Genomic DNA, 70,491 nt, shown 5'->3' on the forward strand with positions numbered 1-70,491 from the left:
TTCTTGATCGAAAGGATGTAGAAATGTGTAAAGTACCAACAAATGATAACATCGTAGATTCACTAAACATATTTTTTGACAAAGCAAAAACATGATAGTCAAACTTGATTACTTGGTTTTGATACATGAGTGATCGGTCTTAGTGCAAATGAGAGATTATTGAAGTATGCCTAAAGACCAATCATAAGATGATTGTAGTAGTATACTTATTTACCTAGTTTATTAGTAAAGACATTGTCATTGTTATTTCCAATCTTTATTTTTGTGTATTAAATATATCGATTAATAATAATTTCGTATGAATAACATGATTATTTTGAAATATCGTTTGGGGAACAATAATGCATTGAGAGTAATACGTAATTGATTGAGTGACAAAATGTTGTTATGGATGTAGGATATCAAGTCAACACATCAGGATATGTTACAGGAACAGTGCTAGACTGACCCACCATGAGAATGTTTATTGGATTATTATGTAATTGTCATAGCAATTCTCATAGTGATAATGATATACATGATCATTAGACTTGGGCTCATCATAGTTTCAACTGCAAAAGTTATATACATTGACATAATCAAATGTCTTCACTAATTGATAATACTATAAAGATTGTTATTGAGTATCCTACGATCTATATAGTGAGATATGAAAGATCAAATTAGGATTTGCCCCTCTTACACACTGAGAATGATTTGTTGAGCCATTGATTGAGTAAGAATAAAAATACATGGCGTGCTCAAATGAAATGATATGATATACTAGACTTATTTGTTTGTCTTAGCATACTCAAGGTTCAAAACAATAAAAGTTTATACTAAACAAGTGTGATTGTTCCATGATTTGTGTTCAATTTAGATATCATGGACAAAGAGATTACTGTACAATAATGTTATCATAGAAAGCTTATGGCAGACTATGATTTCCTGTAACTTAAGTAGCAATTATGCATTATTAAATATTACTCACAATTTGAAATATTAGAAATATTTTAACAACAGTGCCAATGTTATAGGATCCTACAATATCATCCTTATGGTTGGAAAGATTGAAAATAAGCCCCAAACTTACTCGAACCGAAGTGTTTAGACGATTTATAAAATACAAGTTAAAAAATTATATTTACCCGATATTACATTTTAAAAAGTGGAAATGACTCAAAAGTTCTATATAAAGATATTTTTAAAAATATCATATAAAAGTTATTGATTTTTTACCAAATAATATTCAAAAGTAATAAAACAAACTTTATTTTATTAAAATAAGTCTAAAAGTTAAAAAAATTAATATGAAAAATCAAAAACTAAACTAAAATAAACAATCAAAAAAATCTAAAAAAAATCGATCGACCTGAACTAAACCGAACCGGTATTACTGGCTGTAACTCGAAAGAAACCATGGATCGGATTCTAGTGGAAGTGACCCGGAGAATACCGGGAGAGGTAAACTGCACTCGTCACCAAAAGGATATAATTGGCAAAACTGGTAATAAAACGAAAAAAAAAGAAGAAAATTTTACTTTTTAGTAAATTTTCCCCAAAAGGAAAAACAATTTTTTTCCACTCTACCCTTCAAAAAAAAAGAGAAGCATTTTTCTTCTCTTTTCCACCTATTCCTCTCTTAAACCCTAGCACCTAAAATTTCGACACTGAGATCCAAGCTTTCTCGCAAATTGAAACTCTTTTAATCTTCACTTAATATCTGTAAGTATTAATATTCCGATTTTAGCTTCCTTTTTTCAGTTTATTTTTCTACGATTGATTTAGAGTAAATTTGTTTCTTGGTATTTTCGGGTGTGGATAACTTGGATGCTGTCTCAGCTCTTTTTGGTGATTGTTAATAAATTAATTGATCCTTTTTGCAGGTATTTGAGGCAAACTTTGCATATGTTCTGGAATGGCTAACAATTCTCAACCCTCTAGTGCGCAGGTAGCCTGCTGATTAGGTTTAATTTTCTTGGCTTCATTTCTTTAATCTAGGATCTTAACTAAGATTATGTTGTCTTTTGTGGGTTAAAGCTTGGTTACTGATGCTAGGTTTTGTTCAAATTTATTAAAATTTAAGAACATAGCCTAAGGCTTTTCTATCGTTCTCCTTTTCTTCTTGGAAGTAGTTTGAAAGAACTTGAATGTATACATTACAAGCTATGATTTTGACAAGACTCTCTTGGTGGTACTGGCATTATTGTTTTCAATATTAGTGAGAAATGGGTGTTGTTTTTGCCCGAAGTACATAAGTAATCTCCTTTATTCTAGTTTTTTGATGAAGGTCTAAGATGTTTAAATTTGTTGGCTATCTTCTTTCTTTCCCAGCCACATTGGCCTCCTGCAGTTGGATCCATGGGTCCCCAAAGTTATGGCTCTCCGTTATCTTCACAGGTAGCTACTCTTTTTTCTTTTTACTCATTTTTATTAGATGGTTTTTAATCTTCTGAGAGCAATTTATTAGATGCTATGTGTGTGAAATTTTCCATTACAGTTTCGACCAGTGGTCCCAACGCAGCAAGGGCAACACTTTGTTCCAGCTGCTTCCCAACAGTTTCGGCCTGTTGGGCAGGTTCCTTCTCCAAATATTGGGATGCCAGCTGTTCAAAATCAGCAGATGCAGTTTTCTCAGCCAATGCAGCAGTTTCCACCCCGGCCAAATCAGCCTGGTCTTTCTACACCTTCACAACAGCCAATACAGGTACAATATGGTCAAACAAACAGGCCTCTTACATCTGAACCACCACAGTCACATCAATCTGCACCTCCTTTGAATAGTCATATGCCTGGTGTAGGAGCCCCTGGAGTGCCCCCTTCATCATATGGTGTATGACCTCATTCAAATGTTTCTATTTTCCCTTTAGTTAATATGTTACACAGCCTCTGATGTTTTTATATTCTCCCAGTTTGCGCCATCTTCATTTGGCTTGCCACAGAACAATGTCAGTGCACCGTCGCAGTTTCACCCTATGTCTCAAGTGCATGCACCTGTTGCTCCAGTTGCCGGGCAACCTTGGTTGTCAACTGGAAATCAGAATGTTTCACTTGCTACACCAACACAGCATACTAGCCAACAACCTCCACCTTCTTCTGCTGATACAGTAAGTCCTCATCCCTGGGATATAAAATAGTATGCTAAACAGAAATATAACGAGGTTATGCCTTGTCTAATTTTCGTTGTTTAATTCAAATGTTATATACTCTCTTCATTGTTTATTTGTTGATACAGTAAGTCCTCATCCCTGGGATATAAAATAGTATGCTAAACAGAAATATAACGAGGTTATGCCATGTCTAATTTTCTTTGTTTAATTCAAATGTTATATACTCTCTTCAGTGTTTATTTGTTGTGCTGATCAGAAACACGTTCAATTGATAAATTGAATTGTGGTGAGAACTTGCCTAAGAAGTACAAATTGTTAACTAAGGTGATCAGTCTTGAGGAGAAGACTGAGAGAGGAATATTAGAAGAAAAAGAGGACATATATAACCAAAATATAAATTTAAAAAGGAAAGGCCACGGAGCTTTAATCCTTTTGGACTTGTCCTATCTTCATCTTTTCTCCACGGTTTTACAATTGGATAATAAATACTTCAGTTTGTGCTTTTTTTCTCTTATCATAGCAGTTTATATGACATAGTAGCTTTTAGTGAATTTTTTCTTCAATGAGTACATATGAATTTTATGTACTTTTATGAGCTTTAGTTCCTTTTATCATTAGCTAGAATTTGGCATAAATTTATGTTATGAAAGTTTATCTTTTATCTTTTTCCTTTTTTGAAGAAATTCTGCAAACTCTTAAGTGATTTTTGGCTTTCTAGGCTAAGTTTTTTGTTTAGTCTTCTCTGTTTCTGTACGTTACATTTAAAAAGAAATCATATGTGCATTACATAATCTCAAATTGTGTCTTGTATAATGTTTTAATTTAGTTTGCATCTTGGAAGTTAGTTTGCATTGTATTTTGCATTTGTCCTTGCTGTTCCCATGTTACCATTCTATTAAATCTCATTGTTTTTTATTCTTCACTTTTTGCATACCAGAATGCAAATGTTCCTAGCCTTACTCCGCAATCTTCTGATTGGCAAGAGCATACATCAGCTGATGGAAGAAGGTAACATTATATAGTACCTCATAATTGTGATTTTTGCTCACGTTTTGCTATATATTTGGATTTTAACTTCTAGTACTTTCATGAGTTTGTGTCTAACTGTTTTACATATCTGCAGATACTATTACAACAAAAGGACAAGGCAATCTAGTTGGGAAAAGCCTCTGGAACTGATGACACCAATAGAGGTGAGGCATTTGAGCATCTGGTTGCTGTTTCTGCTGTTAAATTTTTATGCTCTATGATCTGTTAACCTTGAATTTGTTGTGATATGCTATTTATACAAATTGCCCCCTTTAATGGATGCTGAGACTGTAGCCATTCTTAACTTGTTAAAAAATGTTTTATGCGAATTCTTCTTTCTTTTGCGTCTTTTGGAATTGGTTTGTAGATGTCATGGCAAGTTGGAGAAATTTAACGACTGCTCTAAATGGTCACTTTGAGGGCGGGCCTTCACTTTTCTCAAGGCAGGCAACATTTTGCTATTTACATTTTGTTTATTATACGGGGAAATTTTTTTATGAGGAATGATTAGATATATAGACATTTAGGTGCCTTGTATTAACTGTTTTCAATTTTTTTCTTCATTTCCTGTGCTGTTAGTGAAGTTTTAGGATGGTAGTAATACATCCCTTCCCCCTCTTTACATGGCTATCTAATCTGCTTTTCAACTTCTGTCACCTCTATATATTTCTCCTTTTCTTTTCTTGTCTCTTTGGTAGTTCATGTATTTATCTAATCCTGTATCTTATGTTTTGTACAGTAATGAGTTTTATAGATTGGTGTAAGGAATGTGTCATGCTGTTTATCATGTATTTCTATCCAATCGAACTTCTTTGTTGTTTACTCTGGTTCTAGTTTAATAATGTTATTACTTGTTCCCTTTCTCCTCCTTTATGGTTTCATTGTTGCAAGCATATGTTTGTAGAGAGTTCCACAGGTACATATTGGCTACTGATTTCAGAGGTATGAGATGCTGGGTCAAAGGTTTTTGCTGTATTTATCAGTTCTTTTTGTTTTCATAATTGTTGCTGTGATTATGTAAAGGTTCCTTTGGAATAGAATTTGATGTTCAGTATATGTTTTTTTTGTTGGTCATATTGGCTCTACAATTTGTTTACTCATCCTTTTAGAGGTGCGAAGGAGGTAGTAATGTGAATTGACTTGGATGTTAAGGAATCCCTGAAAAATATATTTAAGTTTCTCATTTGGCATGGAAACATCCTCAAGATTTGGCCCTGTTAAAGGTTTTGCTATTTGCAACCGAAAAGTACAATTTAGATTTAGGTTCAATTTGGGACCTGGAGGAAGATGGATTTTGTTACTTTTTAACTAAATGAGATGTTAGCTTGCACTTTTAGATGATATTATCGGTATTTAAGTTAAGACTTCTAGATGAATCCGAGCACATTCATGAGGTGAAAAAGAATTTGGAGGTAAATTGAGCCAAATTCTCACTCAGAGATAACTGTTCCTTCTCTCTGTTAGTTTTGACTAGAGTTAAATAATTTTGATATTAGGATCATAGTACAGACTGTTGCTGGAGGTTCTTTGACCTACATTGATCCTAGCCGAGTAGAGCAGTCTGGTACTGGTTCTAGCATAGCTGTCGTGTGAGCAAAAACTTTGGCTTGCCCATGGGCTAACTTATTGCAATGGCTGAGTTGTTTAGTTGACATTTCCTTTACCTTTTCAGGTTTGGACTTTTACAATTGAGACCATTGTGTGTACTAGTGTTATCTTTTACCATGATAGAATAGTTGCATATACACTCATCCTCTTCCCTTCGAGGAGTCATATGGATGAAACTAACAATCTTTCTTAACAAGGTCATGTATATTTATATTTGTTCCATCTTCATATGCTTGGGTGCATTGTTGGCAACTTCCTTGGTGAGCTTACATTGACTGATATAATACCACTCCTTGGTATAATCATGATGTTTTCCTGAAATTCTTTTCATTACTACTTTCACTTCTTTACTTAATTATTGATTTTTCTGTAACAGAGAGCTGATGCATCCACTGTTTGGAAGGAATTTACAACTCCAGAGGGGAGAAAGTATGTTTGAGCTCTGTTTTACGCTTTTATTTATCATTCACATTTTCCCCCCACAGAATATTGTTAGATGCCCTATTGTATCCACCTTTTTCTTGTCTGTTAAAATTTTATTTGCATGAGCAATATGTGATCAAGAGATTGCTTTTGAAGGTATTACCACAACAAGGTTACAAAGGAGTCTAAGTGGACAATACCTGAGGAGTTGAAGGTTCATCCTTGTGATTTATTGTTACCGTATCTTTACCTGGTAGGCTGGCACTTTGCCTATCTGACATTATTTTTAAATGTTTAATTCCAGTTAGCTCGTGAGCAAGCTCAAGCAGCAGCTAGCCAAGGAACCCCATCAGGTTCAGGAGTGGCTCCTCAAGCTCCAGTTGCTACTGCTGTCTCTGCAGCTGAGACACCTACTACAGCTATTCCTGTGAGCTCCAACACTTTGCAGGATTCAAGCCCAGTTTCAGTTACGCCTGTTGCTAATCCTTCACCTACTTCAGTATCTGGACCAACAACAGGTCCTGTTGCACAATCAGCTGCTATGAGTGCAACTGGGGTTCAACTCCCTGTTGTGTCTGTGACACCTGTACCTGCAGTCCCCTCCAGAGGTTCCACTGTCCCTGCTCCTTCTGTCGGTGCTAACACAGCAGTCACGTATGGACATCTATTGATCTTTTATTTAATTTTTCAGTGATTCAATAATGTTGTTGAAATTAACTGCATCATTCTGTATCCTCACTCCAGAAGAAGCTCAGAAACTACATCAACTCAAGACACTATGCATTTTGCAGATGGAGCTTCTGCTCAGGACATTGAGGTATTCACATTTGTTGTTTCAATTCACAGCTCCCTTCTTTCGTTTGACCATTTCTTGGAGAGGCAAAATGATCTTTTTAAGAGTTCTTTTCTATTTTTGGAAAAAAATAGTTACTACCTACCATTGTTGGCTGGTCTATTTGGCAAATTGTAGATGCACACTTCCAAATACGTTGGCAGTGGGATGTTTTTCGTATTTGTATTTGTTTTTTTGTTTAAAATATTTTTAATTTGTTTTTTCTTTTAGGAAGCTAAAAAGGGGATGGCAACGGCTGGAAAAGTTAATATGACTCCAGTGGAAGAGAAGGTTCCAGATGATGAGCCTTTAGTATATGCAAATAAGCTGGTAACGTTCCAAAGACATATCACTTTTTTTTTTTTTTTTTTTTGTCTTATCAGTTAAGTTTTGTTCTTTCTTTTCCCCTAAAGACAGGGAGCTTTGATGCCAATTAGGCAATCGACCGGATGAATGGCAGTTCATTTATATGTTTTCTTACCTAAATTTTTTTTTCAGGAGGCAAAAAATGCTTTCAAATCACTCCTTGAATCTGCAAATGTGCAATCTGATTGGACTTGGGAGCAGGTACTCTTGCTTCATCTTTTGCCTTCCTGCCAGCTTTGTTCTTTCAGTATGTTTGTTTCTTCTGACATTGATAATTTCTTCCAGACAATGAGAGAAATAATTAATGACAAAAGATATGGTGCTCTGAAGACACTTGGTGAACGGAAGCAAGCCTTTAATGAGGTAAATGGTAACCAGTAGTCTTATAGTTGCGGTTGTGTGGTATCACTTTGTTATACATGTCATAGAATTGCTATAAGTTTGTCTTACTTCACTTAATTTATTTTCTTCTGTAAATCAATGTTTGGGGTTAAATAAAAAATTATCTGATTATGTTCTGACAAATTGATATCATTAATAGTATTTGGGTCAAAGAAAGAAATTAGAGGCTGAGGAAAGGCGCATGAGACAGAAGAAAGCTCGAGAAGAGTTTACAAAGATGTTGGAAGTATGTTGCATGAAGTTCATATTATCTTCTCTTCTTGTCTCTATTTACGTTTTTATTTGGCCTAATGCTTTCTTGTTGCTCTGATTTCTTTCCAGGAGTCCAAGGAACTAACATCATCAATGAGATGGAGGTTGAGATTTTTCTCTATGTTTTGGGGAAATTAGATTTGTTATAGCCTCATTATTAAATGTTGAAACTGTTCAATATTCTAACTAAGCTTTAACCTGTTCAGCAAAGCTCAAAGTTTGTTTGAAAATGATGAACGGTTTAAGGCTGTTGAACGAGCCAGAGATCGGGAAGATCTCTTTGAAAACTATATAGTGGATCTTGAGAGGAAGGTAATAGTTTCATACTTCTTGCAGTTTTTGCAGATGTACAATTTCTCATGTATAATTGGGTTTTGGTCTGTGGATGTCGTGACAAGATATAGTATGCCTAGGTGCTGTCTGTAGAATAAAAACCTGTGAATTCCACCTTGTTCCTCATCTGTCAGTCATATGCCTTCAGCAAGATTAATATTTATGGATGGTTACTTTTTCAATCAAATTTTGCCTTGGGAGTAGTAGCTTCCAAATACAAGTTAATTGATAGTCTGCTAATTCAGTCTGTAAAACAGTTTGGCCATTTTTGTATAACTTACGAAAATCATTGGTTCAGATTTTGATTTCTTTGACTTTGAAACATTTTACTGCTTCTGTTTCTAACACATATTATCACTGGTATCCTGCTAATTTCTGCCACAAATTTGACTGTTATTTCTGTGAAGTATGATGGGTCAGACATCAAATAAAGGTTCATGAGTGAAAAAAAAAAAAAAAGATTCATGCATGCAGATTTGTGATTTCTAGTTTCAATATATTTTGCATCTGCTTTATCAGTTGGTATTCATTATGGCTAAATGGAAGTTTTGGAGGATTATGCATTGTATTACTATATTCATTGGTGAATATCCAAGCAAAAAATTAAACCTATTCAAAATCGTAATCTTGTTATTTAATGCAGGAAAGGGAATATGCTGCAGAGGAAAAAAGGCGGAATATAGCAGAATACAGGAAATTTCTGGAATCCTGTGACTTTATTAAGGTACAACATTTACAAAAGAAGATTGTTATTTGTTCTGCTTGTAAAGGTCATTAGCTTGATTTCTTTTTTTCCTGAACTTCTTTCAATTTGCAGGCAAACAGCCAGTGGCGGAAAGTTCAAGATCGCTTAGAGGATGACGAAAGATGCTCACGTCTTGAAAAAATTGACCGCTTGCTCATATTCCAGGACTACATTCATGACTTGGAGAAGGAAGAAGAGGAAAAAAAGAAGATGCAAAAGGTAGAAGTACTTTTTATGATTATTAATTTGCTACTGATCTGTGTTCTTACCTTTTTTCTTCTGTCAAAATTTAGGAACAACTGAGACGTGCTGAGCGCAAAAACCGTGATGCATTTCGTAAGCTAATGGAAGAAAACGTTGCCGATGGCACTCTTACGGCTAAAACTTATTGGCGAGATTATTGTTTAAAGGTTTTTATCTATTTTAACTTGTTTTATAGTAAGAGTGGCTTTAACCAATGCGTGTTTTGCTATTTTTCAGCAATAGCTTTTGCTTAGTCTCTTTGTTTTATGCTTTGTAGGTGAAAGAATTGCCTCAGTATCTTGCTGTTGCATCTAACACCTCAGGTTCAACTCCAAAAGATTTGTTTGAGGATGTTGCTGAAGAATTAGACAAACAGGTGTGTGCCACCTCAGATATGTTCTGTGAGAAGTGTCCATTTTCCTCTTGTTTCCATTATATTTTTGCTCAAGCAGGAAAAATTTCATGTTTCTGATGGTTTCTTTTGTACATTGATAGTATCATGAAGACAAAACCCGCATAAAAGAAGCAATGAAGACAGGGAAGGTAGGATACTATATTTAAGTCGCTGGTTCTTGCTTGGTGCTTTCTTGTTATTGAATCCCTTGGCTTTCCCTCAGGTTACTATGGTTTACTCATGGACATTTGAAGACTTCAAGACTGCTATTTCAGAAGATGTTGGTTCCTCATCGATATCGGATATTAACTTAAAGGTACTTCTGTTGCAAGGGAACACATGTTTTCAACAACAAAAAAGGAAGGGATTGGGGGAAAGGAAAAGAAGGAAGCCCTAACCTCTTGTAGATTTTTTATGGAATTAAATGAAACCCTCCTAGAACACTTTATCTGATTAGAGTCCTTGTACTTTATAATTTAATCAGATGTTTAGAGCTTCAAAACAGTGTTTGATAAGATGTTGATAAGTTGGTTGGTTGTTTTAGCATTTTGTTCACTTCATTTATTAGATTAATGAAGTATACAGCTTGTGGCTGAACGTTGATAAGTTTATTCTTTACTTGTTCACAGCTTGTGTATGATGAGCTGCTCGAGAGAGCCAAGGAGAAGGAGGAGAAAGAGGCTAAAAAGCGTCAACGTCTAGCCGATGACTTCACTAGACTATTACATACATATAAGGTCTGTTATACTTTTTTTGAAGACAAATGGGCAGTATAGCTTTTGTAAACTTGTTTAATTTCTAGTCCTGCTTCTTTGCAGGAGATAACCGCTTCTTCTAACTGGGAGGAATCGAAACCACTTTTTGAAGAAAGCCAAGAATACAGGTATTTCACCCTTATCTTTGCATTAAAGATAAACAACCGTTTGTTTATCATTTTTCTCACTTTTATGATTCTTTCCTCCTTTGTTGGTTTCTTGCCATGTTTTTTATTAGATCAATTGCGGAAGAAAGCTTTAGGAGAGAGATCTTTGAGGAATACATTACACACTTACAGGATAAAGCTAAAGAAAAGGAGCGTAAACGAGAGGAGGAAAAGGTTTGTGAATCTTTAACTATATTTCCAAGTAGTTGGTTAAAATTTTCATATATTCATAAAATACCTTTGATATCGCTTCACTCTTTGGTCACCATGAAGTAAGTTTAGTTGGTTTTAAACTTTATGTATATGAAGTGCATGAAATAATACAAGCACAGTTGCATAGTTTTTTTGAGTTTTCCCTCTAATTTTCTTGAATCATTATCTCCACTTCATATTTGCATAAAATCATAGGTTTCTTCTAAACTGAAAGAAGTTTTATCTGGTTGTTTTCAGGCTAAAAAGGAGAAAGATAGAGAAGAGAAAGATAAACGGAAAGAGAAGGAGAAGGAGAGAAAGGAGAAGGAAAGAGAACGGGAGAGGGAAAAAGGTAAAGACCGAACTAAAAAAGATGAAACAGATAGTGAGAATTTAGATATATCTGACAGCTACGGCCATAAAGAGGAGAAGAAAAAGGAGAAGGAAAAAGACAGGAAACACCGTAAACGACATGCTGCTGATGATGGGAGTTCTGACAAGGATGATAGAGAGGAGTCAAAGAAGTCTCGTAGACACGGTAGCGACCGTAAGAAATCTAGAAAGGTATATCTACCTATCTATCCGTTGATGATAGTACTTACATGTTTGTCCAACTAAGCCTTAACTGTTCTTCCAATGTTTCCTTGGCAGCATGCTCACTCACCCGATTCTGACAGTGAAAGCCGACATAGAAAACACAAGAGAGATCACCGTGACGGCTCACGCCGAAACAGTGGTTACGAGGAGCTGGAAGATGGCGAGCTCGGTGAGGATGGTGAAATCCAGTAGTGTTTCCTATTCTCATCTAAAAAGCTAAGTAAACAAGGTTGGGAAATAAACTAGTACTTAAATGATTTTACTGCTACATTGTTGTATTTTGTAAACCAAGTCATCTACAACTCTAATCACATTTTAACTTTTTAGCCTTTTCTACACAGGCAAAAATATAAAAAAAAAAATTTCACCAAGTTAGTAAAAATTAGATTTTGTAGTCATTCACACATCAGAAGCAAACTGTTGGCTTTATACAAAGATTTGGTCTTTTGGTTGAATGCATGTGATTATTTTTAATATTATTATTTGTCTTTACTTAAAAATCACTCTGTTTTGTATTGGAATTTTCCATCTTTATTAAGAGAGCATCTAAGAGGTACAATTTCCTTTCCTTGACGCTATTTTGACTTTGATATACAGTTTTGTTGGCTTTAGAAAAATGTCTTGAGTGCTGCCCTGTGTTTTGTCATAATGTAATGTGCATTTATTGTGTTACCTATGGTCCCTCCTTTTCTCTATTTATTATACATATAAAGGATTTTACGTGGTGATTTTTAATCTGGTCGTTTCTATTGAATGAATTATTAGAAATATCATACCTTTATTCTGGATTGATATTTTGGCTGATTTTTAATTCAACTAATTTGACTGGTTTTACTATATTATTCTGCATTTTGAGCAATGTTTTGGGACAATCGTAATCCTTTTTTTAGTGGAGTAATTAAGAAAAATTACCAAAAGAATGTATAATTAAGAGGTTGGTAGACCTTCAAAAGCTTGACTAATTGTAATTTTGTATAGAGGTTTAATTACTAGTTTGATCAGATTGGCGGTATCCGATGATTAATCGAATATCTGAAGTTAATCACAAAAAAAGAAAGGTACTTTTTACTTTATGGTGGGTTGTATGTCAACCTCAATGGATCAAATCCATCATTTAATAAAAGCTCCAACACTATGGTTCAATCATTTATTATATTATTTCTCAAAAAGAATATCATTAATTATATTCAATTAAATTTCGGTTCAATCATTAATATATTATTTTTCCCTTTGTCAATTATGGATGGCATTCAAGTGCTGCACTATACAAGCAAACAACAAATTCTTTTTTTTTTTTTTTGTGTGCTGGAATTCTGGGTAATTTGATTTTTTATTTGATTAATTTTGTTTAAATTTTTTTGGGTTAGGTCATTATAAGTTAATATCATTTTAGGGTTTGGTCATTTCAAGTTGAAATAATTTTAAATTATTTATTCGAGCCATTTTTAGTTGAATTATTTGGGGTTCAAAACCTTTTTTTAATACGAGACAATGTCAAGTTCAAACCAACTCAAGTTTAGGTTGGTCTAGTTTATCGTCTTTCTATGATTATATTAAGTTGGGTCTAATTTGTATTTTGACCAACTGAATTGGGTTTAAATTTGGATCAAAATTAATCGAGGTAAAAAACCATCATGTTATATCAGAAGGTGCTTTTATTATTGAAACCATTAAATAACACATCAAATCTTATGTAACTAAATTTAAAATTAAATATTTTTAAAAATAAGACATTGCAGATATAATTTTTAAAAGTAAAAACTAAAAAATAAAAAGATTAAGAATTTTACAACATTCATTTTTATTAAAATTTTCATTTTAAATTTTGTTGTATAGACCCGATGTACAAGATAACAGTTAAATTAACGATTTTAATAACAATAGGACTTGATTAGTATAATATCAATAGTTTAAAGATGTTTGATGCAGTTAACTCCTTTAATAATATATTTATTAATTTCTATCATTATGCAATAAATCTAAAGAGAGGAAAGAAGATTAGAAGAAGCACATAAAATCAAAATAGTAATTGGAAATTAGAAGCAAAGCAAAACCAAAATTACATTCATGTTATGTTATCTAACAAAATCAATCCATCAATCATATCCATAACAACATCACTTATAAGCTCTTCAACAATGGCATTTCCAATACATATCCCCATCTCCTTTTTATATGATTCAATCTCAAAACCCTCCCATTCTTGCTTTGTTTCAATTACATCCAATTCCAACATCTCTTGTATGTTTGTTTCATCCCCACGTTGTTTTCCCCATCCTTTTATTTTCTCACAGATAACATTCCCAATCTCTTCTGACCCTAAATACCTTTTCCCTTTCCCTTCTTTCATACAGCCATTGTTATGATCCACAAGCTCTCTTACACAGTCTAACAGTAGCTGCTTTGTTTGCTGTAATACCCTTTTTGACATTGAAAATGGTGATGAACCACTTGACTGTTCTGAATCTGTTGTTTGTAGAAGCAAATTCCATAGTGTAGCTGATAATATTGATTCCTCTGTTATTAACTTGGGCCAAATGAAGCTTTTCTGCATTGTATTGGAACCTGTTTTTAATTTAAACCATGAGGGTTAGTATTTTTAGTAATTGAATTTAGGACCTGAACTTGGTAACTTTTCCCACATTGGGGCTTTATTATTATATTTTGTCTAAATTAGTCCCAGAACTTGACAATTATGTCCAACAAGGCTGAACTTGAAAAAAATAGTTCAAACCCTAACTTGGAAATAACTGCCTACTTCAAACCTTCATATAGAACATGGGAATAATTGCCAAATTCAGAGACTAACTTAAAAAAAGAAATTTTAAGTCTTAATGTGGGAATAGTTGCTTAGTTCAAACCTATAATTGTCAAGTTTAAGCCCTAATGTACATGGAAATAGTTGTCGAATAATTGTTTAGGGACTAACTTGGACAAAAAAAGTTTAAGCCCTAATATGGAATAGTTGCCAAGTTCAGGGATCAACTTGAATAAAAAAAATTCAGACTCCAATGTAAGAAAAATTGTCCAGCTCAAATTTGATGTGAGAGCAATTGCCTAAGTTTATGGTCTTACTTGGACAAAAAATAGATTAGACCTCAGTATGGGAAAAGTTGCCAAATTCAGACTAAATAATGATTTAACCCTTAATTTAAAATCAGATCAAAATTGGGTGTCGAAGAGATGAACCTGTGGAAGTAGACATAGCTTCTAATACTGATTGTGGACTGTGTTGCTTAGTATCTTCCATGTTTGTATCTACAACAGCTTTTTCTGCCATTTTTGAAGACATTGATGATGATGATGCTTCTTCTTCATCTATGTCACTATCTGAGCTTGAATTACACAGTGCTGAGCAAGAAAATGTATCTGTCTTTCCATCTTCATCATTGGGATTATTGGTTCTTCTTAACCCTTTGCTTGTAAAGAATTTGTTACATGGTATAAGTTTAAGTACCTTGGGGATGTGTTGTGGGATACCCTTTTTGGTCTTGTTTTTGGTTGAACCACCATGGATGGGAGTTAAGTTCTTGGCACCACACCCTTTTTCTGAAAGGTAAACTTCTAAGATAAAAGGCTCTTGTTGTTCTTCAAGGAGTTCACCCAGTTGTCTTGCAGGCTTGGATGGTATGGTCCTTGAGGCCATGTGAGCTGAAAAGATGATTGAAAAAACTCGAAAAAAAGTGGAACAAAATGAAGATAAGGTGTTGCATATGCAAGACCTTAGGCATTAAATGGGGGAAAACATGGATATCTATCAGTTTGGGAATGTAAAATAACAGAGAACAGATGGAAGAATGGGGTATTTAAGGCCATGAAAGTGAAAGAAAGAGAGAAAGGTTATATAGCTTATTTTTCTCACGCTCGTGTCACACACATGGATATTGTATATGATAATTACAATCATTTTAGTATTTAAACTTGGATTTTAAATTTTGATGATACGATTATTGTTATCAGAACAATGTTAGGTTAGTTAGTTGAATCAATTGGATTGAGAATCGATTGATATAACAATACAAATAAAAGAATTGAACCGATCATATTGAAAATTGCTTAAAATTGTTAAAAATCGAAATTTGGGACAAAAATTGACTGTTGAATAGGTTTAATAATATTTTATTTTTAGCTTTTTAGATCTTTATGAATTTATTTATTATTGTTGATTTAACAATTGAACTGATTGAATTAGGAATCAGTGGTTTAACTGATTTAATAATCCGTTTGATTATAAACACTCGATGCAAGACTTTGAGATTATACCACATCATTACTTAAAAATTTATATAACTTTTTTAATTTTCAAGTGATGATATGATACGATATTAAAGTGTCATATCATTAAACTTTTATATTTTTTAAGTTTAAAAGTCAAAATGAACCTAATTATTAAGTTCAAGCGATAAAGTGAATTAGAAAAAAAACATAAATACCAAAATGAATTTAATCATCAACTTTAAATGTCAAAAAATTATATTATTCTAAATTAAAACATAATCTGTATCTTACACTTACACTCGAGTTGGAGTAATATATAGGGAATATAAGCCTTCTAATCCTATCATCTTCAAGGGTTTTGTTTTTGTTTCATTTTGCCTTTTGTCTTTTTTTAATCCCTCTCAGAATAGTTTTTTTGTTTTTGGTATTTAATTTGGTCCCATAAGGACTTTGTTTCTTTTTGACTTAGCCAAAGGCAAGTTGAATGCTAGAACCTGGTCTGAAATTGGCTCTGTACTCTATTTGTTTTTACTTATAAAACTAGTCTCACATCATATATATATATATATATATATATATATATAAACATACATACCTTCCTATGTATGGACCTCCATTTCCTATTAACTCAAGGGTGTGCATTCAGGCAGTCCATATCATAAGGTTTCATTGTTCATGACATTACAATCAGCATTTATTAGCTTAATGTCTTTCATTTTGTCTTTGGTTGTCCTATCAGTCACACATGATTTTATAGTAGAAACGGATGCAATTTTTTATAGAAGAAACACTTTGCTTTTTGATTTAATGCGTAAGGAATAATTTACTTAATCTTTGAGCAAAGTGAGCAAAATGCAATTCGACTCTTAATACAAAGACTTTTATGACATTTTTACCCAAAGGCATGCATTTAGGTGGTCCACGTCGTATGGTTCATTGTTTGTAACATTACAATATGCATTTGTGAGTTTCATGGCTTTCATTTTGTCCCCTGGCTGTTCTGTCAATCATGTCTTGATTTAATAGTAGAAATGGATAGAATTTTTAATGAAATAACCACTTTGCTTTTTTATTTAACATGTTAGGATTAATGTGCTCATTTTTTAAGTAGAGGGAGCAAAATGCAATTCAACTATTAGTACAAGGGTTTCCATAATATTTTACCCAAAGGCATGCATTCAAGTTCATTATTTATAACATTTACAATCTGCATTTGTTAGCTTAATGGCTTTCATTTTGCCCCTTAATTTCTCTATTAGTCACATTATCATTTAATAATAAAAATAAATAAAATTTTTAATAGAAGATTCAGGTTACTCTTTAAATTAACACACATGAATTAATTTATCTATTTATTTAATAGAAAACAAAATAAATTTTAACTTTTACAAATACCTCCACAATAATTTTAGCCAAAGTACGTGCAGTCAAACAGTCCATGTAATATGGTTCATTGTTCATAGCATTTACAATATTCATTTGAGAACATTGTGACTTTCATTTTCATTCTTTTCGTTGTCTTTTTATGAAATGATTTGAGGGAGGCCCCAGTAATAACATGATTTCTGTTTATAAAGTAAAAAAAAAGTAAATTAAATCCAAGGTCACTAAACTATTAGTACGTTTATATTTTGGTTACTCAACTTAAAAAAGTTACAAAATAGTCATTACACTAATACACTTAAATGAAAATTTTTCAATAGTTCAATGATTATTTTGTAATTTTTTAAAAATGAGTGACCAAAACATAAACCTACAAATAGTTTAGTGACCTTAGAAATAATTTACCCAAAAAAGTGGGAGCATCTTTTACTTGGGGATTTGGTTTATCAGAAAATCAGAAAGGTATGGATTCAGGGTTTCCGGAAAGGAGAATCTATGTTATTTATACTGTTATGGAATTACTTGGATAACAATTTAACCCCTTTTTTTACTCTTTGTTTTGTATTGTTGTGTTATGGTTTTGGGGATTGGGGTTTTTCAGATTTTAAACTTTTGTTAGATGGATTGATTTGATAAAATAATAGAATTAAGCTAATTGGGAAAAAAAAAATTGAAACCCATTCCATAGATATTTCAATTAGGTGAGTAGGGTTGGCTTTAGATTACATCAATTTGAATTAGTTGAATTTGAATTTTAAAATTTTCAAGTAAGTTTAGTTAGTATCGTTTTAATTTCGGGTCATTTAGATTTGAGGCTTATGTTAGCTGAGTCAAATTCGAATTATTTTGAGTTCAAATTATTTCGATAAGGACGAAGCCCATATTATTTTTTTGGGAAAGCGAGATTGAGTTTAAATTTGATCTTTCTATAATTAATAATACTAATTTTCTTTCCCAAGCGGAATGATTGTATATATTAATAAAAGTAAACAAAGCTTAATATATAATGATTTAAAATATTCATATTTAAATATAATTAAAGGAAAATTGACAAGGAAAAATAAATTTTATTTGGAATTTTTAAAATATAATTGCAAATAAACTTCAATTTAACAAATAAAAATAAATGTTTGATACATAAAAACTAATTATCAATAATTTTATAAAATACACAAATAGAAATAAAAATTACAGAGAAATTTTAACTCAAAATTAAATTTAAAAATTAAAAAACTATTTCAATTTTTTAATTAATATATTTTTACCTTTTGAATTTTATTAAAAAACAGTTTGTAAACCGTATTAAGTAGAACTATTTTAAATTGTAAAAAATTGTTTTAAACATATTTTTAAAGTAAATATTAAACATGATTTTAATTTTATTTAAAATAAAAGTGTATTAAATTATCTTTAAAAAGTGTATAAAAAATAGTTTTCACAATACACGTGACAAACATGTTTTCTTTTAAATAAATATTAAACATGATTTTATTTTTAATTAAAATTAAATTAATAAAAGTGTATTAAATGCATTGATTTAGAGTGTTAAATTTTCTCATTTTAAACTATCTACATTATCATCTTAGACATTTTAATATAATATATATAATATGTAATATATATATATATCTATTTATTTGATGGGCTACTTTTCTTTTATTCCTCAAATAATTTTAAAAATTAGTAAATGTTTTTTTTCTTTTAACATTTTATTATGTCTCTATAGGACATTTATCAATTTCTCGACCTACTTACAATTTTAAAAACTTCACTAACAGTGCAATAAATATTTTCTCATTTATGATTATATCTTAGTTTAAATCATTAATTCCTTAAAAATTATTTTTCAATTCAAAAAATCTAGGTTGAGCTGTATTTTTTTAAAAAAGAAAAATTACCGAAAAATAATTATTTTAATAACCACAATTTCATTTTTAAATAGGTTAAAATATCTCATTAATCCCTTTTTTAATAATTATTTTTTAACAATTTCATTATAAATAAATTTTAATCATATTGCTTTTTAAAAAAAAAACAAATTATTAGAACTACCCATAGCCCATTCTCAACTTATAAGTAGGAAGTTAATACACTTCAACGCACTCAATCAAATCCACATCCTCTTACATTAACAGTAATACCCATACCAATCGAACTAATAATTAACCTGCGCTAAACTTATATATATATATTAAAAGACATCGAATTTTAATAGTATTCAGAGAATAAATTGAATTTAAACAAATTGTACAATGGAATGTATATAATAATTGTACATCATAATTTGGTCTCCCCACCCGTGATTGATTGTTCTAATTTTGTGATTGTATTTTGTTGCATCTAACACCACACATATATTGCGTTAATTTCATTTTTATCCTTGAATTTAGTAATTATGTTTATTTTGATATTTATATTTTAGTCCACTTTTATATTTGTACTTAACAGCTTTTTTCTTTTTCATTTTAATCTCTAAATTTGGAATATGAAGACTTGCATTTGTTAGATTTTTAGATTTATATAATTTTTTAATTTTTAGGTGATAATATGACACTCTAAGATGTTGTCATGTCATAAAAATATACTGAAATCTAAGTTCAATTATTAAAGTAAATTAATTACTAAATTTAAATACTAAAATTAAAAAATATTTATTAAATTAATAAAATATTAATATGTCAAATCATCATATTTTAATAGAAATCAAATTTAAAGACCAAATTAAAAACATATCAAATTTTATGACTAATATAAAATTCAGAAAGTAAAAATTACTTTTTATCCCTCTTATTTAACTAATGCACTTTTTTTTTTTTTTTGAATTGATGGATTTAATTATAGGAACATAATAACAAGTAGGTGTCCAATAACCATGGTGATGAGGAAAAACCATATATCATGGATGGGATAGGACATGGGGCCTTGTCTCCTTCCATCACAATCTTATTAACCCAATCAACAAGGCATTAGTTTAATTACTCTTCTTCTTTCTTTCCATGAAAAAAATGTTAATCATACCAAATTCTTAACTTAAAATATTTAAATAATTAATATTGAATTTTAGGATTCAATCAATTTCTGGGAATATAATCAGCTTTGGAGGCTGAGTTATAGGGTATCTTTGAGGGTATCTTTGAGGGATTTCCCTTCTGTTGAAGTAAAGATTGGATAGAATGTTGATAGCATGAAAGCAATTCAGATTATTCAAAACAATATCTCGAAGGACTCAAATCTAGCTTTAGTTAGGCATATACATCAACTATTGGAAAAGATAATACAATGGCATATATAACATGTGCTCAAGGAAGAAAATAAAATTGTGAATTTTCTTGCAAAAATAGATCGCAATTTGAGAACTACCTCCTTTTAAGTGTTTTAGCTTAAAAAATATTATTCCAACAAAAAAATATTTAAATGTGATAAGTTAGAATTTTCAACTGTATATTACTACCAATTGAATATATATTTTTTAATTTTAAAATGTTACCAATTAATTTAGAAAATAATTTTTCAACGGTGAAAATAATCATTATAAAATTTTTAAATTCAAGAATACTAAATTTATGAAAATAAAAGAAATTAATTCCAAATGTAGAAATAATCATACATATATATATAAAACATATGTTCGGGTGACAACTACAGTATCTCCAATAATACCAACATCATTAAGGTTTAAACAAGTTGTAAATTAAAAGACAAACAGTTTGAATAAATTGAAAGAAGAATGGCAAGCACTCATGCCAATACCCAAGGAGATAAATGAAATCAATTTATTTATTTTAATACCGTACTAGATTTTCAGCTCTCAGTTTCTCAATTTTAGATTTAAACTCACCGTGAATCGACGCCAGTGATCTCTGCCGTGAAGCAAAAGCAACACTGAATTGTTTAATCTCTACTTCCAGATCTTTCCTTCTTTGTACTTCACAGTTCAAGTCCTTCAAAATGTTTTCCTTTTGATCGGTTAGGAACGTTATGTTCTTCGATGATTCGGAGACTGTTTGCAGCAACGAATCTCGTTCTTCTTTTAACTTTTGAAATTCTCTTTCCAAGTTGCCGTATCTTTGTTTTGAGGACTCTAAAGAGTTGTTACTGAGATCTAGTTCTTGTTTAAGTTCACATATTTCTCCCATTAATCTGCTGTTTATTTGTACTTCTTCTTCATGTTTTCTCTGCGAATGTCAAGCTTGGAACTGTTTAGAACATAGAAAAGTACCATCCAGAAAATTAAGCAGTAAAAAAATGTCAGATTCGGTACGGTGAGACCTGGAATGTAAACCAATCATTTTAGGTTTTGGGTCAATCAACCTAGATTGGGATTATTTCAAGTTTTAACATTTTAGTCATTTTAGGTTGGAATGATTTTGAATTTGGGTTCAGTTACAAACTATTTCAGGCCAAGTCATTTTGAGTTTCAGTCACTTCAAATTATTTTGGTTTACTTGTTCGGTCGTTTCTGGACTGATACTTTTTGGATTTTGAGTTAAATTAGGTTCTGGTTAATTTGGGTTTGGATTAGTGACTTGTGATCAAATCGGGTCATGTTAGATTTGGGTTCGGGTTGGTCAGGCTAGATTTTCGGGTTTTGCACAAAATTATGTTTTAGCAAAGAGGTTCATCGTGCAGAAATATCCAATGCTACCTACCAATCAATAGGAGTTGGAATTTGAAAAATGAAAACAATATTCTTTCTGGAATGATAACTTCATGCAGTTAACTACCCTTTCTAACTTACCTTCTACGCCAATTAATGCATTTGAAAGATTGACAGTTAATCAAGAAAAATAACTGGAATGTAAGCTACATACTAACCTGGAGTTCAACTTTCTCTTTGATGACAAGTTCTAGCTGTGTCTTGAGATTTTGGAGTTCTAGTTTGTAGTTATCATTTGAGCAATCCTGACAATGCAACTCATAAAGTAAGTTAAATTTATGCAGCTGTTCTTATGACTAAATACCATTTATCACATTTAAAGGTATTAATAGAAAACCAAAATTGCAAGAAAAAAATGACTAGGAATGTCAACTCACAGGAGTTATATCTTGGGGTGGAAATGATTGAACTTTTCTTGCGGGTGTCGTTTGGAGTGAATCAAGGTCTGCAATGTAGCCTTTATTCATTTTGAACCAAGTGTCTTCATCAGCTACATTGCTAAAAGAATCTGGAAGAGGACTGAAATCCGGTAACTCTGAATAATTTGATCGCTTGGCAACAAAGGCGTTGTTGCTAGTCTCCTTAAAACAAGGGGTTTTAAAGTCATTGCATTCGTCTTTCGGGCTTTCTTTCATGGAATCCTGCCCTCACCAAAACCAAATTCGTTAAATTGCCTTGGTTTCCAAGTAATGTTGCTAGAGGATACGCAGATAAGATGCTTGATCTTGTAGGAACCACAAACGGACAGAGTGTACCTGACTAGAACTTCTATCACCATCTGAAACTAGACTACTTAGATTTTCGATCTTCAGCTGTTGGTCTCTAATACGCTGTTCGCGCTCCTTGTGTGATCTTCTTTCCTCTTCCAGTTCCATCTCCAGTTTCTCACGTTCTAGTTCATACTGCAAATTGGAATATAAGTAGACAAAAAATATATTATCTGTATATGCGAATAATTTGTGACACAAGAAGCTAATGCAGGTTGAACAATAAAAAAATTTAATGAACCTTAAGCATGTCGTTCCTCAGCTTTAATATCTCTTGTTCCAGTACTTCAGAACGAGACCCCTGAACACAGTTAAACTATGTTAGATAGCTTTTTAAGACTATTAATAGTATATGTGACCTGAGCCTCACCTGAAGCTTCCTGCGCAGGTCCTCTATCTCTAACTGTTGCCTTTTCAGTAAGGCTGCATCTGTCAATATCTACAAATAGGTTCACCATGATTAGTTTTATGTCAAATTCATCCCAAATCAAACAAAAATGATGAGAAGCAAAGTGGAATAGTATTCTTGTTTTTTCATATAATAGACTAGAGCTGGAGATCCATAAATTAGACAGTAAAGAGGTCCAATAAAAGAAAGTTGGACAAACCTCATTCACTTGAGCGCAATTAGTAATGCGCTTAGCTCTGCTAGCAAACTGGAGAGTTCCCTTAGTTTCCTCAACGTGAACCTAAACATATGATATCACAATTAAACCAAATGCTCTGTGAACACGCCATAGGCACACACTAAAAGGAAGGCTACCTCTTCTGGTGCTACAGTACATATAATTGAAGTTTTTGCATTTCCACCTAGAGCAGTTTGGAGTATGCGGGTTAATTTACTATCACGATAAGGAATATGTGCCCTGTATTTGTCAATAAGCCATATGGTTAGAAAATGGTTATCCTATCCTACACAAATGAAGTTACTTCACAGATGATAAGAACTATACCTTTGTTTTGCACCATTACTAAGTTTATTAATTACATTACCAAGAACCATTAAGCTCTTGTTAATATACTTTCCTTCCTTCAAACGTACTCCACCAGCTCCAGTTTTAGCAATTCGCTCAGAACCAGCCAAATCTACCAAATTCTACCAAAGAAATGAAAGAAACATTAACAAGACAAAGTAGAGATTGGATAAAAGAAAAATGGATTTTGAAGTATGATGTGATACAAACCAAAATCGACACGCGTATGGCATCGCTGCTCGAATAATCACCGGAGCCTGTATCAATTCCCTTGCTTTCTATCACCTAGTCATGTAAAAGAAACATAACACATATTCATCCAACTAATAAATAAGAGTAATATTCATGTTCAGCTATATTTTAAAAGAACATACCATTCTGAATATTGTATGAGACCTACTACTTCGTGCATTCATATTTGTCTCACCAAAATGCCTATTAACTGTGGGAAAAGTAACTATTAGAAAAAAATATAGTCATATAAAACTAAGGGTAAAAAAAGCAAGCAATTTAAAGGACCTTCTCCTGACTCTAGGAGCTTTATCACTTGTTCAGCATTGTTCACAATTTCTTCTCTGAGACCCGCAACGAATATCCCTCGCTGAAAAAAAAACAAAAACAAGAAACAACAGTTACTTTATGGTTTATGGATAAACAATGGCTAAATTCTGCTATTAGTCCCTGTACTTTAACTTGATCAATTTTAATCCCTTTACTTTTTGAAATTTTAAATTTTAATACTGACCCAGTAGCTAAATCCTTTTGGTTAGATTCAATTATTAGTCCTGTACAATACATATAGTTGTACAGTTAATCCATATCTTCAGATTGGATCATTCTAAATCTCTATACTTTTCAAATTTAGAAATTTCAATTTTGAAGCAAATTAGGGTAGTTAATCCCTTAACTAGATTTTTAGTGAGTAATATATGAAATAACAAACTAACACGATTACATATATGATAATATCATATATGTTTGCATCAAATTTTAGGAATAGTAGAACGTGACTTAATGAACTTAACCGTTATCATTTGGTGAACACTAAAATTTATTAATTCGAAAAGTACAATGACTAAAACTAACAAATTAAATCCACAATTTTGGCAAAGTGCTGGGACTAATCGCAGGTTTTAACCATAAACAATTGAAGCTTTAACGACTTTAATCAATGGCTGACCTCCAAACTCTCATGAATCGGCAATTTCTGATTCTCTACAGCGAAAAGGTCGTTAATTTCTTCATTATAAATTTCCATGTAAGAAACTCGGATGAGAAACTCCCGATCAGAAATCTGAGAATATGATTCAACACCATTCAAAGCTTCAATTTTGAAATATCAAAACCTCAATTTAGAAAAAAAGAAACTAATTGATTTAAATTACCATCTGTATTTTCTGAAACACATCATTAACAGCTCGATGAATAATTCCTGGATCGTTCAATGAACCATTCATAGTATAGGTCTTACCACTACTCGTTTGTCCATACGCAAATGCAGTCCCTATAAACATTTTACTAATCGATCAAAATTTTGAACATATCATCAAAACTAGGGCTGAAAAGAAAAAGGAAAAAAAAGAAGACGAACCGTTAAAGCCATCGACAGCGGCATGAATAACATCCTTGGTAAGAAGCTCATAAACCTTTGAATTTGAACAACTTTCATCGAATACATGATCTACAAACAAACAAACAAAAAACAAAAGAATTAGAGTTAAAAAGGATGGGAAAAAAATAAAAGGGGAGGATTAAGAGGTGAAGAACTGAGATTTACCGAAAGCGTAAGAGAGGCCAGAAATGGGAGTGCCATGGAGCTTGTGAAGAGAGATACGACTATCTTCGATTTTCCAGAAAGTTCCAGAAGGAGATTCTTCAGAGATCGAAGGTCGTACTCTCACAGCTACACAGATCTTCTCAGCCATTGCTTTTTTTTCTTTTTTTTTTCTGTTCGTGTTTTAGAACGTTGGGGTTGCAGAGATAAAGAGGCGGGACTTTATGCTTTGGTTAAAAGGAGAATTAAATTTGAATTGATTTGGGTTCATTGGGAAGCCCCTAATGGAAAATTTTCGACCATTTACGTCAGTCTTTGACTGGTGGATTTGGATCCAAAATTAATGGTATTTCTTGGCCCAGAAGTTTTGGGCCCATGTTTTTAACCAGGTTCAGCCCTTTATTTATTTATTTTACTAAATTTAAGTTTATAATTTAATTTATTATTTTTAGTTTTAGGTAGAAATTTAATACTGTTAAAATTATTTTACTAAATTCATATTAATTACGTCATTTTTAATTATATTCAAATTAATTACGTATTTTTTAATTATATTCAAATTAATTACGTATTTTTTAATTATATTGCCCCAAAAGGTGAACCAAAATTCCATTTTAACCAAGATCATTTATCATCACATTACAAGCTCTATTAACTCCCTTTCTTATATATGGTCTAATTCTGAGTTTAATCCCTCTACTGTGTTGGAATTTAAAATTTAATCCCTTTGATTTTACATAATTCGATTCTTTACTTTTATAATAATATCATTAGTAAATTCAAAATAATTTACATATCAACTAAATGCTTTAGGCTGTTAAGGTGAAAAATCTACTCCATCACTTAAATGGAAAAAAGAAATGTTAACAAGACCAAATTATGTCAGAATAAAAAGGATTAAATCACAAATTTCAGTATAATAAAGAGCCTAAACCCAGAATTAGACCCATATATAAATATGCAAAGAAGCAATGCCCATGCAAATGGAAGGAGTGAAACCTTGGCATTCACTAAGAATGTGAAAAGAATCTGAAACAATGAAAGCATCACAAAGAACAGTCTAGGATTTACAATAAATAATGTACACTATTTCATCATACACCCTTAAAACACTCAAAAACCCAGCACCAATGTATACAGAGATAAAAGATAATCTCCTTTCATGCTCTGGATGGTGGAAACATTTTGGACATTTACCTGCAATTGCACTTCTCCTGAGGCAGGTAGCTTCTACTCTTAAGTTCCGTGGATTTCAGCAACAAGAAATACAGGAAATCTACAAGTTCACTGGAGGACTTCCCTGTAAGAATCGAAATGGAAGCTATAAGTGTTCATTAGTGTGCAGAGAAATCAGTATGGCAGCAAATGCAATTAATAAAATTTGATCTTTACTTTGAACAAAAGATCATAAGCAATGTGTTCCCAAGGCAATGTTATAGACATTAAGCAACATTTGAGAGGTATCATTTCTTCATCAGAAGATGAAGTGGCAGAAGCCACTGCATAAGCGTTCTTTGCTGCTACAGATGCAACAGAAGCTGCTTTACGAACAATGGAGCCAAGTCCGAAACCCTTTTTTGATATAATGGGTGAAAAAGGACCTGAATCTTCCTTGCTTTGGTCTGATAGAGAAAAGATAGATTCAGTGTATGAATGGATACTTGCATGCATCATTCACATGAGTAATGAATTCAACACTGGAAATTTGGGCTTTTACAGTTTTAATAATCTACATAAGCATTGAGAAATAAGAAACAAAGAAGGAACTGAATTTTAGAGGATAGTTTCTAAGATGAATTTCTTACTGACCTACGACACCAGAAACAGCTACTTCAACTTCCCCACGTCCTCCAGGACCTTTCATGTAAAGTCTGTCTTTTTTGCCAGAGGAATGACCCATTGATAGAAGACTTCCAAATCCAGAACTCCCAGCTGGGAAAAAAAGACGGAATGATATGAGATGAGAACTAAATAAGCATGAAGAAGACATTAAGAATAAACTAAAAGCTAAGCTGTTTAGAACCTAAGTTAAGCAGTCTACATGTTTTGCACCCTTTAAACTAGACCAGGCCTACTCGACATTAAATCAACTGCAAGTTTAAAGACTAAATGTGCATGTTTTTCCACAGACCATGATTATTTTTGATAAATGAAAAATATGTTGATTAAAAGGAACCAACAAGGGTGTCAACCCATTGTAAAACTATAGTAAAACAGAATATGTTTAACATATCAATCAATTTCTCACATTCACATTAACACAAGCAGAACATATTTATCAGATCATGAGCTAGATTTTTGCAAAATTCTGAAAGAACAAAAACAGAAGGCAATTCTTGGAAAGATTGATTCCAGGTAGTGTACCATCATATGCATCCCGGACCATTTGATAGCTGACAAATCCAGAAAAAAGTGTGAGCTGCAATAACAATTAGCAGCATGTCATCAGCAAACTGATCTTCAAAGTACGTTTGCATGCATACTACTCCCAAGCAGCTTTTCACAGAATCAACGGCATCAGCCCATTTGATGCTAACATTATGTTATTTAAAACTTACATATACAAAATTAGTTCATGATGATCAAATATTCCAAGTTGGCATATTAAAATGTAACAAATGTCAGGAAAAACAATTATATATCACTTCCATCATTTTTGTAACATTTTGTTAACATCAAAAACCAAGAAGTTGTAAGTACCTCCTTCAGAAGTGAAGACTCTGGTTGATCACGGAATCAATACACATAAATTATCACAAAGCTGAGAAAGGACCCAAACCTTACTATTTTTCGTCTTCATAGAATTAGTATCTACTCTTAATGGTACTTTGTTGCTGGAACTGCTATCATTTGTACCCTTTTCACTAGGAAAAGCTGCCCCATCAAGCGCATTAAGAAGAACACAATAGCAATGATCTGTTTCTGTCAAGACCTGCATGAGAAGAAAAATGTCAAGTGTGATATATTGGAGGTCCTACAATTAACCAAAACATTTTTACTTTCCATAAAATCCAGCAATTTCGTTATTAACAAAGAACAGCACAACAGTATAACCGAGAAAGGATGCAAATGTACAAACCAAGAAGTGACTTTGGTACTTAAACATCTTCAAAAATAGCAAGTTCTAACTTCCTCATTAGCTTATGCTTTTAAAATGGGTTGCAAGAGGAAGTCAGTAATTCCAGCCAAATTGAAAACCATATACCACTAGAAACTTGCACTTTTGCAAAAAGTACTTAATTAAAAATTTCATCATAAATATATTAATTTGAGAAAAAATAAAAGGATAAATAACACGTGCATTTATGCAACAATCTTATTGGTAACTTTATAAAGAAAGTGAAAGCATTTACCACTGCATCAAAAGTAGAGTCAAAATCATCTATTGCAAAACAGATGTCCGGATAGGCAGGTGTTGTCTCTACTTCCTGTATCCATGCAAGTGAGCATGCCAAAAAATTGAAGAAAATCTCAATGTCACCATGATTTCCTGGAAATAGAAAGGCTTGCCTTTTTTGAGTCCAAATGAAAATTTACTCGACTGGGAGATGCATAAACAGTCTTCACAACCTGCAGGACAGCAGAATGAAAAATTTACAATCAGATAATGCAGCATCCAATGTTGGCAAGGACATTAAGCAATCCTTTCAAGTAACAGGATTTGATTTAACATAAAAAATAATTCAAGTTCTCGGATTCAAATTGCAAAAATTTACAGGCTATAGCTTATATAGGGAGGATGAATTCAGTAATTCACATAGCATGTTAGAAGCAATAGTTACATGTTTATTCCTACTTTTCTCAACAAATTTGGTCAGTTTTTCTTTTTCTTTTCCTCCATGATGACAGATATTAAGTACAGAAGAACAGTTCCAAAAAGTTAGAGATATAAATATCATCCAAAAGGTTACTGACATCATTAGCTACAATAAAGCAGGAATTACCTTGTAGATAGCAGATAATGGTGTGTCTTGCCCCACTTGATGATTTCTAAGGACATTGTGACTGGAAAAAGGGGAAAGTTAACTCATAGTTCAAGTTTAACCACTAAACTTCAAAATTCAAATTCAAAGACAGGAAAAGTTAGTTCACCAGGGTGAAAGGAGGAAACAAAGAGACATTTTTAAGAGTAATAAGAAACGGAATATATCATTTACACTTTAGGAAAGCATCCACCATTATGGTTGGAACAACATATACGGCAAAATAACTAAAATATGTATCACATTGTATAGATAAGACACAACACATTGAAGTGAAGAAATTGCCTGCAAATAGCCACTGTTACAGAGTACGAAGTATGGGCAATCATATTCAAATAAAACGAGCGCCGCCAATCCACAACTGATAAACTGTCACCAACTAACTTATCTAACTGTTTCAAAAAAAAGTAAAGACAAATTATACTAAGTTGTAATAAAGGTAACCCAGAATTGGCACCTACAGCATTATACCAAAAAGCTATGAAAGCTAATGAATTGAAATGGAATCAACTTAAACAAGAAAACTTAAATTCAGATTCAAGTTGGTTTTTGACTTTCTTTTACCTCAGGTGCCCACCTGCGTACAAAGTAAGGAGCAACACTTTCCTCACTTTCGTTAAAAGAATGCCCCTTCTATAACATCATAAATAGAAACAATTAGCTTAATATTCCAAAAAATAGTTAATTTAAAAAAATAAAGTGATCAAGATTCGATACCCATTTCCGAACGAAAAATATGAGATCATCATCTTGTCGACCTCTCGATTCCTTACCCCTAACGAAATACAAATCGAAGATATCATGCCAAAATTTACCGTCCATTTCAACGTCTGTAGCATCTTCCTCATCCACCGTCGTTTTCCCTAATAAATTCGAGTGTTTTCTAACCACGCTCAGTAACTCAAACCTACCGCAAAACATAAAAATTAGAAACATTGTTAATAAAATTCGAGATCATTGAAGAAATAAAATGAAGAATTAAACCCTAATTTCAATGTCTTTTACCTCGAAGGGGTTTCTTCTCCAATTTGGAGCATCGCTTAAAAACTTTTTTTCCCCTTTTTTTGAAATTTTTTTTCACTTTAACGTGCCGTCAAATCAATTTGGCCTTTACTGAAGAAATTTTTCAGCGACGGATTGGGGAATTTAAGGCGACGATTTTAAGGTAGTTCAAAACGGTGGCGGATCCTGATGCTGCACCGTGGCAGTGACTTCCCCTCTGCGTGCTGATGGTGTGTGTGTGTGTGTGTGTGTGTGTGTGTGTGTGTGTGTGTGAGAGAGAAAGAGAGAGAGCATATTTTCTTTTGTTTAAACCAAAGATAGTTTAAAAACGGTAAAAATGGTGTCGTTTTATTTAATTTTGGATTTTGGTATTCGAAAAATTTATAGTTTTAACTCTCATTTTAGATTTATTTAGGTCGGTTTATTGCAATAAAAATGATTTTGGAAAATAAATTTTAAAAATAATTTTTTGAAAAAATTAATATTTTTTTGTCATATCTATTCTCTTTTTGGAAAAGTTAATTAAGCAAACATAATTTTAAATTTTTTATATTTTAATTATTCAATTGAATTTATTAATACTAATGTAAACATATTAATCATCGTAATATCTATATTGTTTTGGAAAAGTCAATTGCAGTTTTTTTCTTCACGGGTTAAGCGAATTTTTATCTTACATTGAAACCGTACATCGCCTAATTCCTAGTTTGATCAACTGATCCAATTCGGTTTCAACATAATTGAATGCATGACAATGTGTGTATTTAAAAAAAAAAACTTAAAACATTCTATCATTGATTTTTTTAAATTAAAAAAAATAACACATTAAATGTAAAAACATTTACAAAATAACAATTAAATAATCATATTATTAGTTGATTGAGTCATAAATCAATTGGTATGAATATTGTTGTTAATGTAGGATGTGGGTTTAAGTGCTTTGAAGTGTATTATCCTCCTATTTATGAGTTAGGGAGAGGCTATAAGTAGTTTTAAGTATTATGTTAAAAAGAGTCGATATAATCAGATCATATTATCAACATTGAGATGTTTAGCACCAAAATTCGAGTTCCATTTTATGAAAATTGTGTGGATTTATTTGTTATATTAAATTACATTACTTGATTGAGTTAAATTATTCAATTTAATACTTACAATGCTTGATATTGATTAGACTTATTATATTGATCAATTATAACTTCAAAAACAATTATATAATCTTTAACAGTTGCATACATATATTAAACCTCATTTTTGATTTATAAATTTTAATCTAATCATTATTATTGTATGTATGTTTTGTTATTTACTATCACTATGCTCGTTGATATATCAAAAAAATGTAAGCAACAAATTTTAATAAAATGATATGATAACATAAAATAGTTTTGGTCGAAATGTTAAAGTTAAATGATTAAAAATTATAATGTTTTAGGTTTAAATCTCATTATATGTAAGAATTTTTAGATTTTATATAAAAATATAAAATTATCCTAAATATAATATCTATTACTTATTAAAAATGAGGGACAACTTTTGGTAAATTTATTAAGTTGGTGTCCTGATTGAGGGTTACACAAACTCAATAGATTTGTAATATAGTAAGAGATATATTTTAACTAAAAAAAGGACTATAGAGGTTACTCTATTAGAGTCTAATTATATTTTATCATCTTTACTAAAAAAATAGACAAAATAATCATTATACATTATATCACAGGGAAAACTGATTTTTCTATTAAAAAATTTCATCAATTTTTACTATTAAAAATTAGTCTTGATACGTCAGTATGAAGTATATGTTGTATGCCATGTATCATTGTATGATTATTCTGACAGTCATGTAGATTTTTTTAATGGTACAATTGATAAAATTTTAAATAAAAAAAACTAATTTATTTTTCAATTTCATATTCATAAAGAACAAAAGTAAAAATATACTTCCAAACAACAATATAATCCCACTAAAACATTCACAAATGCAAGAGCAACTCCATCATCATATTTAACTTACCAAATTAAGTAACAAACGAAATATATTTCTTAAAACCCCTTAGTCTTGAAGAAACGGTGCTTTCCCTGCAGTCCTCCTCCTCGTGGTTCCAGCGTCAAGCCTGACGTTTCCGTCACCGTGAATCAACGGCACGTCATTCGCGTCCTCGCCGTCATCTGCCGTGGTTATACGGACGCAAGAACACCGTTCTAACGATGCAAAGAATACAGTCGCCACGCCATTGACGAACCACATGATGACACCGTCGAGCTTTCCACACCCAGACCCAGAAGCAGCTGGTGAGCCGTGAGCGGTGGGTGGTGACGGACGGACCAGCTTGGGTTCGTCGTCGTTTGATCGGAGATTGAAGAAATGTGAGCAGTTAGTGGTAGTAGAGGTAGTGGTTGCCATGACCATGAATTTAGTTGGTAAAATAATTTATGATCAAAAGCCTTGAAGTTGCCGAAGAAAAAAAAGAAGAGGAGTGGTTATGGGATTAAAGTTGAGGGTTTGGGTGTCCCTTTTTAAAGTTATAATTATGGTTGTTTGTTTAATTATTACTATAATAAATTTAATTCCACTTATGCCCTATTATTTTTTAATGAAGAGGTGATGTGTATGGTAGTTGACAAGAGATCGAGCTGTGTAAATATTAGATAATTAAATTTATTAATAAGACAATAAAAAAAGTTCACGTTATATTTTTATTATTGAGTTAATAGCATCTAATGGGAAGTAGTTAAAATATTTAATTTGAAAAGTCAAAAGACTAAATCAAGAACATTATTAGTTAAATGACCGAAATAGAACCAAATATACAAGTGAGAACTATTCTTATAATTTACACTAACTTTTAATATAAGTATACATATAGAGAAAATTATTTGGTAAACCGATAGTAAATTAAGTTAAAAAACTTCCCAAACAGAAGTGAAATGCTATTATGTATCGTTAATGAATATTTAAAAATAAAATAAACATGTGATATTTATTGAACCCTACTTGTAAATTTAAAAATCTCCGCTACAGATAGAATAATAACCATGTATATATATATTCAAATAGGAAAGTAGCAACAGAAAAAGAAAAAGAAAATACCGGACCCTACCTATAACAACTCTATTCATATAAATAAATGTAAATAAAGGCCTTTAAATATGTTAATTCCTCCTCCTCCTCCTCCTTTTTTCTTTCACATAACTTCATTCCTTTATATAGCAATGACAATTCCAATTTTTGCTTTTTCTCACCTAATTTTAAAATTTTTAACATTCTATTTACTATTATTTTAAGTTAATCTATAAACTCTTTTTTTGTCGAGTGGTGTAAAATCCGATAACTACTAAAAATAATTTCGAATTTAAGACTTATAGATAAAGAGAGTTTTTATCTCTTACTTAGAGGTTTGATTTGATTTGACTTCAAATTTAATCAAAAAAAATATTTTTTCCCTATTTATTTATTTTGTTAGTGCCAACTATACATCTAGACTATAGTGTAACTTTTCATATATGTGTTGACAACTTTGGTCGAAAAGCTTTGAACTTTTTTATGTATTTGAGGATTTTTAATATTAATTTATCATATTGAAAGTGAAAAAATTCAATGAAGCAAAGACTGATTGAAGACTTTCAACGTTATCAAGCTTCCTTAATTAAAAAGAGATCTTTATTCCTAGAATGTCTTTGATATATATTTCCTTATTGAAGACGTACTCGAGCTATTTTTAAGGAGTTTGAAGTTTGCGTTCATTGAAGAATTAACAAGTCCAAATACACTTATTTAATAGAGGGCTTGTTTTACTAATAGCACGAGATAGAAAGCACTTAACTTGCTCGTTGTGAGCAACTTATGTTAGTGCATAATTGTTGTAAACAAAAAGTTCTTTGTGTTCAATTAGTAACTAAACTTTTAAGGGTCAAGTCTTAGTTGGGAGAGTAATATAGTGTATGCATAGGAGTGAAATCAAAACTTGATAAATGAGTTGAACGTAAATCACATATTGTATTGAAGATTGATAGCAAATTCAAGTACTCTCATTTTTTTGATCATTTGAATTCTTATTTTCTTAATTATAAAAACTAATTTCATTAAAGAAAAAGCATTACAAGGAGCCTTGGTCCCTAAAAAAATAAATAATTTCAATTCAATCCTTTTCTCTACTGTGAGAATTTAAAAAAGGGAAGAGAGAGAAAATCTTAGGATAATGCATTTTTTTGAAATTATGTATTTTCGTCATTTGAATCCTTATTAAGCCTACCATAATAAAGAAGAAATACAGGATAATGATGAGACCCATAGGTGAAGTGAGGAGTCTAATCATTGTTTACCCCCACTTTGTTTGTAGCCCTATCTTTATTATTTCTATCAAATAGTTAACAACCCTAAACTTATTTATGGAGACGAGAAAGGGAGAGATTAATTGAATTTTATATATGGGGAATTAATTTTTGGTTAGTGAAATTAATTTGGGAATGTAAAACTAAATAGGGAAAGAATTATAATAGTGGTAGTTGTTATGTAATATCATAGAATTAATTGAGCAACAACTCAAGCTTTGAACAAAATTTATCATGTGGAACAGTGGGAAGTGCTTTCTTCTGCATGCATGATTAGATAACTAGAAGTTAATAAGTGCGATAAATGTCATATTTATTTATATAATTAATTTGTATATTATTATTATTATTTATAATATATTTGTCAAACTCTTAACTTGCTTTTAGAGTTTAAAAAACTACTGACGGTGTATTAAATTATTTTCATATATATATATATTAAATTATGGGATTAAATTGTTAAAAATTAATGTGTTTTAAGTTCAAATCTTATTAAGTGTGGTCATTTTAATATATATATTTTAGATTTCGATTATGTAAAAGATAAAATGTATTCATAATTATAATTAATTATTTTTAATTGAGTTGGTATTCAATTAATTCGTGATACCAATTTAATAAAAAATATATTTATTTTAATTATTTAACTCGTATTATGTTTTATATTATTATTTTAATTATTTTCTGATGGTATCCTAAACTTGATACGTAAGATACAGTATAGTACTAATCGTCGGTGGAAGCTTATTGCTTGCTTTTAAGAGTTGATGCTGATATATATATATATATATATATATATATATATGTGTATGTGTATGTATATGTGTGTGAATCGAAAGATTGTAGGAATGTTGCAGGATATAGACTTGAATGGTCGTCGTTTATTTGGAGGATGTTGATCACCACTCAAACTACCTAGCATTAATTGCCAAGAAGGGATCCTTTGGAAATTTGTAAGAAATTGGTGGGAGAGTAGGGTTCTTCAGGATTTGAATCCTAAATTTTATGTAATTTAAGATTTGAAATTAGGGATGTAAATGAAATATTGATGCTAATAAATTATTCAAGTTCGATTTGAAAAAAATTGTTTTAGATTTGGTAATTATCGAGTTGAGTTAGAGCTATCGGTCAAATTGAATTCGAGTTTAGCAATACTCGACTCAAATGGCTCGTGAACTTTATTGAGATTTTAATTTTTAATATATTGTTAAATATTTTATATTATTAAATTATATTATTGCCCTTAATATATATTATTATCCCTAAGTTTAATTATCAAGCCAAGTTCGAATTTGAATATGTACGAGCTTAATCGACCTCAAGTAACTCGATTGTATCTCAAGCTTAAAAATGTATGTTTAATTGAGCTCGAGGTGAGTATGGAGCTTTCATGGTCATGTTCCACTTTCATGGTCACCATCGTATCTACTATAATAAAAATAGTCATAACTTATAGCGATAAGATTAAATCATTTGTCACAAACAAATGGCCTACATATTGCATAAGTCATATAGTCAATGCATCAACTTTTAGTTTACTATTTTGAGATGAATAGGTTTTCAATACAGTCATTCATTTACGTAGTAAATTAATTTATAAATGGATCTCAAATTAATTCAATGGATCTCAGATTAATTCAACTTGATATTGTCCAAGACATTGTTAATCCAAACAACCATATCTATGTCTTTATCTTGGGAGTCAGTTCACCTTCAATAGTCAAAACAAGCTATCTCCCCATTTAGACTTATAGACGACATAATGATAGTCTTAACTGCAGTCATTTACTCAATATGACTGCATGAACTACAAACTATTTAGATTATTTAATAATATAAATTATTTTATATATTACAAATACTCCTTATAATACAACTTAATATAAGGGAAATCTTCGATAATCAGTAATCTAATATTTCCTTAATCATTTACTTTACATGCAAAACTATTAAAGGCATTGTGCATTTCCATGAATAATCAGTTTAACCATCAAATTTGATAAAATTACTATACTTAAAAAGGACATAAAAACCTAACATGAACTTGCTAACTAGAATTGGTTTGTAAATAGATCTGCTAGTTGATCTTTAGACTTGTAGTAAACTAAAGTTCTCCAATTTTTAGTACTTCCCTTAAGAAAGTAGATAAATCTGATCATGAGTTGGTTTTAGGCTTAAAATTCTACTAAAGTCTAATTCATATTAAAAATGCTAAATTCGAGTTTAATTTGACTTGTCCGTATTAATTTTTAAAATTATTTTATATAAAATTAAATTTAAAAAGTATACATCAAATATACTAAAAATGTTGAAATTAATATTTCCCAACAAATTAAAAATACATTAAATGGACTTTATACTTAAATAATATTAAGATAGTTGCAACTTAATAAACAAATGCCTATAAAATAGTAACAAAATTAATAATAAAACTAGAGTTATACAATATTCAAACAATAATAAGAAAATAATAGCAATATAATAGCGAAATGACAACAAAACAATTGATTCGGGCCGGGTCAAGAGAAAATTCTACTCGAGGGCTAGCTCATTAGAAAAACAAGTTTTATTTTTTTGTCTAAACTTATTTTTTAAACTTATATTTTTATCCAAAACCTCTTATTTTTTGAGTAGACCTTCAAATTTAGACAGCTGACCTGATACATAATCGAGTGTAGAAGTAGAGCTTGAGGATGAAATCATTGTTCTTCCATATGTATATCACACATCATCCTTTCAACCATAAAACTTTATTTGTTACTGCTATTGTTGTTATGAAATCCACTTCTACAGTACTTTCCATAACATCAAGAGCTTGAGTAAGATGTTATTGGGCTGTGGCCCATTTGATACAACATCCTTAAAAGTTGTGATACGTGTAACCTCTAAATCACCTGACAAACAAGGAACAGTCAAAATGGGAAACACCTGGATAACTACATCTCACATTAAATGCCATTAGTTAATTTCATGCATCGAGTACAAAGCACAAAAATTGCAAAAATCTTCACACTGAGATTTTCCTTTAGATTTTTCTCTTACAAAGCAATCAAATCACATTTTCTTTTACCATTTCCATTTGATATGATATCATATATTATATATCTGCTGAAGTCAAGTATATAAAGTAATTAAAACTTCACCCCTACACATGTCTGAAATTAACTGGTTGATATTGGATTGATATGAAATTATCTGTAAGTCCACCCAAATTCAACCCCCACCAACTCACATAGTATCTTTCTTTCCCTTCTATATCCTCTATAAATTCATCCATTTTTGTTTCACCTTCAATCATATCACCTCTCAAAATTCTCTCTTCAAACCAAGAAAACAAGAGAAAAAAAGATGTCCAAGCTTTGTTCACTTTTCATAGCTGCGCTTCTTTTTAATTTCATGCAAAGCTATGCTGCTAGGCCTGAGCCAACTTTGTCCTTAACCCAACATGAGGTATGTCTCACCTAATCCAATCCTCAGATTTCTTTGTAGATCTCTTTTACAAGGTTACCTATACATATGTGTGTATTGATATTGGTTTTTGGTTCATGCAGGGAGTTGAGGCAGAGAAAGTTGATGCTGATGAGAACTGTGAAGGAATTGGCAAAGAGGAGTGCTTGATGAGAAGAACCCTTGCTGCTCATGTGGACTATATTTATACCCAGAATCACAAGCCATGAAGTTGAATTGTTTTGGTAAAATATTGGTTCAATCGTAGCATCAAAAGCCATAAATAAAATCACATATATTTCCATTAATGTTGGCATATGATTGTATAGATGGCATATATATTTGGTTTTGTTCTTTCTTATTCTTCTTTTTTTCATGCATGTGAACCACAGATGATCCATTTCTTTGTAGATGCAAACTTAGAAAATGTTTGAAAAATCAGTCACTTGGAAAAAAGAAGAGAGAAAAAGAATAACACATAAGCCAAGTTGCTAATGAAGATTCTCTTAAATGGAGATGAAGACAAAGAAAATTGGTTACGCTTAATATTGGTCAAAAAGCTGTGACTAAACAACAATGGAATTAACATAAAAAAATTTATGGCTTTTTTGCAAGACAATTTACACATGTAACGTAAGAATTTTCTTGCAAGTTCCAACACACGCCAGATAATTGGCAACATGCCAACCTTGAGGGTCAAACATGGCTATGACAATTCAACACTCTTTAATAATGTGATAAATGCATGTTTAACAACCATAAGAGAGATGAACATACCATCTTTAAATGGCAAAGAAACAGCCACCATTTTTTTATATGAACTAAAGGGTACAAATTTTTAATAATTTTATACTGTGTCATTTGTTGGAGAATTAGCTTTACGTTATAATTGGATGTGAGTGGTGGACAAGATGAAAGTACATGGTCTTTTCAGGGACCAAAAGTTTCAACATAAAGATCATGTCATTGGATGACCTACAAGGTCACAGCTCTGTCAATGAATGGCAGGTAGGGTTGCACTTGCAAATGCAACTAGTAAATTTCCTACAAGGACCTACCCCACTATCTGGACTGCATAGTACATAGGCACTGATGATTCTCAGAATCATAAATATGGATTACTGTCACAATCACACAAGTCCAAGGTTCAACATTATCAACTTAACAACAACGATCATATTCAGATTCTACAGCCATCGGATGTAATGTTTTAAAGATGACTGCATCAACAACTAAATTGTTCGTGACAACGCAAGCTCTATGTATATGCACAGACGCTTGTATCGACCAGCAAAAGTACAAACTGAAAAAGTAGACTCGACCAACTGGTTATGGATAAATCCCTTCGGTTCATAGGCTGGGGTTAGTAAGATAGGTGTAAAGGGTTCTTTTGATAAGGTGAGAAAACGTTACAATCTAGTAAAATGAAATGTCATTTAGAGATGGCAGAGAGGAAGATTGGGGCAGACTCTAGAAAACAAGTGTGGTGGCAGTGAGTGGTGATGGAAGCAATAAGAGACTGAGAAAGGAGAGCACTAAGATGGTTGTTGTGATTGTAGAAAAAAAGTTACAGGGAAAATTCTAAAGTGCTAAGTTTGCTAAAAGATCAAAAGTCCCGAAATAAAACTTTTAAGCCTCCATTTATAGGCCTTGGAAAGAAATGATTAAAGAACAATTATAATAAAGTGGGAATGAACATGCTAAAATAATGGGTGGTGGAAGTGGGAGAAGTTATTTGAATGTGTGTAATGGAAGGTAAGTTATATGAATAATGGGTATAAGGATGGGTACATGAAAGTTACACCTAGTTAAAATATTTTAGCAAGAAAGGTCTTAAGTGCAAATGCATATTTTGTTTAATGAAGAAATAAGGAGGAAGCAGTTGTATTCCAAAGAAAGGTTAAGAACAAATTTGTATATGAGCTTCCAAACCAAGCTCTCCAAGGCATCCCAATAGTGGAACAACCTAGAAATTCTGAAAACCTTCCAGGGTTGTTCCCAACATGACGTTCCCAAAGGTGCTCTTGTAAGGAACAATATTTCCCGAAGCTACTATTGATAGAACAATTAGTAACCAAAAACAAGCATCTACAATAGGTCATAATGTTAATTAATCTATCATCATATACAATCCATCAGAATCATATTACACGATCAAAAACTTTCCTAGGCAAGAAATGATGCTCATAGGGATATATATCTTTGAAAGGCATTGACTGAAACTGACTGCAATAGGTACAGCAATAAGCAAATCCCATCCTACTCAGAGAAATCACAGTTCATGAAAGTGTGATGTGATTATCAATGGAACAAACTTTTATTCAGAATGGTCAAAGAGTTGGCACAAGTATTGTAAATTTAACTCAGAGCGTAATAGTAGTGTGCATATCCTCTGTAACTTTGATTTCTAAATGACTTAATTTTGTGGAACAACAATTACCATAATTGTGGTATACATACAGCATAAGAATATCGAGTATACGTTTGAATAATTCAATAAATTTGGAGGAATTTCAGTATTTTCCTAAAGCTAAAATGACCCTAGTTAATACATTTTATTTGCAGGAGAGACATATATATACATTGAAGGCAACTTTATTAAGATTTCGTTGTAGTTCCATGAGAAGAGAGAACAAACCTATTCAACCCTGCAAGAGAACCCTGCTACCACCAACGATATGTAAGTAAAGTGAGACACAAATGGTGACAATTATGGAAGACTTTGCACCGACGTATCTGATAACATCAAGTCCTCTTTCCACAACCTCATCACGAACAACATGAATGCTTCTTTTCATACTCTCTAAAAGCTTCCATACCAGAAACTCCATTATGGTTTTTATCGTTCCAAAAGTCACCCTCCCAGTCACATCAACCACAAACTTCCTATTGCTAGGAACTGCCAATGTCGATGAGACCTTATCAAATGAGTTCCCCTTCCCCTCTTTCACTCCTTCTAAAGATGCTTCTTCCTTGGTGTCCTCACTCTGTTCTACAATGGAACAAGTATCCGATCTCGAATTTGTCAGCACCTGATGCGACGTTCTCACCAACGTTTCCACAGCACCATTACAAACAGAAACCAAAATGCCTCTCACATTGTGTTCATGCTTCGGATTGGTCATCCCAGCAAACATTTCATCATAAGTATTAATATCCATCGTCTTGTCAAGATAAACTGCAACAGCCGTGCTTACAAATCTTTGTATACAATCAGCCATTAACTCTTTAGACTTATCATCATAAAGCAAATTAACCCATTTAGGCACATCAGATGACTCACCATCAATTTCACCACCACTTGAATAAAACCCCATAACCAGATTTTTAGCAAAGCTACCAACAACAACAGATACAAAACCAGACCCAGCATTAGAAAAAACCCTATCCAATACCTTATCAGTCAAGCTAGAATTCTCCATAATACCCTTTCCTAATTCACTCTCATTCCTTGATTCTAACTTATACCCTCTCAAAACTCCAATTGTTAAACCCTCATTAACCCTAATAAAAGATTGGGAAAACTCATCTGATCTCACAATCTTTGAAATCTGTTTCAAACTATTAGGAATTTGATCAGATTCAGATTGTAAAAACTCCCTTAAGTCCTTAGAGACAATATTAATGGTCTCTGCTGATTCAGAGACCATTTCAGCTAAAGAAACCAAAGCTCCAAACAGCTTTAAAAGTCTCTTCCTTTTCTTCCCCAAAGAAGGTAAATTATACACCTTGTAAACCCCATAACCAGAAACACCACATATAGCTAGCAAAATAAGCCATTTTTTCTTCCTACGTGAAAAAGTCAATGCCTTTTCCACCAATTCCATATCCGTTAAAACCCCCAAAAATACCCACAGTTACAATAATTTTAAACCCTGGGGCTTTTTCAAATAAGACTAAAAAAAAGCAAATTAACCCCAGAAAAAAAGAAGAAGAGAAATTAAAGATCAGTTGTATAGATAAAAAGGTGAATTTTTTTTTTTTAGTTTTGGTGTTGAATTACGATAATTACTATTGGATTTGCAGTAGGGATAATGAGAAACGAACCTGGTTGCAGAAATGAAGAAAAAAAATGAAATTGATAAATAAATTACCGAAATTTAGGTCCAGAGAATCTCTTTTCTCTGCTTTGATTTTTCGAAGAAGGCGGGGGGGTCTTGTCGTTATTTATTAAACGACGCTGTATCAGAGCGTTGCGTTTATTAGTATAGATAATATCATGTAACAACCCATGCTAAATCTTTCGTGTAAGATTCTGTCATTTTATCTCTCTTACTTAATAAAAAATTAAATTGATCTTTATGTGTTAAATTTAAGTGAAGATTAGTCATTTGTGTTAAGATTTTCATTTATCTGTAGTGTTAAAAATTAATATGGCTAACGGAATAATTTAACAATGACGCGCAACATGTCACGTGTATTTTATGCTAATATATAAAGATTTTTTAACCGTAAAAATAAATAAAATTTTTAACAAAATAATCAGGTTATTTTTAATCTCATGTACAATGACTAATTTATTGATTTTTATATTCGAATCTTCATTATTCCCAAAAGAGTATAAAGATAAATTTTGAATTTGAGCATGATAAAAGGATCGAAATTATAATTTACCCTTCTTATATTTGAAAGAATTGTTACGTAAATGTTTATATTTGGAAAAATGACATTTTTACCTTCCAATTTTATAGAAAAGTCATTTTAGACCTCTATTTTTTCTAATTTTTAACGCTTAAACTTGTGTTTTTTGTCAAATCACATAAAAATAAATGGAAAAATTAATGTCATTTAATTTTGCTAATGCACGTGAATGACACATCATCATTTAATTATTTTTTAAAATTTTAAAAATTAAAAATTATAAAAATATTTTTAAAATATAAATTAATTAAATGTTATCATGTAATCCACGTGGCAATTCATGTGTATGCTATGTCAACAAAGTTAACAAACATTAAATTTTTATCCATTTTAATGTGATTTGATAAAAGAATATAAGTTCAAGGACTAAAAAATAAATAAAAAGTTAAAATAACTTTTCTTTTTATAAAGTTAGAGTATCAAAACCTTTATATTTCAAAAAAGGCGGGCTATACTATGTACCAATAACCACTTAGAGGTACGGTGGGAAATGGTCTCCATTAACTATCCAAACGAATAAGGAAAGTTATGAATTCAATTTACGTACTAAATACCTAAGTTCAAGGTTCATCATGCGCAGTTACTCTTGTGGGTCTCTGAGTCTCATTTTATGCAGCTATTATGTGTGTGTTTTAGTCTAATTTGTTAACTTCAGTTTGGATTGTATCAATTCTTATGTCGATTATGCTATAATGATTTGATTCTACTTCATAATTCCTCAATCAGTCATGCTATACTAATTTGATACTTGTGATTCCTCGGACTTATATTTGTATTTGAACTCTGATTGTATTTATTACACTTTAAAAAAAAAAATTAAGTTTCATAATTTAAAAAGTATGAGAACTAAAAACTATAAAACCAGAGAACATGGATCAAATCGATTACTTATACAATGAATAAATATGACCATATTAAAATATAATGATTAAATTAACAATCTACAAAACCACGAAAATTAAGTGAGCTAACAAGGGTATTTTCTACCCTACCTTAACTGAGAGTTAAAGATATTACAAAATATAGAGAATTAATTATTAGGCTCGTTTTGATAAATACCTTAAGAAATAAAATAAAAATATGCAAGTGACTAATACAATAACATTAGTTAAAAGTTTTGGAATAGATCATAAGTTTTGTTTGCACCATTTTTATACGAAACCTAACAATCCATCCTTACATAAACAAATTAGATAATGTATTTTATTAGAATTAAGAGATGGAAGTAAGTTAAAGACTTCATCTTTCACAACAATTTTTATTCAATTATTAGTTCATTAAAGTTCAGATGATGTAAACAACAAGTCATATCCTATGCAGGGTAAAATTTATTATAGAAGTAATCGTAATATGAATTAGATTGTATTTTATCTTTTTTATTAAAAAATAGATAAATTAATTATTATATGTTGAATTAAATAACAAATTAATCATTTTTGTTAAAATTTTTAAAATTGATTTGATTGATGAAATAACTAGACAGTTACACGTGGTTGCCACATGTACCTCATGCTGGTGTACAAGTAGGAGTGAGCAAAATTTGATTCGATTCGAAAAAAATCAAAAAACAATTTGAATTTCAAGTTAATTGAATAGAGTTATTCAATTTTTTGAGTCAACTCGAATAAGTAATTCGAGTTTTGAGTTTAAGTTGAATTTTAAAATTGAATAATTGAATGATGATTGATATAAATATCCATTTGGTCCTGTCAATTTTGAAAATGAACAAATTAATTTCTCACTCAACAAAATTAAAATAATTTTAAAATTTAAAAATATTCAAAAATCCAATTTTTATATTTTTAAAAAATTTAAAAAATCTAAAGAATATATAAAAAGTTAAAACTTTAAAAACTTTAAAATAATAATTTTAAGGCCTAAATAAGTTAATCAATGATTCAAATTTATCAAATTAAAATATCTTAATTTGACATTTTAATTTTTAATTTACCCCGAACAATCTCACTCAATTAGATCAAACACTCACCCTTATGTATAAGACCATTTTTAATAAACTAGTTTATTCTATGATCTAACTAACAATTACTAATTTACTCATTTTTTGAGTACAAGATGTAAATTGCAATCCAACTCTTAGTACCAAGATCTATATGACAGTTTACCAATCCACTATAAATATTTAAAAATAAAAATAAAAATTGAATCTCATTAATCATGTTATCAAAAAATTCCATAAAATTTAGCAAAAAAAATAAAAAATACATATATCCTATATCTATAGGGCAAAGTGGCAAACCTCATGTTGTAAGAAGGAAACTTTTTAAATACAGATTTTCTGTACAAAATCAAGGAAAACCGAGACAAAATATCACTCTATTTATCACTTTGATTGATCACTCACCTTCAGCACCTGCCACCGTTGCCCCTGCATAAACGTTGCTGTCGGTTTCTGTACTCGGCCCGACCAGTGGATCTTATTGCTAACTGAATCATATCACAGACTTATGTTTTAGAAGTTTCAAATCCTTTTGAAACCATCTTTGATTTTGTGGGGGTGATACTATAATCTACATCCTCGAGATCGCTGAAAGAAATATCTTCTTCGTTCTCCACACAGATCGTCGCTCCACCATAACCACCGTATTCGGAATCATCATCTTCTGGCCAATCAATATCATCATCTTCAAAAGTTGGAATTGTTATTTTTGAGGATGCCTTATCCTCAGTGCTAGACACCGGATGTTCCTCGATAACAGACTTATCTATGACTGGCATCTCGGTACTTTCGAGCGGATGCTTTTCCTCATAATCTGTTGTGATACTGGATGTGGGTTCAGAAGTATAGGTCCTAGGTGATGTGGTCTCGAAGGCAAAATAACAGGATGAGGAAGGAATAAGATCATTTTGCAAAGTACTAGAGCTACCTCCTATGTGGGAAGGGCTTCTTCCGTACCAATCGGTTTCTCGCTTCGTTTGCTTTTGTAGCTCCTTCATCCACAATGTTCTGGCTTCCATTACCTGCCGGAAATAGATTAGCCAACTAGAGAATTAATCGATAATATTGTCTACATATGCTTGATAAAGAATAGGACATAAAAAGTGGAGAAAGACTCTAGATCAGATCTCTTCTAAAACAATACTATCGGAAAAAGTACCCTGGAGGCCTTTACTAGGAAACAAATTGCATCTTGCCCCCTCTACTAAAAGAAATAGACAAATTAGTCACTGTAAGTTGGATAAAAAGCAAACTAGTTTTGCTGTTAAAAGTTCCATCTATTTTTAATGTTAAAAATTGATCCCTATATGTCAAAATGAGATACATGTGGCACGGCATGTGTAACTGTCAGGTCATGCTGTCAGCCAAGCCAGTTTTAATGGTAGAAATGAATGAAAATTTAACTGAAAGGATCAATTTGCCCATTTTTTAAGTAAAGGGGGCAAAATGCAAGCTAACTCCTAGTACATGGCATTCATTTTACTTTTGTCCAATACCATCACTTTTACATAACAATATGAAATGCTATTGAACCGAGCTTCTCATCCCTAGCAGCCATGGCATAAAGAGAATCAAGAATCATCCAAGTCTACTCCTTTCAGGTCATACGTAAAAAACTTAAGCAAAAATTAATGAAGAAACCAAGGAAAACCAATTTTGAAAATGGACTCCTAACCGTAACTTTCTTGAATGGATGGAGAGAATAATTTAAAAAGAAGAAAACAAGTACAGGAAGAAACTCTTGTCCGACATATTCAGCACACTGAAACCAAGCAAAGAAGGTTGCGGTTGATACGGACTCACAAATGTGTACAGACTTTCCAGTCGTTGTAAACACATGAAGTGATGAACTCTATATATTACCTATCATGTAAATGGAAATGATAATTGTGAACCCAAGGGAGAAGATTAGCTAGAGTGCAGGTGCAAAAGGTGGATTTCTTGTTTGAATGCCGAGAATGCAAAGGAATCTGATATCAATTGACTATCAGACTTTGCAATATTTCTGTAAAAGTACTACAGTGGCTCCTGTAGTAAAAGTCAAATTGCATTTTGCCCCTTCTACTCACAAAATGGGCAAATTAATCCTTATACCTTAGATCAAAGAGCAATTTGATCATTTTGTTAAAAATTCCATCCATTTATACAGTTAAAATTTGGTTTGTGTACTTCAGCATGACATACATTTGGCACACCGCATATCACTGTTTGGTTATTCCATCATGCACAACAGTTCTTAACAGTACAAATAGATGAAATTTTTAAAAGAAAGGACTAATTTACTCTTTGATTTAATGTACAAAGACTAATTTGCCAATTTTTTAGTAGAGGGGGCAAAATGCAATCTGGCTCCTAGTACAGGGCCATCTATGGTACTTTTACCCAATAATTCTTGTTCCAATATTTACAGAATATAACTACACCAAATAAAGTTTAAATTTTAAAAATGTACAACCAGAGCCAAGAAAAATAAAACAATGAAAAAGGAAGAGTGATGGATAAGGGGCCAAAAGAACCAAAATGTAAGTAAAAACGATAATTTGGTGCCCGATGATATCGATTCTATGAAAAGCAACTGACCTGAGGTGTAGATAGAACCTCTGCGTCATGCTTGTTAAGTCTTGAATGTAGAAGAACAAAATAAACTTTCCAAAAGTAACCATCATTGATATGGCAAGGGCAAAGTTCGAATCTAAGAGCTGCTAGTCTGGGAGCAAGATGTTCAATGGCCATAGTATGCTCTTGTTGTGCAACCGACATGTCAAAATCTAAAACAAGGAAAACAATGGAGGAAAATCAGATAAGCGCGCAAACTCTTATTGCGATTTGTGTGAATTGATTCTTCGTAAGACACAAAAACAATAAAAAATGAAATCTCAGAAATTATGATCAAAATTGAAGTTTATAAATCAAAAGTACCTAGCCAAAGAAGCAAAGAATACATGAAAAACCATACAGATCGAGCAAGGTGCAACGATAATATAAAGCTTGAAAATTTAAGCAAAGAAGGTGGCACTTGATCGAATTTCACAAACATTGGAAATAAGTTTTCAGCCCAATCACTTAAATTTCATTGCTTCTGAGCAGATTAATTACATTTACTTTCAATGATACTGAACTCCTTTATTTAATGACCTTCAATGCTTCAACAATAGAAATATTTAGCTTACATAATGGCCTAGGAAAATAAAGGTGGCATCAATCTGGCATTTTAACATAAAGGTGTAGAACCCTAAAACCATCCCGTATTTAATTGAAATTCAAACAAAATTAACAATTTTTGGTGATGCGTTGAGCTCTTGAGCCTAAAAAAAACAGAAAATCAATAGAAAAATTGCATATCAGAGTATGGAATGGGGTCAAATTAATCAGGAAATTACCATCTAAGTCCTCATCGGGATCAAGAGGGAAATCCAACCACGTTTCTGGATGATGCGCGATGTTCCTCGCAAATGTCAACACCTCATCCGTTAACCCAACCGCATTGAACACCTGATCCACCTCCTCATCTTCATTTTCACTTTCCCTCCCGTTTTCTTCCTCATTTTCCCCGGATCCAAACGGAAAATCCTCCGCCGCCGCCATCTTCAACAACCTTCCCCCAATCTCAGCCCCTTCAAACGCCACAGAACCAGACGGTTCAACTCGATTCAAATTAGAGAACGACACATCATCAAATCGGCGATCGGATTGCGTCCGAGGAGAAGGAGGAGGAGCAAGAAAGGAAGCGACTCCCCAGAGTTGACGCGTTAGGGTTTGTTTGAGCTCGGTTAGGTCTTCTTTGATACCACGCGATTGAAGCTCAGCTATTTGTTGAGGGGACAATGAATGTTGTTGTAGCGACTGGGTTTCTTCGGGTTCAAGGCTTTGCCTAAGAGGAAGGGAGGATGATTGAGACTGGTGCGTTGCAACGTCGTTTTCTTCATCTACTGAAGAAGTTGATTCATTATCATCTTCTTCGTTAAGAAGAAGCGAGTTCGCTAGTGACCGAGCTAACCATGACATGCTTCTTTATTATCTCTTCTTCCCTTTTTCCTTTTTTAAACTTTTTTGAATTTCATTAGAGTGGAGCAATCAATTATATATGGTTGAATCTTTTCGTTTTGACTTTGATTTTTTTTTTTTGACTTTACTATAATTGTTCGGTTTGTTTTTCAGTAAAATATTTTTAAAAATAATTTTTGAAAAATAATTTATTTTTTTAGAAAATGATTTACTGAAAGTATTTTTTGGTGTTTAGATAAAGTCGTATAAAATATTTTACATTGATTGGTAGATTTCACGAAAATATTTTCGTAAAAGTTATTTTACATATATTAATAAATATATATACATATTAATAATTTTTATATTTTAAATCGTTTTTACATATATTGCAATGATTTATTTATAAATAAATAAATTAAATTAAATATATAATAATACTCAATTATTAAGCTACAACATTAACCTTCATAAATTGAAAACAACCAAAGTCGATAAATTATTTGTAATTGTGTTAAAATAAAAAAACAATGATTGAATAATTATAAATTAGCTTCCAAACCACAATTAATACTAGAAATTAATAATATTATCCAAATGCATAATTAGTAGTACACCACATAATAACAACATTGTCCAAGTGCATAACTAAATATTACACCACATAAAAGTATTAATATCTTCAACCTTGAGAAAATTTTTGAAGCCAAATTTTTTTATGCTTCTTATTTTTAACTAAAAAAGCTTTGGTCTCGGATTCATGACTCACTAGATAATCAAACACAGAGCACAAGAAGTCATCATGAAATCCTTCTTCCTCCATCGACATCACTTGTTTGTAAAGCTGTGGTGTCTTATCCGCAGTAAATTGTTTCAAAGCATTAGCAATTTTGCCAAGTTGTTCACCCACAAATTTAACTTGTTCATCAACGACACTTTCTTGAACATTTTTTCTTTTACGTTTGGATGTACCAGATGAAGATACATTTGTTCTTACCTCTTCATCCTCTTCATTGTAGCGATCTAGAGGCCTTTGAATCTTGGTTACCATCATCCAAATCTATGTCAGCAAATGTTCTGGCAAAACTCCCTGTTGTCATATCTTTGCCAACAACTAAAGCCATTTCATCATAATGATCAATACTTTTATTCAAAAATGGTTCATACTTCTTGTGTGCCTGTTGGATATTATACACAATTAGAATAACAAGTATAAAATAATTGAAATATACTTAACATATATATACATATATTACCATCACTGCTGCATCATATGTCGCTCTATCATATGTGATCATTTTCATGTTAACATCCCATCCAAAACCACTTTCACTCGAATTTTGCATATAATTTGTCATTGGGCTTTTACAGTCCTCAAATGATTTTCCACATGCTTCGCATCGCATTGGACTTGGAATCTTTTAGAAATAGCTTCGACAATTCGTTTAATAGAAACTGTTTTGAAAGTATTAGAAAGCTTATTTCCTTTCTGGGCCTCTTCTGCTAGAATTTCAAGAAAAACATGTTCCATCGGTTTTGTCCGCCTGAATTGCTTGGAGGTCCCTTCTTTGTTGCCCTTACCCATTCTACATTAATAATTGTCATTGTCAATCATTTCGATATCCAACAAGCTTAAAACATAATAAATTCAATATCTAACAAGCTTAACATAATCAATATCTAACAAATTCAAGACATAATAATTTCAAAATCCAACAAACTAAAATTTTAATATCATTATCCAACAAACATTAACAAAAAAAGAACAATTTTAATACTAAAACATACATAACATAGAAACAACAAACCTAAGACCTAAACTTACCTAATATTTCTAGCCATATAATCAGTCTACATAGTTTGTGCAATTTCGTCTCTCTTAGCAGACCATTCTCTTGCTTCTTCTCTTTCTTCTCGCTCCGTAAGAGTTGGTATTATAAAATCAGACTCAGACTCCTCGTATAATCCTTGATTAAGTAAATCATTAGGATCAACTCCCATGATATGATTATGAATGATACAACAAACCAAAACTATGTCTACTTGAGTTTGAAAATTCCAAAATGGTTCAGCATCTAATACACAAAACTGTTTCTTCAAAATCCCAAAAACACGTTCAATAGTGATTCGCAATGATGAATGTCGAAGATTAGAGAGTTCCTTTGCATTTTCAGGCCCCTGAGCACTAAACTCTTTTAAATGATATCGGACACCACGATATGGGGTAATAAATCCATTTCGGATGCCATATCCAGCATCAGCAAGATAATATTTGCCTACAATTTTACAAAACATAATTAATACTAATAAATTATGAGCTATTAGAACTATTTGGTATTTAATGATAATTATTACCTTCTGGAATTCTTAATCCTCTTGGGCTTGAAAGTGCATCAATTAAAATACGAGAATCATGTGCACTACCTTCCGAACCAGCTAGAACATAGGAAAATTTCAAATCAAATGTAATGGGCCAATACATTTTATGTCGCCCCCATTCTGACCACGAAATCTTCCTTCAATGCTAGGTGGAATGGATGCTGAACATGAGTTCCATCTAATGCTCCGATACAATCTTTAAAATAAGGATAAAACCTTCGATTGTTTCGATTTCACTAGAGTTGACTCATCGGTGATCTAATAACTAGTTTATAAAATTTCAAAATAGCTCTCAATACAATCCTAAAGTAACGGTGAACTGTCTCAGTTGATCTATAATATCTAGATCCAATCACTCGAAACCTTACATTATGACCAATTATATGTAAAAATATCAGTACTTGCTCCCTAATATTCACAGATTTAGTTGATTGTAATAAATTATTCCTACTAAGAATATCACACAAATTAAAAAAGGCAATCGGTCTCATCCTTATCATATTAATGCAATGTTGGTCACCACTATATAAAATGCTATTAATATAATTTTCTCTTTCATAATCTTGATTCACACGAGGGTGAGAAGTAATTTCCTTCCTAGTTTTTAATTTTTAATCCAAAGAGCCCCAAAAGCTAAAACTGAAGCCACGACTGCAGCAATTACATTTTGATGTTGACTACGATCCATCTACACAAAACAATGCCACACAAATATTTAATCACTACAAAAAAGGTGCAAGCTTTTCATAAGATCACATATATGAATAAAGCTACCATGACTAAAGTGCATACATACATATATGAAAATTGATATCTAATACACTAGTAGCTCATGAAGATATCCAAAAGTCAAGACTTTAAATATATATATTTATTAAAATAATTATAACGACTGAAATTATTTTTATTAATTAAAAAGTTGAAAAAAAACCTTTAATAATGTCGAATTTTATTAAATCTATGTTAGTATAGATTATTTTAGGTTAAATTATGGTTACTATTTATTTATTATATTTAAATTTATGAATTAAGAATTAATATTTATATTTTAATTTGATATTATTTTATTATATTATTTTAATTACAGCAAATGATGTATTGTAGTATCCATCTATCCCAATTCAAAAACACAGTCAACATTGGCAAAGGTAAAAATATTGACGAAAAACACACAAGTGGTATGGAGAAGAGTCAAATTTGTTGAACATCGATGTCATTTTCTAAGGTGGTCCAATAGAGTTTTGTTCTCTCACGTGGAGAAAATAAGGTTTGTTAAGTCACAATAAAGTATAATATTAACAGCGTGCAATTTCTCGCATAACCAAAGTGATAAAGAGTAAAACTTGATTGCTCATACAAATGCAAAGAGAATTGAAGGATGTCGTCAACGTTATATCTACCTGCTCTTGCTTGAACAGGAAGCTTTATTAGTGATTCAATGCCGCTACATGAATAAAATCATAAATGCGTGGGTATGTTGAGAAAGGTTCACACCTGCAAACAAGCAATTGAGCTCATCGAGGTAACCACAAGTGTTTTCCTATAAGACTAAGCACATCACAAGACAATATATAATTTTCAAAGTTAAACATCGCACAAGTACAAAACCATTGCTACAATTGAATAATCCCACAAATAAAGAGGAATCAAGAAGACAAGCAACCACAACAATCATTTAAGGAAAAGGTTAAGGATTACACAAGTATCTAGTTTGAAAGTTAAACATTGCACAGTACAAAACCATTGCTACAATTGAATAATTGCACATCCAACTAAATTACCTAAATCCAAGCAAGTACAGTTTTCAAAGCAGGTTCGATCAAACAGGGAATAAGCAGTAGAAGTTTGCTTTTGGTAGAAAGGAGTCAACATGGTATTTCCATAGGGAAGATTGTCACAGATAGTAGATGACAAAACAAAGGCTATTTCGTATATAAAGAAATAGTGGATCAAGGCTCAAGATAAGTACCTAGGTTGAAGGTGGCATTTATCGCTTGTTCGATCGAATGAATAGCCTACTTTCTTTCGTACCGGAGAATGGGAATTTTCAAGCGACATTCAGAGATGGGAATCAACTTGCTTACTTCTCGCGTTTTCCTTAGCGCTAGTTTTGCTTTCACTGGATTCTAGAAAGGCGTTAGTTCTTTGACCCGGGAGAGGCAACTCAATAGGAGCTGCTATAGAATCTGAATCGGCTTTCTTGCTTTCAAGCTTGACTTTCTTCTTTTGGCGTGATCGCTTCTTGTACTTCAAATCTTACCAAAATAAAACCCCTGAAAATCCCCCCAAAAAATGGTAACTAAAAAAGAGAATCCATTGGATTTGAGAAAGGGTAGAGCTTTACCTTAAGCCAAGACCGAAAAAAAGTTTTATGCGGGAAGAGGAAAATGCTGCGAAAGAGGAGAGAGAGATTGCATGAGAAAGAGAGAAAAGAAGGAGAAAGGAAACGAAATACTAGCAGGAAGAGAACGGAAATTGAACAGCAGCAAGAGAAGGGGCCTTACCTGGATGAAGGAGAAGCACGGGAAAGTGTCTTACAAAAATTGAAACGGTAAGACATTTTCCCAAAATGTAAGGGATTTTACGCGTGATTTGAAAAATGTTTTCCAAATGGAAAAGGTTTTCAGGCTACCAAACACTGGAAAATGAGGAAAATACTTTCTGGAAAATGAAATACAACCAAACAAACACACCCTAAATCCCCTTCTCTTGCTGCTGTTTAATTTTCGTTCTCTTGCTGTTGGTATTTCGTTTCCTTTCTCCTTCTCTTTCTTTCTTTCTCATGCAATCTCTCTCTCTCTTTCTTTCGCAATCATTTTCCTCTTCCTGCATAAGGCTTTTTTTTTTGGTCTTGGCTTAAGGTAAAACTCTACCCTTTCTCAAATCCAATGGATTCTCTTTTTTAGTTACCATTTTTTTGGGGGATTTTCAGGGGTTTTATTTTGGTAAGATTTGAAGTACAAGAAGCAGTCACGCCAGAAAGAAGAAAGTCAAGCTTGAAAGCAGCAAAGCCAGATTCGGATTCTATAGCAGTTCCTATTGAGGTGCATCTCCTGGGGTCAAAGAACTAACTGTCTTTCTAGAATCCAGTGAAAGCAGAACTAGCGCTTAAGGTAAGTTAATTCCCATCTCTGAAGGTCGGTTGGAAAATTCCCATTCTCCGGTACGAAAGAAAGTAGGGAAATACCATGTTGACTCCTTTACGCCCAAAGTAAACTTCTCTGCTTATTCACTGTTTGATCGAACCTACTTTGCAATTAGAATAACAAGTATAAAATAATTGAAATATACTTAACATATATATACATATATTACCATCATCTTTGCATCATATGTCGCTCTATCATATGTGATCATTTTCATGTTAACATCCCATCCAAAACCACTTTCACTCGAATTTTGCATATAATTTGTCATTGGGCTTTTAGGTCCTCAAATGATTTTCCACATGCTTCGATCGCATTGGACTTGGAATCTTTTAGAAATAGCTTCGACAATTCGTTTAATAGAAAGCTGTTTTGAAAGTATTAGAAAGCTTATTTCCTTTCGGGCCTCTTCGCTAGAATTTCAAGAAAAACATGTTCCATCGGTTTTGTCACTTTGAATTGCTTGGAGGTCCTTCTTTGTTGCCCTTACCCATTCTACATTAATAATTGTCATTGTCAATCATTTCGATATCCAACAAGCTTAAAACATAATAAATTCAATATCTAACAAGCTTAACATAATCAATATCTAACAAATTCAAGACATAATAATTTCAAAATCCAACAAACTAAAATTTTAATATCATTATCCAACAAACATTAACAAAAAAGAACAATTTTAATACTAAAACATACATAACATAGAAACAACAAACCTAAGACCTAAACTTACCTAATATTTCTAGCCATATAATCGGTCTACATAGTTTGTGCAATTTCGTCTCTCTTAGCGAGACCATTCTCTTGCTTCTTCTTTCTTCTCGCTCCGTAAGAGTTGGTATTATAAAATCAGACTCAGACTCCTCGTATAATCCTTGATTAAGTAAATCATTAGGATCAACTCCCATGATATGATTATGAATGATACAACAAACCAAAACTATGTCTACTTGAGTTTGAAAATTCCAAAATGGTTCAGCATCTAATACACAAAACTGTTTCTTCAAAATCCCAAAAACACGTTCAATAGTGATTCGCAATGATGAATGTCGAAGATTAGAGAGTTCTTTGCATTTTCAGGCCCTGAGCACTAAACTCTTTTAAATGATATCGGACACCACGATATGGGGTAATAAATCCATTTGGATGCCATATCCAAGATCGACAAGATAATATTTGCCTACAATTTTACAAAACATAATTAATACTAATAAATTATGAGCTATTAGAACTATTTGGTATTTAATGATAATTATTACCTTCGGAATTCTTAATCCTCTTGGGCTTGAAAGTGCATCAATTAAAATACGAGAATCATGTGCACTACCTTCGAACCGGCTAGAACATAGGAAAATTTCAAATCAAATGTAATGGCCAATACATTTTATGTCGTCCCCATTTACTGACTCTGAAATCTTCCTTCAATGCTAGGTGGAATGGATGCACGAACATGAGTTCCATCTAATGCTCCGATACAATCTTTAAAATAAGGATAAAACCTTCGATTGTTTCTGATTTCACTAGGAGTTGACTCATCAGGTGATCTAATAACTAGTTTATAAAATTTCAAAATAGCTCTCAATACAATCCTAAAGTAACGGTGAACTGTCTCGGTTGATCTATAATATCTAGATCCAATCACTCGAAACCTTACATTATGACCAATTATATGTAAAAATATCAAGTACTTGCTCCCTAATATTCTGATTTAGTTGATTGTAATAAATTATTCCTACTAAGAATATCACACAAATTAAAAAGGCAATCGGTCTCATCCTTATCATATTAATGCAATGTTGGTCACCACTATATAAAATGCTATTAATATAATTTTCTCTTTCATAATCTTGATTCACACGAGGGTGAGAAGTAATTTCCTTCCTAGTTTTTAATTTTAATCCAAAGAGCCCCAAAAGCTAAAAGCTGAAGCCACATTGCAGCAATTACATTTTGATGTTGACTACGATCCATCTACACAAAACAATGCCACACAAATATTTAATCACTACAAAAAAGGTGCAAGCTTTTCATAAGATCACATATATGAATAAAGCTACCATGACTAAAGTGCATACATACATATATGAAAATTGATATCTAATACACTAGTAGCTCATGAAGATATCCAAAAGTCAAGACTTTAAATATATATATTTATTAAAATAATTATAACGACTGAAATTATTTTTATTAATTAAAAAGTTGAAAAAAAACCTTTAATAATGTCGAATTTTATTAAATCTATGTTAGTATAGATTATTTTAGGTTAAATTATGGTTACTATTTATTTATTATATTTAAATTTATGAATTAAGAATTAATATTTATATTTTAATTTGATATTATTTTATTATATTATTTTAATTACAGCAAATGATGTATTGTAGTATCCATCTATCCCAATTCAAAAAACACAGGTCAACATTGGCAAAGGTAAAAAATATTGACAGAAAAACACACAAGTGGTATGGAGAAGAGTCAAATTTGTTGAACATCAGTGTCATTTTCTAAGGTGGTCCAATAGAGTTTTGTTCTCTCACGTGGAGAAAATAAGGTTTGTTAAGTCACAATAAAGTATAATATTAACAGGCGTGCAATTTCTCGCATAACCAAAGTGATAAAGAGTAAAAACTTCAGTTGCTCATACAAATGCAAAGAGAATTGAAGGATGTCGTCAACGTTATATCTACCTGCTCTTGCTTGAACCAGAAGCTTTATTAGTGATTCAATGCCGCCTACATGAATAAAATCATAAATGCGTGGGTATGTTGAGAAAGGTTCACACCTGCAAACAGCAATTGAGCTCATCAGGTAACCACAAGTGTTTTCCCTATAAGACTAAGCACATCACAGCACAATATATAATTTTCAAAGTTAAACACTGCACAGTACAAAACCATTGCTACAATTGAATAATCCCACAAATAAAGAGGAATCAAGAAGACAAGCAACCACAACAATCATTTAAGGAAAAGGTTAAGGATTACACAAGTATCTAGTTTGAAAGTTAAACATTGCACAGTACAAAACCATTGCTACAATTGAATAATTGCACATCCAACTAAATTACCTAAATCCAAGCAAGTACAGGTTTTCAAAGCGAGTTCGATCAAGCAGGAATAAGCAGTAGAAGTTTGCTTTTGGTAGAAAGGAGTCAACATGGTATTTCCATAGGGAAGATTGTCACAGATAGTAGATGACAAAACAAAGGCTATTTCGTATATAAAGAAATAGTGGATCAAGGCTCAAGATAAGTACCTAGGTTGAAGGTGGCGACTGCTTGCTCGATGCGAATGAATAGCCTACTTTCTTTCGTACCCAGGAGAATGGGAATTTTCCAACTGACATTCAGAGATGGGAATCAACTTGCTTACTTCTACGCGTTTTCCTTAAGCGCTAGTTTTGCTTTCACTGGATTCTAGAAAGGCAGTTAGTTCTTTGACCCCAGGAGAGGCAACTCAATAGGAGCTGCTATAGAATCTGAATCTGGCTTTGCTGCTTTCAAGCTTGACTTTCTTCTTTCTGGCGTGACTGCTTCTTGTACTTCAAATCTTACCAAAATAAAACCCCTGAAAATCCCCCCAAAAAATGGTAACTAAAAAAGAGAATCCATTGGATTTGAGAAAGGGTAGAGCTTTACCTTAAGCCAAGACCCGAAAAAAAAAGTTTTATGCAGGAAGAGGAAAATGCCTGCGAAAGAGGGAGAGAGAGATTGCATGAGAAAGAGAGAAAGAGAAGGAGAAAGGAAACGAAATACTAGCAAGAAGAGAACGGAAATTGAACAAAGAAGAAGAGAAGGGCCTTACGGATGAAGGAGAAGCACGGAAAGTGTCTTACAAAATTGAAACAGAAGACATTTTCCCAAAATGTAAGGGATTTTACGCGTGATTTGAAAAATGTTTTCCAAATGGAAAAGGTTTTCAGGCTACCAAACACTGGAAAATGAGGAAAATACTTTCTGGAAAATGAAATACAACCAAACAAACACACCCTAAATCCCCTTCTCTTGCTGCTGTTTAATTTTCGTTCTCTTGCTGTTGGTATTTCGTTTCCTTTCTCCTTCTCTTTCTTTCTTTCTCATGCAATCTCTCTCTCTCTTTCTTTCGCAATCATTTTCCTCTTCCTGCATAAGGCTTTTTTTTTTGGTCTTGGCTTAAGGTAAAACTCTAACCTTTCTCAAATCCAATGGATTCTCTTTTTAGTTACCATTTTTTGGGGATTTTCAGGGGTTTTATTTTGGTAAGATTTGAAGTACAAGAAGCATCCACGCCGAGAAGAAGAAAGTCAAGCTTGAAAGCAGAAAGCCAGATTCGGATTCTATAGCAGTTCCTATTGAGGTGCATCTCCTGGGGTCAAAGAACTAACTGTCTTTCTAGAATCCAGTGAAAGCAGAACTAGCGCTTAAGGTAAGTTAATTCCCATCTCTGAAGGTCAGTTGGAAAATTCCCATTCTCCTGGGTACGAAAGAAAGTAGGCTATTCATTCGCATCGAGCAAGCAGTCGCCACCTTCAACCTAGGTACTTACCTTGAGCCTTGATCCACTATTTCTTTATATACGAAATAGCCTTTGTTTTGTCATCTACTATCTGTGAAAATCTTCCCCATGGAAATACCATGTTGACTCCTTTCTGCCCAAAGTAAACTTCTACTGCTTATTCCCTGTTTGATCGAACCTACTTTGAAAACTGTACTTGCTTGGATTTAGGTAATTTAGTTGGATGTGCAATTATTCAATTGTAGCAATGGTTTTGTATTGTGCAGTGTTTAACTTTCAAACTAGATACTTGTGTAATCCTTAACCTTCTCCTTAAATGATTGTTGTGGTTGCTTGTCTTCTTGATTCCTCTTTATTTGTGGGATTATTCAATTGTAGCAATGGTTTTGTACTGTGCAATGTTTAACTTTGAAAACTATATACTGTGCTGTGATGTGCTTAGTCTTATAGGGAAAACACTTGTGGTTACCTGATGAGCTCAATTGCTGTTTGCAGTGTGAACCTTTCTCAACATACCCACGCATTTATGATTTTATTCATGTAATGGCATTGAATCACTAATAAAGCTTCTGGTTCAAGCAAGAGCGTGTAGATATAACGTTGACGACATCCTTCAATTCTCTTTGCATTTGTATGAGCAATTGAAGTTTCTACTCTTTATCACTATGGTTATGCGAGAAATTGCATGCCTGTTTATATTATACTTTATTGTGAATTAACAAACCTTATTTTCTCCACGTGAGAGAACAAAACTCCATTGGACCACCTTAGAAAATGACACTGATGTTCAACAAATTTGACTCTTCTCCATACCACTTATGTGTTTTTTCATCAATATTTTTACCTTTGCCAATGTTGACTGTGTTTTTGAATTGGGATAGATGGATACTACAATATAATGAAATTTAATAAACTACTTAATAAAATATCATTTGGTAGGATACTTCAATACATCATTTGTGTAATTAAAATAATATAATAAAATAATATCAAATTAAAATATAAATATTAAATTTAAATATAATAAATAAATAGTAACCATAATTTAACCTAAAATAATCTATACTAACATAGATTTAATAAAAATTGACGTTATTAAAGGTTTTTTTCAACTTTTTCAATTAATAAAAATAATTTCAGTCGTTATAATTATTTTAATAAATATATATCTTTAAAGTCTTGACTTTTGGATATCTTCATGAGCTACTAGTGTATTAGATATTAATTTTCATATATGTATGTATGCAATTTAGTCATGGTAGCTTTATTCATATATGTGATCTTATGAAAAGCTTGCACCTTTTTTGTAATGATCAAATATTTGTGTGGTATTGTTTTGTGTAGATGGATCGTAGTCAACATCAAAATGTAATTGCTGCAGTCGTGGCTTCAGTTTTAGCTTTTGGGGCTCTTTAGATTAAAAAATTAAAAACTAGGATGGAAATTACTTCTCACCCTCATGTGAATCGAGATTATGAAAAAAAATTTATATTAATAGTATTTTATATAGTGGTGACCAACATTGTATTAATATGATAAGGATGAGACCGATTGCCTTTTTTAATTTGTGTGATATTCTTAGTAGGAATAATTTATTACAATCAACTAAATCTGTGAATATTAGGGAGCAAGTACTGATATTTTTACATATAATTAGTCATAATGTAAGGTTTCGAATGATTGGATCTAGATATTATAGATCAACTGAGACAGTTCACCGTTACTTTAGGATTGTATTGAGAGCTATTTTGAAATTGTATAAACTAGTTATTAGATCACCTGATGAGTCAACTCCTAGTGAAATCAGAAACAATCGAAGGTTTTATCCTTATTTTAAAGATTGTATTGGAGCATTAGATGGAACTCATGTTCATGCATCCGTTCCACCTAGCATTGAAGGAAGATTTTGTAGCCGTAAAGGGGGGACGACACAAAATGTATTCGCTGCCATTACATTTGATTTGAAATTTTCCTATGTTCTAGCTAGTTGGGAAGGTAGTGCACATGATTCTCGTATTTTAAGTGATGCACTTTCACGCCCAAGAGGATTAAGAATTCCAAAAGGTAATAATTATCATTAAATACCAAATAGTTCTAATAAGCTCATAATTTATTAGTATTAATTATGTTTTGTAAAATTGTAGGCAAATATTATCTTGTTGAAGCTGGATATGGCATCCGAAATAGATTTATTACCCCATATCGTGGTGTCCGATATCATTTAAAAGAGTTTAGTGCTCAGGGGCCTGAAAATGCAAAGGAACTCTTTAATCTTCGACATTCATCATTGCGAATCACTATTGAACGTGTTTTTGGGATTTTGAAGGAACAGTTTCGTGTATTAGATGCTGAACCATTTTGGAATTTTCAAACTCAAGTAGATATAGTTTTGGTTTATTGTATCATTCATAATCATATCATGGGAGTTGATATTAATGATTTACTTAATCAAGGATTATATGAGGAGTCTAAGTTTGATTTGATAATACCAACTCTTACGGAGCGAGAAGAAAGAGAAGAAGCAAGAGAATGGTCTGCTAAGAGAGACGAAATTGCACAAACTATGTGGACTGATTATATGGCTAGAAATATTAGGTAAGTTTAGGTCTTAGGTTTGTTGTTTCTATGTTATGTATGTTTTAGTATTAAAATTGTTCTTTTTTTGTTAATGTTTGTTGGATAATGATATTAAAATTTTAGTTTGTTGGATTTTGAAATTATTATGTCTTGAATTTGTTAGATATTGATTATGTTAAGCTTGTTAGATATTGAATTTATTATGTTTTAAGCTTGTTGGATATCGAAATGATTGACAGTGACAATTATTAATGTAGAATGGGTAAGGGCAACAAAGAAGGGACCTCCAAGCAATTCAGGCGGACAAAACCGATGGAACATGTTTTTCTTGAAATTCTAGCAGGGGAGGCCCAGAAAGGAAATAAGCTTTCTAATACTTTCAAAACAGTTTTTATTAAACGAATTGTCGAAGCTATTTCTGAAAAATTCCAAGTCCAATGCGATGCGAAGCATGTGGAAAATCATTTGAGGACTGTAAAAGCCCAATGACAAATTATATGCAAAATTCGAGGTGAAAGTGGTTTTGGATGGGATGATAACATGAAAATGATCACATGTGATAAGGCGACATATGATGCAGCAGTGATGGTAATATATGTATATATATGGTAAGTATATTTCAATTGTTTTATACTTGTTATTCTAATTGTGTATAATAATATCCAACAGGCACACAAGAAGTATGAACCGTTTTTGAATAAAAGCATTGATCATTATGATGAAATGGTTAGTTGTTGGCAAAGATATGGCAACAGGGAGTTTTGCCAGAACATTTGCTGACATAGATTTGGATGATGGTAACCAAGATTCAGTGCCTCTAGACTGCTACAATGAAGAGGATGAAGAGGTAAGAACAAATGTATCTTCATCTGGCACATCCAAACGTAAAAGAAAAAATGTTCAAGAAAGTGTCGTTGATGAACAAGTTAAATTTGTGGGTGAACAACTTGGCAAAATTGCTAATGCTTTGGAACAATTTACTGCGGATAAGACACCACAGCTTTACGAACAAGTGATGTCGATGGAGGAAGAAGGATTTCATGATGACTTCTTGTGTTCTGTGTTTGATTATTTAATGAGTCATGAATCCGAGGCCAAAGTTTTTTTAGTTAAAAATAAGAAGCATAAAAAAATTTGGCTTCAAAAATTTTCTCAAGGTTGAAGATATTGATACTTTTATGTGGTGTAATATTTAGTTTTGCACTTGGACAATGTTGTTATTATGTGGTGTACTACTAATTATGCATTTGGATAATATTATTAATTTCTAGTATTAATTGTGATTTGGAAGCTAATTTATAATTATTCAATCCTTGTTTTTATTTTTAACACAATTACAAATAATTTATCGACTTTAGTTGTTTTCAATTTATGAAGGTTAATGTTGTAGCTTAATAATTGAGTATTATTATATATTTAATTTAATTTATTTATTTATAAATAAATCATTGCAATATATGTAAAACAATTTAAAATATAAAAATTTATTAATATGTGTATAAATTTATTAATATATGTAAAAATAACTTTTACGGAAAATATTTTCAGAAATCATCAAACAATGTAAAATATTTTACATACTTCATCAAACACTGAGAAAATATTTTCAGTAAATCATTTTCCAGAAATCATTTACCGAGAAAACATTTTACTGGCAAACAAACAGACCCTTAATTTTTAAAAGGATAAACATCCAACTAATAAATCATAATTTAAACTTCGATAGATGAGTGTCCAAAATTTATAATTTCTCCTATAAATAGGTTATTGATCTAATCACGAGAGAAAGTTTACTTTATTTTAAGATAAGATTAAATGCTATTTATTTTTATTATCGGAGTTTATCTTGGAGTATGCTGTTCGAATAGACTGTCATAGTAAGCTTATAAATAGGCAGCTAATACATATGTGAAGATGCATTGGTTAAGAGAATGCTATGCTGATTTAATTAAGTTTATCTTTGTTATTTTCCATTGTATTTTTGCACTATATTAATAGGAATTCTTTACAAGAGATTGAACCTTTGTAAGTCAGATATTCTGGTCGCAATAGGTGATTGAATCATTTGTGGAATGAAATCATTTATTGAACAACTACATTAACAAATGATTATGTGTAAATTTCTCCTCTTTTTTTTTGTGTGTGTTTTGATTTTGTTGTTTGTTCAATCTCTTGTCTGAACACGTATTTAGACAAACAATTTGATTTAAGAGGCAAAGTAACTAATTTTTTCACCTACTTTTAAAGATCGCTTACGAAGAAGTATAATAAACTGAAAGAAAGTATATATTAATTAATAAATAATGAAACAAGAATTAGATTTAGGATGACATATAATACCGGAATTAGGCCCATTGCAACCTTATAATATTGGCAACATGGAGGGTGACAATGATGTTATGGTGAAAAAAATGACCAACAATGAGGAAAATTGGAATTGGGGGCGAATTAGAGAGATTGCTAAAACTTTCAACACTTGCATATATTGGCATTAAACCCCTAAATGAAATTGTGGGAATGATATGTGTATATGGGAAAGCTTTTACCTTCGCAGCTTACAAATGTCTAGTATCAACTCAATGGCAAACGAAAAATAAGAAGATAGATTTGTAGGGGTGTATATTTTTCAGTTCTAACCGAATTAATTTGATTAGTCGGTTGGCCACCAAATCTGATTCGATTGAGGTCGGTTAAAAGTTTTTAAAATTTTTTATTATCTTTTAATTCAGTTCGAAATCGAATAATTAATCAAGATTAATAATAATATATTATAGATAATTCCAATACATTATATAAACTCAAAATATAAAAATCAATGGATTTATAAATATTGGGCTTAAAAATATATTATGAAAACTAAATATATTTAGAAAAAATTTTAAAATTAAACTAAAAATTTTAATATTGGCCACACAATGATAACATTAAATTCGTTTAAGTTAAATTAGGTTATTTCCAAAATTTTATACAAGAAACATATTATAATATGTGTAACGTAAGACCGCCACTTTATTATTTTCACATAATATTAACAAAAAACAACCCTCTCATTTTAGCTAACAAATTTAATCGCTACCTAAGTCGTAACCAAAATTTCAAATTTCATAACATATAAATTTCATTTTGGTATTTGGTATATTGGCAACGCCCTTTTTTTATTCCATAAGCAGCCTTAAAAAATTGACACGTGTCTTTTTTTTTTTACAATATTTATTTTTTTAATACATTGTTATATCTTTATAGTACACTTGTCAACCCATGACCTTACTTGTGGAGTCTAAAAGTTTCACTGACAACATACCAAATAATTTCTCTACTATTAGATGTAGTAGTTGATAGATTGTTGAAGTTATTACAATTTTGCATAGGTTAAAATATGATATAAGTCCATATACTTTTTATAAATTTGAAATTTAGTTCTTATACTTTTGTTTTAAAAATTTAATCCTTTTACATTTCAAAATTTAAGTCCAACCGTTAACATTGTTAAAATTATTTATTTATGATCGTTTTCAACCGACCATTCAACATTGCTTTTCCAGTAGGATAAGATTTAGTCTTCCATCTCATAAACTAAATTTTTTTATTAATTTTATAAAAGGAAAGATTTAAAATAAGTTTTTTTATTGATTTAATCAGTTTTAGTTAATTCAAAAGTTGAGTGGTTTAATAACACTAAATTATAATACAATCATGATGTGTGTGAAAAAGAATATAAAAACAAATAACGCTTTGGTTAACACTGTAAGTTCAAGTTCTTGATTTATTTGTATAAATTTTATATAACACTTTTATAGTGATATTTATTAAATTATAAAAAAATATTTTTAGTCATTTTCAATTAAATTGATCTCTAATTAACTTATAACATTAATTTATATAAATATACTGATGTGATATTAATTTTCAATTCAACCAATTTTATATACCAAAGTAGTACATTATTTTTTACCACTAAAATTTTATTTCGAGCTTATTTGGGGTTGGTTCAATTTTTTTTTCATTTGATTTTATAGATTTTATGAAGTTTCAACCAAATTTTTTTCAACACTTGCCTTCCTAGTTTAGACAAGATAGATTTTTGCAACTTGCAGGATGGTCCTTGCTAATTCATATGGGACACGTTCATGCTATTTGGCTCTCACTATCCATCACCTTGGAATTTAGCCTTAATTGCTTGTTCACATGGGATTTCTACGTGCCCCCCATGTTATTTACGTACCACTATAAGCTACCTATGCTTTTCGTTATTGAATTATCATGATCTAAGATTCAACCCTTTGTCCCCCCATGTTATTTACGTACCACTATAAGCTACCTATGCTTTTCGTTATTGAATTATCATGATCTAAGATTCAACCCTTTGTCGTTTCACATAAGCACGAGAACCATTTTGATCTATCGGTTTTGTTAGACCTACACCAGAACACCAGAACATGACACATGATAAGCTATTGAACAGTCCACGGATGACTCTTCGCATGGAATGGTCCATAAGCAACCTTTCGTATGGAATGGTCCGCAGACGACCCTTCATAGACCTTGTCTTAGTTGATCTATAGAGCCCACCATGCACCCTAGCTAAGACCACCAAACCACATAGAACACTTCATGGCTACAACTAATCTACAATAACTTTGCCACTCGACCAATTTGCATAACTATAAAACATTATACTATCGGCTACGTGACACTGTAGGACAAAAGATAATCCCTTGAGTGCATGAGGGACCAAGTATCGAGTTTAACTTTTAAGGAGTGTGAGAAACAAGAATGCATGCATTCATGACAACAAAAAGGGGAAACCCAAGGATCTCATCAAGTCTTTGAAACTTGAAACTAATCATTCTATTTTTGTTTCTATGTAGTCATCATCTCCTACAACATATTTTTAAAGCATCTTGGAAATTGAATATCATTCTAAAAACAACATGATCATCACGTGTAGGTTGATTGATGTTGAAGAAACTATGTTTTAACTCTCATTTCTTCCATTTTTTATGTATAGTTCGATGTTGGAGACTTCGAGATATCATCTGATTGACTGATTGACTGATAATGCATAAAATCCGAGCATTGAATGTAAATACAACACATTTTAACTAAGAAGCTCTATAATTACAAGTGACACAATTGCTAAAAGGAATCCCTTCTGAGCTTTTTCATTTGTATGAGTTTTACACTTGCATTTTCTCTTCATGTAGATTGGAACAACAACAAAGCAACCATTGACATAAAACTAGATTGAATCACAGACCTTGTTGGAGAATTATTGGAAATTTATCAACAGAAAACTTGAGCTTACATACAAGAGATTTTGAATTTTGGTAAACTAACACAACTTTTCAGTAAGTTCAAAACCCCCCTCATTATGTTGCTACCTCATGTGAAAACAATTTATATAGTGAAAATTCATTAGTATACACAAGAGAGTAAAGGGTACCTCGGAAAACCCCGATTGATTCCATTCCAAGTTCTTCAAACCCGGAAAAGCTTGTCACCCTCCACTTGTCATGGAAGTCATGTGTATATCGACAAGCTGCAAATTTTTTCCCTTCATTGAATTGTTCTTGTAAGCTTACACTTGGAAATGAAGATTGTAGTTGTGTAATTGAGACTGCATAGTTTCAACAACTCGGCTGATCGTTGCTTCAATACAGGATTGCAACCACTTTGTATAACTAAAAGGAGCTTTGCGGCGAGACCTGCATCGACAGCAAGTGAAGCACATTCCTCTGGTGCAAACTTACAAATGGACCACAATATCGATAACGCGAGCTGAGTACAGTTTTCCGATGCTTTCATTAATAGTTTCACCACATTTGGTATAGTACTCGGACAATCTTTCAAAGCCAATCTTCCTTCAGGTGTACTTGACAAAAGCTCCAATATATGAAGGACTAATTCCAAACATTCATTGTTCATACCAGGTATCAACTCAACTAATTGAGGAACTGCACCAACATTGACAAATGAGTTCCTAACAGGTTCATGCGAACAAATGGTTTTAAGCAAATTCAAACCAGCTACTACACCATTTGGATGCTTCTTGTCTTTCACTAGCCTTAACAATCCGACTAAAAGACTCAAACTTGCAACATTTTGGGAAGCAAAATCAGTCCCTTCTATCAACATTCCAATCAATCTAGTACAATTTATCTTAGTCTCAATAGACCCTTCATTTAGAATATCCACCATTAAAGATATTTTAGCTGGTTGCAACAAATCAGACATGGAATTCAAGTCAAGGTTCAAGTAAACAAGTACACCAATTACCTCACAACCAACAGCATGAGTTGTAAAAGGCCCTAACAAAGATGAAATCAAACCAATACCTCCATTTTCAACAACAGTCTTCTTAGCCGTCCCATGAACTTGAACCACTTGTCTAAGCTCTTTTAAAGCTTGAACTCTAGCTTGACCCTTGATTTTCTTCAAATTCTCCAAAATCTCTTTAACCCTTCCTTGTACATCCTCTGACCTTTTCTTCATAGCCAAATACTTTTGAGAAAACCAACTATGAATCAACTGTTGAAGTGTCTTGTTTGGTGTCATTGAATCATCCCAAAGCTCTTGCATAGTGGTAGGACAAGTACAATGACCTAAAGAGAACCATTTAAGAATATTGGATCTCTCATAAGTTTGACCAGTACAAAGGGTAACAGGATCATGCATTGGTTCTAAAGAAATTGGACATATGAACACCATTGGTACATCCATAGGTTCAAGCTCTTCAATCATTAGCTTTAGATCCAATTTCTCTGAACCAAAACCAGTGGCTATTACACCACAACCACCACCACCACCACCACCACCACCTAAAACACCATCTTTAACAGCTGTTTCTAGATCTAGAACTTGACTATCAACTTCCCTTCTACTAGATGGTTGATACATTGGCATTTTGAAATACCCTTTTTGCAAATACAACACTACAAACAAACAAAGACCCTTTTTTTTCACACAAAAAGAAAGATAATGAAGAAGGGAAGGAAGGGTTTTTTTTTTTTTTGTTATTTTATAACACACCTTTTGTGTTTCATTGAATGGCAATCAAAGGGGACATTTTGTCTTCCCCATTCTTTTGCTTTTCATTGTTGCTTTGCTTTATCTAATGTCTTTCTCTGGTCAAAAGGGCAGCTTCCTCTTCCTTGTTCTTCACCACTAATCCCATCATCATCATCAAAAGAATGACGGTAAAAAACAAAAAAAAAACCCAATCTTTCTTCACTATTACAACTCAACTTCCTCTTTAAGATTCTTAAAAAAAAAAAGTGATAAAATCATTCAAAACCCCATGCCCAGATCAGCTAAAAGGAAAAGGGGAAAAATAGACAAAGAGGTAAAAGAACAATCAAAGGTAAAACAAAGACATCAAATTTGTTGATGAAGAGAGGGTAGGAAATGAAATTTTGGGGGGGATTAAAAGGAAATTGGGTGAATTTAACAATGCTTTAGTTGTTGAAAGGAGAAAGAGATTTTTTCTTTTTTATAAAAGAAAAAGAAATTCAAAGCAAATAGCACAGTCTTCCTTACAGCTCTTCTTTTTGGGGCAAGTCAGGTTACTAAATTTTTTAAAAATTTTATTTAATAATGGTTAATTTTATAAAAGGTCCTCTATTATGTATGGTTAACAAATTTAATCCATTTATTATAGTTTAATAAATTTTTAGTCTATTTACTTTTATGTTAATTTGATCTTATATATTTGACTTGGTTTATCTTTTAAATATGTATATATACTTTAGAGTTTTGTTTTTAGAATTGGATTAGACTAATCGAATATATTGATTGGATCAAAATTGGTCAATATATCGATTTGGAATAAGGATTAAACTCATTGAACCGAGTTAAAAACAGGTTGAATTGAGTTTTTTATTTTTTTATTTTAATAATTTATTCAATTAAATCAGACAAGAATAATATAACTATAAACATATTTTCGATCAACTAAAATGCATAATCAAATAAATACAAAACACAACAAATAAAGAATCGACAAAAAAAAATCTATATATGATATACGCATAGAGTGAGACGGAGAACCACGTGCCACAAAATTTTAAAAAAGTACATCAAATTATATTATAAAATTAATAAAAAAAGTTTTAAAATATACATTTTGAAATATAGATAATTACAAATAATCAAAAATAAAAGGAAATGATTTAATCAAAAAAATTATAATACAAGGACCGTTTGCAAAATTAGACCAATATAAAATTTTATTGGAAAAAGGGAGGGTAACCGGCGATTGACGGGCTGTGAAGCAGTGGATTTTAGCCCTTGGTGACTGTGCATCACACGTGCATTGATCTCTTTAGTGACCGCTACATCCCATTTTTATGAGGTTTTATTATTATTTATATATTTTTGCCTTGAATTTTGTAAAAAAAGAAAAAGTTTTTTTGAATTAAAAAAAAAGGGGAAAATTGTTAAGGGAGGGGATAATTTAGAATCCAAGACGCAACCTCAGTCAGTCTCGTGGTCAAAAAGGGGAAAATGATGTTGCCAAGCAACAGAAATATTTAATAATTTTCAAAAATAGGGGAAATTAAATAAAGAAAGCAAACAAAACTAACCCCACTTCTCATTCTCACGTCATGTCCCCCACTTTTTTTTTTTAAATAATTAATTTTTTTACTTCAAATTTTTTTATATCAAATAGTCATATCGAGTCTTGATTAAATAGGGATAAAATTTTATCCAAACTTTTTTATTTTCTATTCATAATTTTAAAATAAAAATTCGATAAATTATTGTATAGATCCTTTTCACTATATCATTTACGGTTTTTAATTTTTAATGACATTTTAATAATTTTTGTTCACGTCGTTGACATATAAATTTGATGATTTTTTTACTCTGAACACTAAATCTTGAATCTCAAACTCCGAATCATACACCCTAAACCTCAAACTCCGAACTTGAAAGTTTTAATTCGGGTTTGGGGTTCTAAGTTCATTGTTCGAGTTTGAGGTAAAAAAATAAAAATTATATATTAATGACATGGAAAATTTTGTTAAAACGTCATTAAATAATCAGGAAATTGACTATGAATGATGTGATGAGATGTTTCATAAAATAATTTCTCACAAAATCCTTTTTGAAAGGCACTTAACGTTTGAACCAATAGAGAGTTTCTATTTTTATGCATAAACTTTGACTCGATGTACAAGTTAATACATAAATTTTGATTTGATGTAATTATACACATGAAAGTTGATATGTGACTCATATGTATATATGAAAAATTGATTTTGATTCAGTTTGTGCACATTTTAAAAAATGAACATATACATTTATTTTCATATCGAATTCATATAATTCTTCGTGTATACAATATA

General features: G+C 31.7%; 9 protein-coding genes across 12 annotated transcripts; 2 read left to right on the forward strand and 7 right to left on the reverse strand.

Annotated features, from left to right (window-relative positions):
- Positions 1-1,531: 1,531 nt before the first annotated feature.
- On the forward strand, positions 1,532-11,882 carry LOC108486291 (pre-mRNA-processing protein 40A). Of its 2 annotated transcripts, none has more exons than XM_017790262.2 (28): positions 1,532-1,704; positions 1,866-1,930; positions 2,314-2,379; positions 2,480-2,812; positions 2,892-3,086; positions 4,027-4,097; positions 4,213-4,282; positions 6,103-6,155; positions 6,306-6,363; positions 6,454-6,803; positions 6,894-6,966; positions 7,213-7,311; positions 7,480-7,548; positions 7,633-7,710; positions 7,889-7,975; positions 8,071-8,105; positions 8,208-8,313; positions 8,978-9,058; positions 9,152-9,298; positions 9,373-9,489; positions 9,600-9,698; positions 9,818-9,865; positions 9,940-10,032; positions 10,346-10,453; positions 10,535-10,599; positions 10,710-10,812; positions 11,089-11,394; positions 11,482-11,882. In XM_017790262.2, the coding sequence occupies exons 2-28, from the start codon at positions 1,898-1,900 to the stop codon at positions 11,617-11,619; spliced, it is 3,081 nt and encodes a 1,026-aa protein (XP_017645751.1). In that variant the 5' UTR covers positions 1,532-1,704; positions 1,866-1,897; the 3' UTR covers positions 11,620-11,882. The 2 variants fall into 2 exon arrangements, with proteins under 2 accessions (XP_017645751.1, XP_017645752.1); XM_017790263.2 differs by having other exon boundaries at positions 1,533-1,704; positions 2,480-2,686.
- A 1,581-nt stretch (positions 11,883-13,463) lies between these two features.
- On the reverse strand, positions 13,464-15,262 carry LOC108484665 (uncharacterized). Its single transcript, XM_017788538.2, has 2 exons — positions 14,617-15,262; positions 13,464-13,992 (listed from the first exon to the last, which is right to left on the reverse strand). The coding sequence occupies exons 1-2, from the start codon at positions 15,071-15,073 to the stop codon at positions 13,493-13,495; spliced, it is 957 nt and encodes a 318-aa protein (XP_017644027.1). The 5' UTR covers positions 15,074-15,262; the 3' UTR covers positions 13,464-13,492.
- Positions 15,263-20,607: 5,345 nt separating this feature from the next.
- LOC108484460 (kinesin-like protein KIN-7N) lies at positions 20,608-25,394 on the reverse strand. Its single transcript, XM_017788252.2, has 16 exons — positions 25,204-25,394; positions 25,018-25,107; positions 24,812-24,930; positions 24,607-24,720; positions 23,946-24,027; positions 23,801-23,868; positions 23,637-23,711; positions 23,406-23,548; positions 23,216-23,318; positions 23,061-23,141; positions 22,823-22,891; positions 22,694-22,753; positions 22,441-22,587; positions 22,063-22,326; positions 21,844-21,930; positions 20,608-21,203 (listed from the first exon to the last, which is right to left on the reverse strand). Exons 1-16 carry the CDS (start codon positions 25,349-25,351, stop codon positions 20,811-20,813), a joined length of 2,043 nt encoding a protein of 680 aa, XP_017643741.1. The 5' UTR covers positions 25,352-25,394; the 3' UTR covers positions 20,608-20,810.
- Positions 25,395-26,246: 852 nt separating this feature from the next.
- LOC108484058 (uncharacterized) lies at positions 26,247-30,522 on the reverse strand. Of its 3 annotated transcripts, XM_017787682.2 has the most exons (12): positions 30,189-30,522; positions 29,901-30,090; positions 29,748-29,816; positions 29,469-29,575; positions 29,145-29,205; positions 28,711-28,770; positions 28,554-28,628; positions 27,980-28,132; positions 27,565-27,619; positions 27,010-27,132; positions 26,593-26,822; positions 26,247-26,500 (listed from the first exon to the last, which is right to left on the reverse strand). In XM_017787682.2, exons 1-12 carry the CDS (start codon positions 30,218-30,220, stop codon positions 26,477-26,479), a joined length of 1,179 nt encoding a protein of 392 aa, XP_017643171.1. In that variant the 5' UTR covers positions 30,221-30,522; the 3' UTR covers positions 26,247-26,476. The 3 variants fall into 3 exon arrangements, with proteins under 3 accessions (XP_017643171.1, XP_017643172.1, XP_017643174.1); XM_017787683.2 differs by lacking the exon at positions 29,469-29,575 and having other exon boundaries at positions 29,761-29,816; XM_017787685.2 differs by lacking the exon at positions 26,593-26,822 and having other exon boundaries at positions 30,189-30,521.
- A 1,537-nt stretch (positions 30,523-32,059) lies between these two features.
- LOC108485716 (uncharacterized) lies at positions 32,060-32,695 on the reverse strand. The gene has a single exon (XM_017789565.2). It carries the CDS (start codon positions 32,593-32,595, stop codon positions 32,239-32,241), a length of 357 nt encoding a protein of 118 aa, XP_017645054.1. The 5' UTR covers positions 32,596-32,695; the 3' UTR covers positions 32,060-32,238.
- A 5,074-nt stretch (positions 32,696-37,769) lies between these two features.
- LOC108485794 (phytosulfokines-like) lies at positions 37,770-38,272 on the forward strand. Its single transcript, XM_017789641.2, has 2 exons — positions 37,770-37,967; positions 38,069-38,272. Exons 1-2 carry the CDS (start codon positions 37,866-37,868, stop codon positions 38,192-38,194), a joined length of 228 nt encoding a protein of 75 aa, XP_017645130.1. The 5' UTR covers positions 37,770-37,865; the 3' UTR covers positions 38,195-38,272.
- Positions 38,273-40,363: 2,091 nt separating this feature from the next.
- Positions 40,364-42,167, reverse strand: LOC108484415 (protein PHLOEM PROTEIN 2-LIKE A10-like). Its single transcript, XM_017788190.2, has one exon. It carries the CDS (start codon positions 41,789-41,791, stop codon positions 40,607-40,609), a length of 1,185 nt encoding a protein of 394 aa, XP_017643679.1. The 5' UTR covers positions 41,792-42,167; the 3' UTR covers positions 40,364-40,606.
- A 2,577-nt stretch (positions 42,168-44,744) lies between these two features.
- On the reverse strand, positions 44,745-48,618 carry LOC108484308 (uncharacterized). The gene is made up of 3 exons (XM_017788047.2): positions 47,943-48,618; positions 47,143-47,330; positions 44,745-45,584 (listed from the first exon to the last, which is right to left on the reverse strand). Exons 1-3 carry the CDS (start codon positions 48,565-48,567, stop codon positions 45,069-45,071), a joined length of 1,329 nt encoding a protein of 442 aa, XP_017643536.1. The 5' UTR covers positions 48,568-48,618; the 3' UTR covers positions 44,745-45,068.
- A 17,659-nt stretch (positions 48,619-66,277) lies between these two features.
- LOC108484117 (U-box domain-containing protein 31-like) lies at positions 66,278-68,697 on the reverse strand. Its single transcript, XM_017787787.2, has one exon. The coding sequence runs from the start codon at positions 68,045-68,047 to the stop codon at positions 66,701-66,703; it is 1,347 nt and encodes a 448-aa protein (XP_017643276.1). The 5' UTR covers positions 68,048-68,697; the 3' UTR covers positions 66,278-66,700.
- Positions 68,698-70,491: the final 1,794 nt, after the last annotated feature.

This window comes from Gossypium arboreum, chromosome 6 (assembly GCF_025698485.1).
Source record: "Gossypium arboreum isolate Shixiya-1 chromosome 6, ASM2569848v2, whole genome shotgun sequence".
Lineage (NCBI taxonomy): Eukaryota > Viridiplantae > Streptophyta > Magnoliopsida > Malvales > Malvaceae > Gossypium > Gossypium arboreum.

What these genes read in the sequence shown, in the direction of transcription:
- LOC108485794 (XM_017789641.2), top strand. Translation starts at nt 37,866, where the DNA reads ATGTCCAAGCTTTGTTCACTTTTCATAGCTGCGCTTCTTTTTAATTTC. An exon ending in TGTCCTTAACCCAACATGAG is followed by an intron (nt 37,968 to 38,068) that starts GTATGTCTCACC and finishes TGGTTCATGCAG; the next exon opens with GGAGTTGAGGCAGAGAAAGT.
- LOC108484308 (XM_017788047.2), bottom strand. Translation starts at nt 48,567, where the DNA reads ATGTCATGGTTAGCTCGGTCACTAGCGAACTCGCTTCTTCTTAACGAA. An exon ending in TCCCGATGAGGACTTAGATG is followed by an intron (nt 47,331 to 47,942) that starts GTAATTTCCTGA and finishes TCCTTGTTTTAG; the next exon opens with ATTTTGACATGTCGGTTGCA. An exon ending in AGGTTCTATCTACACCTCAG is followed by an intron (nt 45,585 to 47,142) that starts GTCAGTTGCTTT and finishes TATTTCCGGCAG; the next exon opens with GTAATGGAAGCCAGAACATT.
- LOC108486291 (XM_017790262.2), top strand. Translation starts at nt 1,898, where the DNA reads ATGGCTAACAATTCTCAACCCTCTAGTGCGCAG. An exon ending in TAGTGGATCTTGAGAGGAAG is followed by an intron (nt 8,314 to 8,977) that starts GTAATAGTTTCA and finishes TATTTAATGCAG; the next exon opens with GAAAGGGAATATGCTGCAGA. An exon ending in AATCCTGTGACTTTATTAAG is followed by an intron (nt 9,059 to 9,151) that starts GTACAACATTTA and finishes TTCAATTTGCAG; the next exon opens with GCAAACAGCCAGTGGCGGAA.
- LOC108484665 (XM_017788538.2), bottom strand. Translation starts at nt 15,073, where the DNA reads ATGGCCTCAAGGACCATACCATCCAAGCCTGCAAGACAACTGGGTGAA. An exon ending in AGCTATGTCTACTTCCACAG is followed by an intron (nt 13,993 to 14,616) that starts GTTCATCTCTTC and finishes AATTAAAAACAG; the next exon opens with GTTCCAATACAATGCAGAAA.
- LOC108485716 (XM_017789565.2), bottom strand. Translation starts at nt 32,595, where the DNA reads ATGGTCATGGCAACCACTACCTCTACTACCACTAACTGCTCACATTTC.
- LOC108484058 (XM_017787682.2), bottom strand. Translation starts at nt 30,220, where the DNA reads ATGCTCCAAATTGGAGAAGAAACCCCTTCGAG. An exon ending in TACGCAGGTGGGCACCTGAG is followed by an intron (nt 29,576 to 29,747) that starts GTAAAAGAAAGT and finishes TTTTTGAAACAG; the next exon opens with TTAGATAAGTTAGTTGGTGA. An exon ending in CTTATGATCTTTTGTTCAAA is followed by an intron (nt 26,501 to 26,592) that starts GTAAAGATCAAA and finishes CGATTCTTACAG; the next exon opens with GGAAGTCCTCCAGTGAACTT.
- LOC108484415 (XM_017788190.2), bottom strand. Translation starts at nt 41,791, where the DNA reads ATGGAATTGGTGGAAAAGGCATTGACTTTTTCACGTAGGAAGAAAAAA.
- LOC108484117 (XM_017787787.2), bottom strand. Translation starts at nt 68,047, where the DNA reads ATGCCAATGTATCAACCATCTAGTAGAAGGGAAGTTGATAGTCAAGTT.
- LOC108484460 (XM_017788252.2), bottom strand. Translation starts at nt 25,351, where the DNA reads ATGGCTGAGAAGATCTGTGTAGCTGTGAGAGTACGACCTTCGATCTCT. An exon ending in TGAGGAACGACATGCTTAAG is followed by an intron (nt 22,588 to 22,693) that starts GTTCATTAAATT and finishes TCCAATTTGCAG; the next exon opens with TATGAACTAGAACGTGAGAA. An exon ending in AAGAGAAAGTTGAACTCCAG is followed by an intron (nt 21,204 to 21,843) that starts GTTAGTATGTAG and finishes TGACATTCGCAG; the next exon opens with AGAAAACATGAAGAAGAAGT.